At 38.3% G+C, this 72,089-nt stretch overlaps 2 protein-coding genes across 2 annotated transcripts in view; one reads left to right on the top strand and one right to left on the bottom strand.

The window, feature by feature from the left end:
* Positions 1 to 831: 831 nt before the first annotated feature.
* kdrl (kinase insert domain receptor like) lies at positions 832 to 59,245 on the bottom strand. Its single transcript, XM_017707150.2, has 30 exons — positions 58,772 to 59,245; positions 48,733 to 48,817; positions 45,995 to 46,212; positions 44,222 to 44,343; positions 42,028 to 42,187; positions 41,282 to 41,418; positions 40,400 to 40,568; positions 40,182 to 40,302; positions 39,855 to 40,021; positions 38,642 to 38,798; positions 35,528 to 35,636; positions 31,979 to 32,084; positions 29,334 to 29,621; positions 28,972 to 29,118; positions 28,671 to 28,799; positions 27,570 to 27,676; positions 26,574 to 26,709; positions 26,126 to 26,230; positions 23,982 to 24,095; positions 23,792 to 23,880; positions 22,531 to 22,684; positions 21,852 to 21,949; positions 20,612 to 20,734; positions 18,670 to 18,781; positions 16,974 to 17,073; positions 12,510 to 12,615; positions 10,138 to 10,259; positions 7,147 to 7,225; positions 5,874 to 5,974; positions 832 to 2,712 (listed from the first exon to the last, which is right to left on the bottom strand). Exons 1-30 carry the CDS (start codon positions 58,833 to 58,835, stop codon positions 2,538 to 2,540), a joined length of 3,900 nt encoding a protein of 1,299 aa, XP_017562639.1. The 5' UTR covers positions 58,836 to 59,245; the 3' UTR covers positions 832 to 2,537.
* Positions 59,246 to 68,107: 8,862 nt separating this feature from the next.
* The window catches only part of tex11 (testis expressed 11), a 14,434-nt gene continuing 10,452 nt past the window's right edge, over positions 68,108 to 72,089 (top strand). Inside the window, exons 1-8 of the mRNA XM_017707016.2 lie at positions 68,108 to 68,135; positions 68,354 to 68,469; positions 69,161 to 69,245; positions 69,488 to 69,567; positions 69,734 to 69,814; positions 71,282 to 71,401; positions 71,578 to 71,658; positions 71,794 to 71,879. Of these exons, the coding sequence (XP_017562505.1) occupies positions 68,108 to 68,135; positions 68,354 to 68,469; positions 69,161 to 69,245; positions 69,488 to 69,567; positions 69,734 to 69,814; positions 71,282 to 71,401; positions 71,578 to 71,658; positions 71,794 to 71,879 (677 nt within the window). The remainder of the gene's footprint in view (positions 68,136 to 68,353; positions 68,470 to 69,160; positions 69,246 to 69,487; positions 69,568 to 69,733; positions 69,815 to 71,281; positions 71,402 to 71,577; positions 71,659 to 71,793; positions 71,880 to 72,089) is intronic.

Raw genomic sequence — 72,089 nt, forward strand, 5'->3', positions numbered from 1 at the left:
AAAGTTGTTCTGAGTGGTTTGGCGTGTAATGTTCACAGTGGTGGTGATAGCAACCACATGTCTGCAGTGTTTAATGACTCTAAAAGACATCACAAGAAATTATGAGAGTCAGTAAGTTCCTCTGTAATTACTGTAATACTGTAATAATAATTGTAATATTATGTAATAATAATTGTAAGCTACTGCACATCAAGCCATTCTTTGTTTATATCTCAGTGAGCTTTAGAATATTGTTTAGCTACTCTTGGTTATTGCTTGCAATTACATTTAATAATTAATAAATAATAATATAATTCATATTTAAGACAAATGGTAGAGAGAATATCGTGATTTGTCAAGTTTTAAAGGACACATATCCTACATATATTTTTTCTTTTTTCCCTTGAGGTCCACGTTTGATATGTGTGTAGATTCATGTACCAAAACATTCATCATCGCTCATTTATACATAACCAACCTCCCCTTATCCCTTATGAGTTTTGTTCTAATTGGCTATGCTGTATTATGCCTCATTTAAATAGCAGCTTGAGCTGCAACAGTCTTTACAACTTCAGAGCTGACTAGCCATATATATGTAAATGCATTCATTTTTATGACATCACAAAAATTAAATCAAAACAGGCTGTTTTGCAGCTTCAGTTCCATATATGGACCTGATGGACTTGGGTTGCATTTAATGTTTACATATTATGCAAAATTCTTCAAAAAAGCAAGACAGGTTCGGTTTTCTATATAAGAGCACATCTTTAAGTGTATTAAGCATTGCAGCTCACACATGAGTTGGTGTCTAGGGTTGCAGACATTTAAAAAGTAAGTCAATCAAACAATATGGTTATTTATAAATATATAGATCTTTATTTATGCTTGGTTAATATTAAAATACATATAATGCAAAAAATACATAGAAAATCTCAGTGCATACATTAAACTTTTTTTCAATTAACGCAAATACGTCAACAATAATACAAATATTATTTGGCAGTACATAATGTTTGGTAAGTGGTCTGATCAACCGCTGAATTTAATACTGACAAACACAAAAAATGGATAGGAAGTAACAAACGTGGAGTAACAGCTCTTTCCTTCTGATAGATGGCTACAATCCTGGCTTGACTGATGCAAGGCCACACCTTTCATTAATTCTGTACAACTTTTACAACTTAGTTAATACTGATATTACCTACAAGGGTGCACAAGCGTCTAGTATAATTTATGATGATCATTTATATGTAGTGACCAACTGTTTATATTACCTTGTACTTAGTATTCCTTTAGCCTGCCCTGCAAGCCTAAGTTAGATTATAGCACAAACATGGATCAATATTATTCCTGTTAAAATGAAGCTGGTTAATTAAAGTGTGAATTGAAATGTGACTATGCATCAATGAAAGGCAGGACAGAAAATATATTTTGCTGTGATGACTCAGAGTTTAATAATTCATAATGTATGCTTCACATTAAAGGGGCATGGTCTGTTTATTCTATTGCTATTCTATAATACTGTCTGTCAAGTACAACTAGACTCGCAAAATTTCTCTGAAAATCCTTCATATTAGGAGGACTAAGAGCACACAGCGAAAACTAGGCCAGCATCTTCAGGTCAGATTTCAAATGTGTTGGGTAATTTACTACAACTTTGATAAAAGTTTAGAAATGTTTGAAAAACACATTCTTAATTTCATTCGGTCGGTGTTGGGGGAGCCAACCCAATCAATGAAATGAAGGTTAATCTAGGGCAGCAAAGTGTTAATCCAATCCTAAAAGCATATAACAATAAAAACACTATAGGACTTATTATCACAACGCATATACAAAACATTGACACCAGCAAGAGAACATGAAGGGAAAGAATCCACGATTTTAACAGGAGGCTTGTTTTTGTATCCAATGAAGCACAAGCTGCTTTCTTTTCCTGAAAGTAGCCTTAAAAACAAGAACTTTAGTACATCAAAAAATCTCAATAATAATAATAAATCAAAATTCAATCTTAAAGTAAAATAAAATGTCAAATAATTTTCCAGTTTCATTTAATTAAAATACTTAGATTAATAAAACAAAATTCCTTCTCTGTACTGTATTTTCTGTACTGATTACACCCTTCATTTAAAACACCAGCCACCGATCTGTAAGACGTGATTTGACTGAAGAAACATACACTATAGCTGTAACAGGTTGTGCTTCTTGTGTTCACAGTAGATAACAGTAATACCTGAGGTGGTCTCTAGTTGTATCTGTGGCTATCACAGTGGTGTAGAGCGACACGGTTCAGCAGCTTTTAGAGGGCAATTCATGCTCCAATTACTCTACACCGGGTTTCTCATTCAAAAAAATGCCAAGATACATGTTAGGTAGCGGTTCTAGAGCCTTTTGAATCAACAACCTTATTGACCAAACTACATGCCATCTTTTAGTCCTGGCCTAGTAAAAATGAAAATAGAATAAAATAGAAATCAAGAGATAAAATAATCAGTCAGTGGATTTGTTCAGGGTGGGCTATTGGAGTGATGAGTCCTGGTGGCTTTTGGGCACAGGCAAATTCAGACGGGTGGGGTAGAGTAGCGCACAACATAGTTGTAGTCAGGTGGTGGGCTGTGGCACTCCAGCTCAGGGTCCAGAGAAGAGTCTTCCAGACTGAAGTCTAGTGAAGGGACAAGAGGATACTTCTCTTTCTCCCCATCCGATAGAACAGACTCCTTACTCTTACTCTTCATCCTGTAGCAACAGAAAAGATATGCAAAGCACCTTTAAAGCACCTTGTATGTCATCAGTGCTACAGTGTCTTCTGTAAAGGTATACTATACATTACTGTATACAAGTCAGACAGCACCCTTTCATTTATGCAATTTACAGTCAAAACAACCATTTAAGGGAGGACAAACTCTATTAATACTCGTGATTTCAGAAGAAACAGTGACAGCTGTGTGGTAGTGAAAGTTCAAATATTTATACTTTATCAACAGTATTGGTCCCTGCTAGATCTTGCCACACACTTCACTGCAGTGAAGGAGTTACTTAAATTGAGTTGTCTCTTTGTTGCTTGGGGTTTCTGAAGTACTCTTCCCCAAGAACACTGGGTCAGACACCCTGGAGTAAATGGTTGAGTGTGCAGTGTGATTAGTCTGTGGTTCTTGGAAGAACAAAAATATCCATACATGGACTGGCACGGTTTCATGGTCTAGGCCTTCTTTGGAGCACATACAATGATGTGATGCATTTGCTCTCGAAGCACATATTCGTATTGAATGGTGGAGTACCAGGTGGAATTCACCCACACAATGCAGAGGGGACATTATAGAGGAGCTGAGACAGAGCAGTAAAGCTTCAGAAGGTCAAAGGTGACAGTGATCGAGTGGTCTCTCAGCAGGGGCTGCCTCCTCACAATATATACATCATTCTCTGCATGCCTGGAGTGGCTCTTTTTACCCCACAGGGGAGGTCATGGCAACATGGGCAAGGCATTGCCAACCGATTGAGTGCGTGAGCCAGCTTTTGAACTGCGAAGGGTGGTGGTAAGGAGGGCACTATAAATGGAATAAAGTGAGGGCCAGGGAGACGACGCCTGCAGAGAGGTACAGTGTTTTTAATGAAGTTCTCACTGCTTCATTAATCACACAGAGAAGACAACAAAAACCATAAGCCCATTTTAAATCTCAGCAGCGGCTTGATGTTATTTTTGTTAACTGAGTCAGGATTGCTGCTATGCTGAAATGAAAAACAAATATCTGGTTATTAATACTAAAAATATTATTTTAGATATAGATAAATATTAGATATAGACTTTAGTATTTTTAATCTACAGCTTTGAATATGGATGCTCGAATGTAGACAATTAGCCGAAAGCATGAATCATCATTAACTTCGTAAAAAAATCCATATGAAAGTTCTATTTTTTCAGGCACTACTGTTTATTAACATAAAAGGGCTTTATTAAATGTCTGCAGCAACAGTGTATAACTAATTCCTAATTTCTCTTGTGATAATACTACAGTTTTTATTGAAGCCTCAATCATATCCACCAGATTCTGACATTACGATGCTCTCTAAGGCTTGATTAACTGAACAAATAATATTATAGAAGAAGGCTCTGCATAATTCAAAATGTTTGAATGTAAGGCTTGTTATTAACTGTTATCAATAAGAGGCTGTTATTAAAGACCATGAAGACTTTTTTCATAGGCTACATCAGAGTATAAGTACATTACTGCAAACCAATGTAATATTTTGGAACAACTTCTTTGGTTACAGTAGATATCAGTAAACATGGCTTCTTGGTTTTGGTTGTTAGCAAATTGACTTGACCCTCAGACCTGCAGAATTGCAGTATTTGTTTACAGCACTCTATTTATGACTTAATGTCACTAAAACACACCTCCTGACAATTCACACTCTGGACTGCACCATAGCATCACTGGTGAATTTGGTATCATCCTAAAGTCAAAAACTTGTCTACCCCTGCTTTGTGTTACAGAGGAAACCAATTTAAACTATTCAACTATTCTCCACCCTGACTCACCTGATCCAGCTACTTGAGTTATGATCAAACTCTTTATGAGCTGGATCAGGCATTTTGTGGTAGGGATGTGACAGGGTTTTTTGCAAACCATTATATCTACAGCATATACTTTCATACTACAGTTTAAAATATAAAATGAATTATACTGTGTACTGCTTAGACATAAAATCAGTAATATATTAGTATATACTGTATCACTGATATCAGAGTCTAGTGCGACTCACAAATATTAGATAAAATTAAACTTTGTTAAAATCCCAAAGAGAAAATGTTGCAACAAAATTCACCTCAAAAGAATAAAACAATTAACTAAACCAAAATATGGTCTCGGAGGGTTAAGTGTAAAAATATTTCCAAAACTTCAAAAAGTACTGCTTAGACAGTTTTGGCCTCTACTGTACTGTATAATGCCAAGCACAGTATTTCATGCATTACTTAGACAACTGATTATAGTTATTGGAGCCTCTCAGGCTCTAGTCATCCCTACAAAGGCAGGGTTAATCTAAACCTATGAGAACCCATGAATAATTTAAACTCGGGCATTGTCAACCTAGTGCTGTCTAAAGTTCAGAAAGGGCATTGAAAGTATACATGATTTCCATGAATAAAATACTTTACATCAACATAAGCTTGTCTTTTAGTTTGCTTGCTTTTGGCAGCAGCTGTGTTTACGTAATGCGTTTTATTCATGTGGAAATAGTGTACACATGCGAATGTCTAGTAAATTCATTGCATCACTTGTTTTAAGTGAAGGCTATGTGGATCTTATACCATCCATCAGTTGCTCTCACTACGGTGTGATTTGTGTAGGTCGCACTCCAGGTCTTTTCTATGACCTTCCAAGCACCATTTGGAGAGTAATGAGTGAAACTTGCCAGACTGCAGCAAACGCTGACAGGGTTCTGGCAGCAGATTTGAGCAGCTAATGTCCTAGTGTTCTTGAATTGAAGTATTCTGGCGTGCATGCATGTTTTCAGTTGAGTAAGTGAGAAGCCAATGCCTTCTAGGCGGCACAGACAAAGCCGTTAGTCAGCAGGCCTTGTAGCCGGCTTTAACAAGCCACACTTCCAGGCCTGCTTTGTTGTCTGGCTGTTGGGTTCGTCACCTTGGGCAATATCCCTCCACTGTGCCATTGTCTCTCAGACTCTCTCGCCCAGTCACCTCTTAAAAAGAGTGAGGCAGTCACTGGAGTCAGGGTAGAGTGGGGGGCGGGTGGCAAAAAAACTGTATGACAATTCTGGCATCTGCATTCCAGCCCAGTGGGGGGGTCACCAGGGATGGGCCAGTGGCCACGCCTCTTTCTGTAGCTCTAGATGCTGTGAGTCACAGAGCTCAGCAGGACGACAGATTCTGAACTTACGCCAGGGCCATGATGCTTAAGGGTCGAGTCAGGGACTGCAAATGCTTCAACGTCTTTAGATCATCTGAGGAGAAACCCATTCCACTGTCTGTCTGACCTCCCTGTAAATGAACATATGAGAAAACAAATGGGGTAAAATGCTTAAGGAGATGATCTGTAAAAAAAACAAGCCAAACGTTTGGAAACAACCCTGACTTTTTGTAAATAAACATGAACTTTCTACTTTTTAAAGACATAACAGTGTTAAACAAATACAAGATGGACAGACGTAGGCATATAAACATTTATTATAAAGGTGCTCTGTGGCAGGAGTGCTCACATTTTCCTTGTGGGTTGGGGGGGTCAAAGGACAATGTTTGTGGTGGACTGAAGACAAAACATTATATATATATATATATATATATATATATATATATATATATATATATATATATATATATATATATATAAAAAGATGGTAGGTAGGTTTTAAACTGTATTTTACAACATGACACTACATTTAGATGCTAAAATACTTAATAAATAATTTCTAAAGGAAAATAAAATTTTTTACTAGTTACACTTTAGACAGCCCTGTTCTAAGGAATGGGGTTTCAAAGCTTATGCAAAAATGAACCTTCTTAGTAGTCTTCTTAAATTAAAAAGCCTTCGCTATAACTTGACTGTGTTTTTGCCCACAGTTATGGAATTTTAAGAAGAGTGCCAAAGACATTCAGTTCTTTTGTAAACAGACAGTGATTGTGCCATTTCTTGCAAAGTTTAATCAGTACGCCAGGGGTGCCCAATCAGAACTGTATTACAAACCTAATCCAATCCGCCTGATTCTTATTTTCAGATGTTTCTGAACACTTGAACAACTGCATCAGGTGTGTTAAATAAGACATTTGTAAATATTTACAAAAAAGGTCAACGTAGGGTCAACTGTTATCAACAAAAACCGTTGGGGCTTTGTCCATGTAATACAGTATGATTCCATTATAAACCATCAATATATTTTGGAAAACAGTTCTTTGGTTAATTTGAACATCAGTTAACATTGTAAACATTTGAAAAATCTTTCCAAATGAGTGGCTGCTTCCATACTGTTGGCTTGTAGTGCACAGTCAATGTGCAGTACTATAAAATAACTCAGAAAAAGAGACAAACAGTTCTTTTTCCTGCAAGGTGTATAACTTAATACAGTATAATTGTGGGATCCCCTTGTGTATATTGGGGTTGTAGTGTGGGGTAGTGTGTACGAGCATGAGTGTGAGTGTGAGAACAAGCTCCTCACCTCATGCATCTCATTTGTTCCATTCTCCAAGGTCACCTCATCAAAAGTCTTTATGCTGTCTGGACGGATCTTGATGTTCCTGAGGAAATCAAATGTTCAGCAACAGATTAGTGCTGACACAGTAGCGCTCGCACAATTAAATTTCATTATATCTGCTGGATCAAAAATCCTAAATAAAGGGTACAACATAACTTCTTTCACCCACTGTTTCCTTTGAACTATGATTGGGCACAGTGACCCTTTGTACTGCACCCCATGAATTCTCCTTGCTGTACTTATACTGACGAAGGAGGCCATTCTTTACACAAGAAGGAATAACTGGATTTGTAAACTACTTTCTTACCTCTTAAACAATGATGTAATAATGAGAATGATGTAACTTGTGTGACAAAGATATTTCAAATTATACAACAGTTAGTTGATTATACAACATGCAAGCTGATTGGTTGAGAAGCGTTCTAAGCATGTTGATATTTCGCCATAACAGCACAGCTTTTTCACAAACACTTTATCAATCCGCTAACACTAAGCAACGAGTTTGACAGCTATACAAGATGCTCAAGCCTCAAGACGTTTTTACTTCTTACCTTGAGCACAAACAGAAAATGGATCATTTTAATATCACATTTGCCTCACAGCTGATTTGCTCTGACATCTTCAGATTCTGACCAAATCAGACTGAGCTGCAATATCAAGTTTAGCTCAGTTTTGTCAATTTTTGCTAGATTAATATTAATGTTTTTTTGTTCCAGCCAGTCTGTAAAATATGGTATAGCCCATTTTGTTTGGCAAATGGTATTTGGGTCATTTCTGTCTAATTCCAGGTGGTTAAGGTGTTATTCTGCCACAGCTGCCGAATGAAAAGCTTTCGCCTTCGGCTTGTGCCTGTGACCAAATAACAGGCATGATGTTATTTCACGCTAACACACTCTCTCTCGTATTATATAGCTTAAATTAATATATATATATATATATATATATAAATTACTATTCAAAAATAGTTCACTGTTTCTAATAATACAACAACAATTTGTATGAAGACGTAAAATTATTTTAATATGATGCTGGTACTGTGTAGCTGAACAGCTTTCAAATAATTGTGTAGGTCTGTGTCTATCACTGCACGTACCATTTTGTATTTTATCTTTAATAATGTTGAATAACAGTGAAACTGAGAATTACATTAATTTGTTGTTGTGGTTTTATAACAGTTAAATGTCAGTTAAAACGAGTCAAGGCCATTATGTTCATTTTTTTTACTTAACGTCAGAGTTATCAGATAGCCCCTTAATTCAGCTTTAGGGATAACTGTCATTGCTGCATTTCAACACTATTCTCAATAAATAACACTCAGCAGACCTGTGAAAATACAAGAGTTGAACAAATATTTTCTTAAGCGGACATAAATCCTGAGGCAGCGTTTGTAGCTGGGAAGGAAATTCCTTAAGGGGCCCACAGAGTAACGAGCGCTCTCAACATGGGTCTAATGGTATACATGTCTTATCAGGAGCCAATCAGTGCTCTCTTTGTCCTCAGCCATATCCTAAGGAACTCACAGAAACCCTCAGTGCTGCAAGCTCTAGTGCAAGTTTAGCTAGCTCAAAATCCCAAACAGTTTGTATCAAAAAGAGAGAAAATGGGGGACAGATTTTGTCAACAAAATGTTTTCCTGTACAGGACATGCTGCTTTAAGTTATACACAGGGAAGTGTGGTGAAGGTGGGTTCTTAATTAGCAGTCCTGTAGTGAAATGGTTTCACAAAGAAAACAGACAAATGAAGGATAAATATCTATTTAAGTTATATTAGAAACCTTATTAATTCATTAATATTATTTTAATAGCTGACAGTGTATAGTGGAAAACACTGCTTCTCTCCACACAGCAGATCTGGTTCCTTTTCCCATCTGGGCAAAAAACACCTGAAAATACCAGGAAAGGAACTTGGGCAAGACTCCTAATGCTACATTCGCCTCCAATTGCAACATGTAAACTTGATTACATACAGTGCTGTGCAAGTCTCAGGCACCTAAGCACAGTGATTAAAGTCATTTATCTTGTTGATGAAATAATTAAAACACAAAATATTATTAGTATATAGGCATATAAAACAACATTACAGTAAAAAGTAAGAACAGCTTTTTTAAGTATTTGAGATCTTGTGATATCTAGTTTAAAGAACAACGTTTGACTCCCGATTTCTCCTAAATGACTCTAGCTATTACATGAATATTAAGAGAGGTTAAATCAACTCATTGACGTGCAGAAAATCACTACTTACTATATTATTATTACCTGTATTTAGTCTTATATTGGTGCTTTTATGAGCAAATATATACTTACTGTCCAGACAATCTGCTTTTTCATTGTTTTTTCAGATGACCAAAATTTTTGTCTACAGGTTAGTTAATTATTAAAGCAATTTAGTTTATACTCACTTACATTTAAGCCATTCATATTCAGTTACTAATTCCTTTTTTGTGTTTAATTTCATTATATTTTATTGGTGACAATGTCTGCACTGCTTTGTGATTGGTCACCCCTCTAACTGTGGAGATTTAGTATTTTATATATTCCTGATAGATTCTGGATTTATGTCATTTGTATATATGATACTCAGTAACGTTATACGGAAGCTGTTCAATTAAATTTAATAATACTACATTTCCATTACATATATACAGGTAATGAAATATTTGGGCTACTTCTCCAATGCATAAATATTAAGACAGGGAGATAAGTGCATATCCACGTACTATTGAGATGACACACAATATGTATACACACAATAAGTACAAAAAGCATGAAACAGACAATAGAACAAATAGATAAGTACAGAATAAATGACCAGTTTTTAGAAAGGTACTTTTAATTGATTAATTTTTTTACTTGATTTTACTTGATTTTAAGTGTTAATACTTTTTCTTGAGTATTAAGCTACTATTAAGCTACCAACCTCTGATCATGTATAACTGTCTAGAATGGCGTGCTTACCATGAGCTGCCTGAGTTTCTGAGAGAGACTGGTCCTGTGGAGGTCTCCTCTATGGGGTCTGGGTTTGATGGATCCACTTTGGTCAGCAGGGCTGTGTTGATAGGAATGTAATGCTTTCCCTCCTGATAGAAATACAAAGTTAAACTGTTCACATAGGCCCCCTTAATAACAATGACATCATCATGCACATGCTATAGTAGTATGAGGTAATTAAGAGTTGGGGGAAATCAGATCCTCTGGGTATGACCTGCAGAGACATCCCATATGCACAAGACAGAGGAACTAGTTGAGACAAAGGAAAAAATATCACACTAAATAAACTCTTTTCCTATTGTGGGAGCATATTTAAATAGTGAGGTGCTCATTCATATACAGTCTTGGCCGACCTAATTTTGGTTGAGATGGACTGAAATATCCTGGATGTTTTCCAACATGGACAATTACAGTTTGATTTGCCCCATCAATAGTTTATACTTTAACATGAGACAAAAGCACCCCACTTCTCTTCTCAACACTTGACAGGCTTTGTTCATTTTATACTCTTTTCTTTGAAGAGGCTCTGACTAATGATGTGCCAAAACTCACATCTCTTTCATCAGGTTTTAACTGAAATTAGTCTTTATCAGAAGAGGCTGCTTAATTGTTCCTATGATAGCAAACTGGGAGTTATGGGGCTTAAAATAATAGCTCAACAGCTAGTAATTTTCTCTCAGCTTTGAGGTAGGGCTGGGTATTGAATTCAAATACACTGGCATCAGCACAGCTGAATTATTTAAGTACTACAATGTATAAATCATTCAATATCAAATTTCAGTATCTAAATAGTTTTTCGTATCAGCATTTGTGAGCCAATGAGAACACTTTTTTTTTTTTTTTTTTACATTTTTTCTCATTCTGTCCGACATACATAAGTTCATTGAGGACTGCATCTTGGTCTCCCTTTCTGTAAAAAATTTTAGCATTTAAATCCCAAAGTAATCTCAGCTCTGGGTAAAAGTAGGGAGTGTTAAAGTCAGAGAAAATGAATAATCTATTGAGAAAATGAATAATCAAATAAACTCCATAGATCACAATAACAGCAGGCTAAGGACACATAGATGTGGGAACAAGCAGCTATTTAAACTGTTATTGTTAGACAGCTAGTTAAACAAGCAGGTTACAGAAATGCTAGCTTTAAGAACCTCACATTTATTTGTTGTCATGGCACAGGTAACTGACATAAAAAATCTTGATTTTCTGTTTTATTTTACTGTCCATTGATCTGTTAAAATGAAGTGTTTTAAATAACGTTCCATGGGATCACGTGATGCATTACCTGCGTTTTAATTGGCTGTTTCATTAAATTTGTTCCACGAAGTTAAGACACTTAAAGCTGTTGTGGCTGAGTTTCAAATGTGTTGCAGGACACTTTACATTGTGCAACTCAAGCGCAATTTAGTTTCATGTAGATTTCAAGCAACTAAAGGAATTACATGGAATTTTCACTGTGAAGTCAGTCTCACCACCTGAATTGTTAAATGGAAATCCATAGTGATTTTAAGGGCACAACAATCTTCCAAAATGCCACAATAAATGCAAACCAATGTGCACTGCAAGTCTCTTGTTACTAAGAAACACATAAAGAAATGTTAACTAACATAATGGTGGGCAGCACACAGTTAAAACAGCAGCATAGTTAAAAACAAAGACCTTGTGTTCACTGCCTGCTGCTCATCTATACTGAATTAATTTACTGATATCATTTTACTGTTATTTAGTAAATTGAAAAGCTCACCCCTGTTTATCACAGTACTAGTGAAGAAGGAAAGAGCCATTTTCATCAGAGTCAAGGTACTGGCATTCGAATAAAAACATTTTTAACAACCACTCCTACTTTGAAGCTAGATTTCTTGGGTGTAATCTTTGGCCATGCTAGGGCAAGAAAGCTGCAGTGATTTAACATTCTCAGCACAAATATGGACATGTTAAATACTTTTATTTGTCTTGTACTAGAGAACGTTTTCTCTTCTTTCTTTTGCCAAAGGGAAACGAATGAGCTTGTTGATTGCAATTTCCCCTCTCAGTTACTCTTAAGCACTCTCTTGGGCAAAGCTCCTCATCATATGCTTAGTGTACCTAGGTCCAATCAAAGCTGCCGCTTCCTGAGAATGTACTGAGAACAGTGACTCATTCGCCGGATCAGTGACTAATCTCATTGTTAAAAGTTTTTTTTTTTTTTGAAGACATTTTGGCTATGACTGGGTTTCCTCTTAGTAATAAACAGTCATGTTATTGGCTATAGATCTGACCTTTCAGATATCAAGCCATCAAACTGAACTTCTATGAATGAATGGATAAATGAATGAATGGTCATTCAGGTGTAGCTCACTCACCTGTTGTACACTGGCCTGGAGCAGGTCTCCTAGTCTCTCCACTAGCTCTGTAAAAGTGGGCCTCTGCAGTGGCTCACCATCCCAGCAGTCCAGCATGGTCTGATATCTATAGAGAGCACATACACAGCAAGCGGAGTAAGAGGCCATTCATTTTCAGTACTGTCATTTAAAGGGGAACTCTGGCCAAAATGTATCATGTACTACATCTCTTATAAATATACCCACTTGCCTCTTACAGTGTTGCAACAAAGAACTATTTTGCCATTTAAAGACCAGGAAACCCTCCTTCTGATGATGTGACTTTTGAAAAAGCTAACATTACTATTAGGAAGTGAAATATCACAACTGTATTTATTAGCCTTTAAATCAGTGGTTATACTAGCATTCAGGATTTTGTTATTAGGACAAGCTTGATGATGATGCATTTGCGTAATGAATAGTGAGTATTTCTGCCCTACAGAATATCATATAACATATCAAATAACATATAAAATGTCTGTTTTAGGCCCTTTTAATAAATAGAACTGAATGCACTATGTTCTCTCGGAAATCTTAGAGACACACTGAAACATCATGCACGTCATTTCAACACAGAATACATCAACTACTGGCAAAATAAACTAAAAGACAAAAGTGTATTTACGTAACAATGTCATTACATTATAATACACTATGCATTGTATTTTATTTCATTTTATTTTTGATATATTACATTTTATATTCATGCAACACATTTATATATTTTACATTTTTCTGTGCTTCTAAGCAGATTTCCTACATAATATGGGCTGTGAATTACATCTGTGAGAGAGGAATTTTACCAGACTTACATAGCTATACATCAGTCTCTCAACATGTTAGCACAGAGAAGCACACCCTAAACGCTCTCACACAGTGTTGTGTGCACTTTGGTGATAAATCTCCTCTCCTCAGCAGCCACTTAAACACCTCTTGAGTTACCACCTTCCTGACACCACCAGCTATCTGACCTGACCCCTGCATTTTTACCAGCTCATTCGCCTTTATCCAATTAAAGGCTGTCATTGATAATTTTTGGTCGGTCCCTTAAGCAGTTGGGTTCCCAATTTAAGCAAAAGCATTAGTGGCAAGAGGTGCCTTCTTTGCTTTTGATGAGCTGTCAGCATCTCCCTCCATGAGGGACCTTTCAGCCTGGTTATTGGAGTTTTCATTTACTGGGGCTTGGAAAGGCGCTGCAACACTAAAAATGGGGCTTCAGTTGGAGTGGAACCCCAGTATGTCAGCAAATGATAATTTAGATGCATCCTGTTTTAAGTGTAGTGTTGCACTAGGAGGTCCTTATATCAACACAGCCTGTTCCCTATTAAGGGTGGGAGGCCTTAGCACCACAGTACTTGATGACATCACGATACACAATATACAACATATACAATATATTATTTAACATGATGTTAAGTATATGTATGGTTTGTGCACAATATTGAATATACATATATATATAAATTTAACATTTGGGGGAAAAAAAAGTAAAAAGTGTATTCATCTATTTGAAGGGCTGGCCCAAACAGCAATTTACATGCTTTGAATACTCAGTGTTATTTCTAAATGAACGTTCAGATACAGGTTCTCAAAATCACCCTTAAAACAATTCTATTTATGTTTCATATTTAAGCATAATTTTAAGTACTTTTTTAATGTAGTTTAAAACATATGCAGCAACAGTGTCTTAGTAGTGCGAGTTAGAGTATTCAAAGTTTAGAGTATTTCGGGCCAGCACTCGATACTGCTGTTGTGTTCCTGTTTTTTTTTATTATCAGTGCTCTAGTGCTCCTGATGATACTCATGATATTCTTAGTATCATCATGTAATTTATTTTGTAACTGTGATAACATAAGGTTGTATTGTCCAACCCTACTCACCATTAACCTTTTGGCTTTTGATTAGCACCAGACCAATCTTGTGTTTGGGAAAATCGAGTGCATAAGCAAATGTCTCACACACACACTTCCTCTACCTTTCTCTAGTTTGACCATTTACATCCATCTGGGTTTACGTTCAGAACACATAAGTGAAGACATTCTCTTCTTGGTCTGCAGAGCTGATTAGCTGGAGGAAGTAAATATAATACTTTTTAATGAATGATCCTCTTCTCCAGGTAGAGAGATTCCTGACCAGCAGGAAGTTTGGGAAATGGCGACTGCTGGTTCCCCTCAAATCAACACGGCGTTGGGACATTCTAGCTCCTCACAATCAGTGGTCTCACTTCCTGTGTGCTTTATAATGGAGACAAACTGGAAATCCTTTAACGGACTTCAGCCTCAGATGTTGCAGCTGAAGCTATGGTAATCTGGTGGTCATGCCCCATTTGCATTGAATCTAGAGAGCCGTGGGAGGTCTGTTTTGTTTTCTTCTTACAGTTTACTTCTTACGAGTGGACTGGCCTCTGCACTCTTGATAGTGTGACATAGGCTGAACGGATGACTCTGGAAGGTCACAGTCTTGATGAGTTTTGAGAGCAACAGTGCTGATTTACTGGCTAAGATCACTTATGCCTGTTATCACACACATAATGAGAAGGGTTATAAAAGGGTCAGGGCCAGGGTCATGGCAGTTTACTGAAACTAAGGCCTACACATGAGAGTAATATCTCAGTGCTCTGGACAAATGGCAGACAAGGCTAAATTTATATTCCTAACCTTCTACCTTCTCCAAATGAAGACACATGACACATGAATGAGACTTTTAAATCAGTAGCTACTATAAATTGTTCGGTAACACATATGAAACTAGCAGGCAAGCAGTGTAGTTATTAGAGTGAATAACTGATGTTACTGCTGCATATTTCACACAGTGGTTTATCTTACAGATCTCTCCTATGTCTGAACTGAGTGCCACTCTTTCTTTTTCCTCTTATGCTCTTTTAGATCTTTTAGCTAAGCCTGCTCATTAGGGGCTTGTACTTGGATTTCTGTAAAGCGCCTTTGTAATAGCATCTGTTGTAAAAGGGGCTATACAAATCATTCTGAATTGAGCTGGAGAACTGAAGCGTGGACCTAGACACAAGCCTTTGTGGTTTAAGCGTTTAACCATTATCGGCATCTCCATCAACAAGTTGTCTAAGCTGAAAGTAAAGACTCTGCTCTTTCGTTAGTGACAGAGCGACCAGTTCATAGCATTCGACCAGATGCCTCACCTTTAAGGCATGACGTCTGGTCCACATTTTACCAGTCATCTCCAATCATCTTCTCCCTCCCATGGTCTCTTTAAATGTTTATTTGCCTCCACATGGCAAGAATAGTTGTAAATATAAGATCTTTTAACATTTGTAAGTTATATTGTATATAACACTGCGTTTAGCTTTTCCAAGCGAAGGAGATGGTGGAATTTGATGCAGTTACAGAACATCACAACTGAACAGCGAGCGGCTCGCCTGAGCTCATATTTCTGAAAAAATAGATTGAGTGCAGTCCTCATGGGGATGGCAGTAGGGCACTGATTGGGAACAGGCAGCAAATCCTCTCTCCTGACTGAGCTGTAGCCTGAAGTCCATGAGTGAGGCCATTCAGTCGGGGTGAACAAGTGCCCCCAGCTGTCCCCGAAAGGCACCACCAAATTCAAACTGCCAAATCCGCTTCCTTTCTAGACTTACAATGGAAGCTATGACTTCCCCTTCCATATCTTGTTACATCAGGAACATACAGACTTGGTATCTAAATGCCCCAGGGTTCTGCCACTGTGGCCAGCCACCCACTGCTACCCAGGTCGGCCAGATATTGTAAGGCTCAGGAACATGTTAACGAGAAATAAATCCCTAGCAACCATCCATCGCCACTATTCTAAACTTCATGTCAATCAAAAGCTCCACTCTACTTCTTGCATTCAGTGGGAAATTGTCCTATTCCCATCTACCTCTGGAGTCTTTGATTTTCCTGTAGAGAAATCAGATGCTTATGTTCTTTTCAAATGCATCCTTTCTTAGCTTAAAAGCACAGGTCTCTGCTAATGACCTGAGCATTTGTTCTGAGGCTAAGAGAACAGGAGAGGGGAAACTTCCTTTGTACTCAATCCAAGTTCACATAAAACTCACAGGGACTGTTCGAGAGCAATGGTGTAATCCCCAAAGAAACTTCTGGACCTTGAATTACATTAAAGATTGTGCACACATATTATGTACTGGTAAGTGAGTGAATCTTAATTTTTTTTTCGAGACTATGTCAATCACTTAAAAAAAAGCCTTGTTTTATGTCCTTCAAATCCCAGCAGGAGATTTCCCTGCCTGTGAAATGTAAGTTACAAGCCAGATCTATGAAGCAACGTACCATTTACAAAAATTTTCTTCAAAGAACCATGTTGAAAAGTTCTTTAGGGAACCAAAAGAGTTTTCTTATAACATTCCTCGTACTGTTTTTGACAACAGCATTATGTTAAAAAAATCAGAGTATAAATTTGTTTCCTAAAAACAGACTAGTTTACATTGTGTCTTACATTTCAGAAGAAGCATATTCAGGCGCTGACATTCTAGTGCCATCCTTCAACCGGCAGCAGAATTCTTCATCAATTTGTACACCAGGGTAAGGGGATGCACCTGGGGAGAAGAAAGAAAAAGGAGAGTATTATCAAGACTCAGAGCTCTGCCCAGACTCAGAACTCTGCCCACTTCAAAAAGGCCTGACGAGAAGCCTCCTAAATTATGGAGTGGGTTTGGAGCAGAGAGAGATCAGTGGGGAGAGCTGGACCAGACACAGCCAGTGACTTATGAGCAAAATGGACAAAACACAAATTTGATTCATAAATGTATAATTTTGCGGTCTTCTAGGATAAACACCTTCAATCAAAGCCTGCATGAATTGGTAACCAGTGAGAGGTAGTACAGTGCCCACTTGAAATGTCATGACTCATGAAACAATATTTTTCTGTTCTTGCTTAAAAAACTTAACTTAATATCCCAATAGCACTCAAATATGTACATCATAACAGTGAATACCAAAAATGTTAATTTTGGATTATAATATGATCTAATTCCCTCTAACAGAGAGTAAATACTCATTAAAAACAAACATACTAACAGAATGTTTAGTCTTCTGTACTACTGGGAACTGAGTGCATTATGAACAGTACTGCCCACAAAAACATGAACAAGAAATCCAAAACCAAATCTAGGGTATCTACTAATGTACATAAGAGTGTACTTTGTGCCTAATGCAAACTTTTGATCTTTCCATAGCTCATTTTAAGGCATTCTTCCTGTTCTACTTTATTTAGTTGCGATCAACCAAGTCAAAGCAGATGTCATTACTCCAAGACAGACCTAGATGACAATTTCATCCTTTGAAGCTCCGTGGTTTCAGTATATGCCACAGACCATTAAGGCGTAGTCTACAGATGTGCTTGCTTACCACTTTTGCACAGGCAAGGACAAATGGATCCTCATATGATGCATTGTAGTCTTAAAGGTCGCAGGGGATTCCCACTAAACATTTACACTGAACGCTACTTGGTAACATGGTTGGCTTTTCCAGCTTGGAAGAAACAAACTGTTTAAATGCTTTTCATTACATATCGATAGCGCTCTCTGCTGAAATTCATGTATGTGCAAAGAAAGTGTTTTCTCAAGGTAATAACAAAAGGAATAAATTACAAGTGATTGCCCAATGGATCTAAATGTGGGAGCTAGCTCAGGGCATCTGATGGTCAGCTTGCTTTCTGCTGGATGTCTTTCATCAAGGACCCTCTAAACTGTGATTCCTTTCATTTAAGAAGGAACACAGCCAAGCCTTCCTGTTTGAACGTGCAAATCTGGCTTCATTTCATTTCATTGGCGTAACATTCAATGAAGCTCTAAAATAAACAAATAAAGTCCAGCAGACTGACGCAGTGTAGACGGTATAACGGTGTAGAGAACTAGTTCTGAGGACTACAGAGAGAACTAAAACTCTTCTGAGATTGAACGTTTTTCTTGAGTGTTCCATAACTCAATCAGCCTAAAATATTAAGTCAATATGTTTTGTTATAAACCATGCAGTAAAAACACCACATGAGAGGAGTTTAAGTTAGTATTACTAGAAGTGCATGAACCCTGCTGAACGGGACCAGTGTTATTAGTGAGTGCATACTGAGCTGGGTGATGGTCAAGGTGATTGTGATGGTAGTTAGGCTCACTAAGGACAGCACTGATATTTACCCAGTGAAAAAATCTCCCACATTAACACACCAAAGGACCACACATCACTCTGTGTGGTGTAGATCTTGTCAAATATGGCTTCTGGTGCCATCCACTTTAGAGGAAGTCTGGCCTGCGGAAAGAAATGCAGATGAACTCAGATTAACCCCTTAAATGGCCAAAGTTTTATATAACATTAGAATAGCTCAACCAGTTTACACTGAAGTCCCTGTAGTTACTGAATAATACCCCTTAGTATCTAATAATTTTAAGGAGATTCAGAAAAATGAACCTGTCCCAAGTTCATCTGAGATGGACTGACACATATTGGAAGTGTCCTGTGGTCTGATGAGTCCACATTTCAAATTGTTTTTAGAAATCATGGACATCATGTCCTCCGGGCCATAGAAGAAAAGGACTGTCCAGATTGTTATCAGCACAAAGTTCAAAAGCCAGCATCTCTGATGGTCTGGGGGTGTGTTAGTGCCCATGGCATGGGTAACTTGCACATCTGTGAAGGCACCATTAATGCTGAAAGGTACATACAGGTTTTGGAGCAACATATGCTGCCATCCAAGCAGCGTCTTTTTCAGGGACGTCCTGCTTATTTCAGCAAGACAATGCCAAGCCACATTCTGCATGTGTTACAACAGTGTGGCTTCGTAGTAAAAGAGTGCGGGTACTAGACTGGCCTGCCTGCAGTCCAGACCTGTCTCCCATTGAAAATGTGTGGCGCATTGTGAAACGCAAAATACGGCAACGGAGACCCCGGACTGTTGAGCAACTGAAGTTGTACATCAAGCAAGAATGGGAAAGAATTCTGCCTACAAAGCTTCAACAATTAGTGTCCTCAGTTCCCAAATGCTTATTGAGTGTTGTTAAAAGGAAAGGTGATGTAACACAGTGGTAAACATGCCCCTGTCCCAACTTCTTTGGAACGTGTTGCAGGCATCAAATTCAAAATGAGTGAATATTTGCAAAAAACAATAAAGTTTATCCGTTTGAACATTAAATATCTTGCCTTTGTAGTGTATTCAATTGAATATAAGTTGAAAAGGATTTGCAAATAATCATATTCTGTTTTTATTTATGTTTTACACAACATCCCAACTTCATTGGAATTGGGGTTGTAGATCATGATGCTAAGCTTTTGAATAGTGGTGTTTTGGACTCAAATGTGGACATAATTTGCACATGAATAAAATACAGTACATTACAATAACACAGTTTTGTCTTTCATTTCACTTACATTTGGCAATAATTGTTTTGATGTAATATATTTTAATTATGTGTAAATGATACACATTTGAATCAATAAATTCAGTGATTTACTTTTTTCAGTGTGTGAGAACCACTCCCTACAGACATTCACATCAAGCAGACACACGGCTTGTGAAATACCATAAACCTGTTTGGTTCTAAAACCACCATGACGTCTCTGACTGTGCTCAACCACAAGCAAACATACTATGAATAGAACAATATAGACAATATTGTCAACTGTTGAAAAATGACTGAGTGCATGCCAGACTCTCTTGGCATTAGCAAAATCACTGCACATATTCCAGACTGAGGCTGTTACTGTGCTTATCCTTCAAGTTAAGTGCATTTTTTATTAATATCTCTGGTAGGGAAAACTGCACACTGTAACCATGGACAGACAGGAAATGCATAATGCAATTGTGATCGCAATATTGAACCTTTGCAATGCTGATATGCAATGAGAATCCTGACCAATTACAGATGTTCTTTGGGTGCGCGGATGAAGACTCAACAAATGTAAGTCTTTTTTCTCAATAACCATGCAGATCAACCTCATTGCGTCAAAGGTTGATTAGTGTGTTTGTAGCACATTGTAAAGTATATAGAAGTCATAATATGTAGTGATATAAACATAATATGGTATTTTGTCTATAGCATACAGCCCTATTACACAATTCAGAATGTTATACTCCACACTTACATCTCCCTTACGGACGTAGTCTGGGTCCTTATACACGTCTCTCGCAAGTCCAAAGTCGCATATCTTCACAACATTGTTTTCAGACAACAGGATATTTCGTGCCGCCAAATCACGGTGAATACACTGGGGGAAAAAAGAGAGGCATCATGGAATACTTGATCTAGAACACGTTTCAAATTCAGACACTTCATCTGTAAAGAGAATGGGTCTTATAGAAGCACATATTTCTCGTCTTTATATGACCCATATGGCGCAATGCCATTGGAAACACATGGAGCAAAGGTGTGATAATGTGGAGCAGCTGATGCGACCGTGTGAAACTGTCATCATAGGCGCAATGACACGAAACACTTCACACCCTTATAAACCCCACACTCCAACCCCTATGTTACACCTGTGCTGATGAGTCCCATCCATATATGTGTATAGATCATATATATATATATATATATATATATATATATATATATATATATATATATATATATATATATATATATATATATGTATATATATGTATATATATATATATATCACAATACATACATATCTATATAAGAAAGAAAGTAATATCTAGGGCTAGGAATGCTTAAAAAATAAAAGAAAAATAATTTTTTCTTTCCAATCTGTATGCATGATAAATCTGTGCAGTGGGTTTTGAGGTCTCTTAACACTGAATCGATTTTCAATAAATTAACGCACTGAAACCTTCACATCAAGTTCAATGAGAATGCAACGAGAAAGTACAATGGATCCACTAAGTAATGAGAGCAACACAATTATCACCAATTAGCAACCATTATTTAGTTCCCCTGATGGGTAACACAGCATTAATGTTAACGTGGTGTCTGTAAAACTTAAAGAATAAAAATGCCTTAAGGCTTTGTCACCTCTTCTGACACAAACAAAAACTGTCAGAATATGTAACTTCATATTACTCATGGTTTTAATATTGAAAAATCTCTGCTTATCAGTAATTTTGTCCTGATTTGTTGTTTTTTGCTTCTTGTTCTTAGAAATGTCTCTCAATGCAAATAAAAAGAAAAACTGAGATCAATAAGAAAGAATAACAAGCAGAACTTTTCTGCATTGAATTAACAGCTTAAGTCCAACTGCACTGTAACAGTAAATTCAACACTCTGGATTTATCTATGCACGAAAGAAATGCAGCACTGAACACACATAGTGTGATTTGGAATCCTAAACTGTTTTCACAGCAATGATTTAGCCAAGGTCTTACTTTTCGTGACGCCAAGAACTCCATGCCTTTGGCCACTTGAAAGCTGTAGCAAATTAAGTCCTCTAGAGTGAGCACTTTCTTATACAAGTCTTCTTGCTCTGGATAAAAAGAGAAAAAAGTCAATCAGAAATAAAAGAGAAACTAGTCACTACAGCAACACTTCTGAAACTCAAGAAATATGTTCTTTTCAGGCTCTGCCTATTCATCAATGATTTGCAGAAGAGGAAGCCTGTATGTTTGTCTTTAAAGCTGTCATGTTTTCCTCAGATGCTTCCTTACAGCATCTGAGAAAAAAAAAATCTGTCCCCTATATTTAGATGCCTGAAACGTGCAGCTCGTCAATGTTCCTTTTGGTGGGGGTTAAGGAGGAGGGACTGCGGGTGGGAACCTTTCAGTGTCCCACCTGAGTAAACAGTTTATCAGACCAGAAATAACAGGCAAAGGATAACACGACCCAGTGTACCAGGAATGCTCTGGCAGGAAATAGAAAAAAAATAAGCTTCAGGCACCATGGGTGACAGTAGCGTGCACTAAATATTGATTTTATTTATGAATTTCAGAGGAAGCTTCCTATCAGATTGAGAACAGAAAAACAGGCAGAGGAGGAGGGTGGGGCGGAGGTGATATGGGGGGAGGGGGGGGCTGGATAGAGGGGGGAAGGAAGACACTCAGCCGCTACCTTCCTCCTCTTCCTCCGAGTCACAGTAGCTCTTATCTTCGATGAAGCCCGAACTGGCTGAGCTTCCTGTACTGGCCACGCTCTCCAGCCTGCGCTTGATCAGCTCACTCAGATCGCAACCCGAGCCTGAGCGTAGCGTCTTACCGTCTTGAGACTGAAGAAGAAAGATATTTTCAGTTTGGGGACTCACTACAGTATCATACATGGTGTCTACAACCATCCTCAAGCTTTTTAAGATGTTTTATTGCCACTTCAAAGGCAGTTTAAGATTGAATTTGCAGTAATGTTGTACCAAACATTCTTCTCTGTGTGTTTAAGACTGCAGGTAGGATTTAAGTTTGAGGTTTAGTTTAATGCATGCCGCTGCATCATGTGAGCGACTGTGTATTATTCAATGCATTAAATGATGTCAACTGTTTTTCATTTTTTTCCTCCTAAACCACAAATTCTGTACTCTAAAACCTCCCTGTCCGAGAACACGCAAGTCAATTTAATACTTATTAAGGCTTTTAATTTGTAAAATGTAATTTCAGACAAATAAATAAAGGACCCTCAGATACCCAATGTTATCATCTTATCATCATCAGATACCCATGTTATTCATGTCTTGTGAAATGTGTAACATCAGGAGCCCTTATCAGTGCAGCAGATATGCAGCATTTTGTTGTGAGATGCATTAAGAATTTTTGTTTGGAGTCAGTTTTACACATACAAGAAATATCAGTGCTATATTATTATATTATGAGTAATACCGTCTATATTAGAGAAACAAAATGCACTTTCCATTATAATCAGCTGCTGTTCTTTTCAAAAACTACATCCAAAACTGTTAGAAATTGATATATTACACTTTGAAATTAAACTTTTATACTCATTCATATATTCTTGGTATGTTCATGACTATCAGTGCAACTAATAAACTGGCGAAGAACAGCATATTTTATGGGGTTGAGGTAGTATAAATACTTTATTAATAAGGGCATGCTGCAGCAATATGCGATTTAATCAGCTCATCTCATTGACTTCAAAAAAGAAATCTGTGCTTGTCAGTGGCTTTTTCCTGAAAAAAATGTTGATATGACAGCAATGACATATTGTGATGTTTGTGTTGTGCTCTTCCCTGTCCCTTGTGTATTTACCCAGTGCACAAGCAGTTTCCACTCTCAGCAGTTTCCAAGAACAAACTTCTCTACTTGATAAATACTGTGAAATACAGTTTTTCTTATTATTACTGATTCATCAAAGGTCTCACCCTACAAACCTTATACACAACAAAGTCTCCTCGCCTGCTCCTCAAGTAATTGGAAAGGTTTCCATACTTGCAGTATTCCACTATTATCATCAATGGACCTGAAATGAAAAAATGGTAAATAATGAAGCATAGACCTTAACCTTACTCTGACAAATATGTCAGATTTGTGGGTTGTGAAAAGTAGTCCTGTTATTCTCACCTCCTTGCTTAGTGCAGGCTCCCAGTAGATTGACCACGTTGAGATGGTGCCCAATATGGATCAGTATTTTCAGTTCAGACATAAGCGCCCTCCATTCATTATTCGTAGCTCCGCCTGTTGCACACGAGGAAAGGAGACAGAAGGACAAGAGGGAACATCTTAAACAGCTGGAAAGATGGCATGGAAAAATGCATTGCTGGCTCTTCGGCCCGGACATGAGCCTATACACACTGCATACTCTAAAAGCAAACACACAGCTGAGTTTAACTCCCAAACATACCATAAGCTGCCTTTAAAACTCTTATCTTTGTTCCGCTGGAAATGGGACGTTCTATAAATAAAGGCTGGCTGTGACTATGTATAAACCAGGGGTGCACAAATGTTTTGTATCAGTGCAACGTTTGTGATGAGCTGATATCCAAAACAACAAACAGACAAGGTAGTTAGGACTCAAATTTCTAAAACTGTATTTTGTAATAATAACCTACACTAACACGCAATTTCTCTCACCACAGGTTCTCTCATTGGATGAAGGGTTGTGGTTAGGATAACCTTCGAGAGTTAGGCAAGGTCAGTCTGTGTTATATCAGTCATGGAATGTCTTTTTTAAAAGTCTTTAAACAGACAGTACAACACATGCTGCACATTACATTATAAGCACTGAAATCAACATCTGTTGGCAATATCATTGCATGCATGATTTCTATCATTTTATTCTCAGAACTGCACATATTGTGAGAATCAAAGACGTGGGTCAAGCATGCCTTCCCGGTGACCCTTAGAGGTCTTGGAGTCAAAGAGTCACAAAGAGAGTGGCTGTTTTTCTTAACACATCAGACTTCCTACAGCTTAAGTCCATCAAAGTGACACACAAGAGCTATGTTCACCACTCAGCTCAAACACAACTGATGCCACTTCTCAGAAGCATCCAGTCAGAGGAATTTTACAACTGTCCACATTGGAGTAGATTAAGGCAGCTGTAAAAGTGAGGCTTCCTCTTCTTTATAGTTTTAACAGATTTGTAAAGTGAACATGTATTTTTGTTCTTGTTGGTTTATTTGCCCTAAAATGAACTATTACCATGCTGATCAGAACATTTTCTAGCAAAGCAGCACAGGCAATGCAGTTTCATAATACACAGGCATTTAGGGATGTGTGCTGTTTTTCATTAGAAAATGACCCAGGATACATGAAACCGCCATTCAGCTAGTCTTTCTCTCTCTTGATGATTAATGCCTAGGGAGGATTGATAATGTGACACCAATGGAATTATGAATCTAGAGTGCCCTGATTTATCATCATCATACAACACTACCATTGGAGCAGCGATCATCGCTCTTCCCAGCAGCCGATCTCTCTCCACAAGCTGCTGGCTAAACAGTACGTGGGAGGGGAGTTATTTTGACCAAGACAACCTCAGGCAGATACTGTCTCACTAAAGCTAAAACATTTGTTTTACTTTGATTCTTTAAGCAAATGCCCTGCAATGCTGTTACATGTACTTGTCTTGGGGTGCATCCGACAAAGAATTCCTAGATCTTTCTAAACTCTGTATTATTCACCTTTGTGTTTTGGAATGCTGTAATAAAAACATATTCATAAATCCAAAGTGGAGATGCAACCTCACTGGACTGGGTTCACATAATCATATAATCTCAAAAACATCTGCTTGAAGTTAATTAGTGAATGTGTACATGAGCACTTGCACATTTGTACTTTATACTTTTGAACTTTGTGTCATCCTGGAGAATCAAAATTTCATATCTGCAGACTATGATTCTTAATAGGACATTTGGGTCCTTAGCTGGAACCTCAACATGCAATAAATCTAGCATAGCTGCTAATTGTGCCTGTAAATATCTTGATGTGAAATATTTCATGCAAGAAAAATAATCTACCATTTTCTTTGCTTTATATCTAACATTAAAACAATGGTGCAGTGGCTGTCATTAATTTGGACAGATTCAATGAAATAAATGACAATATAACATAAAAAGGTCATAGGTCTGGCCTAAGGTATAAATTTAAATAGTTTACATATGATGACACTTGAGAAAATGGTAAATAACATGAGTGCACATACACATATAGGAAAAAGGAAAGATTTGTCATAAAGAAGACAAGAAGAAGAAGATATTTCTCACCTTTCAACATTTTAACAGCAACTGTTTTGCATGTAGAGAGCTTGTCTATGCCAAAGGCAGAAGCTTCCACAACCTTTCCAAAAGCACCATGGCCCAGAGTTTTACCTATTTAAAAAAGAGAAAGGAGGAGAGCCATGAGCTTGCCAGTGTGCCTCGAGGCTCATAAATCAGGATGGTTGCTCCGTCAGGGGAGATATGGGGCTGTAATTAAAACAACCTGCTGAGCTTGGAACCACTTGGCCGGCCCTCCACAGGGAATTTATGGAGTAGTTAAGACTGGATGACAGGGACAGGTTACTGATAAATAATGGCACAATATTTTTATCCAAAAAGTTAATGTCTGGGTCATTTAGGACCCAATGCAATATTATAGTCTGCGACATCTGTGCTGTTTGTAAAGACGGTGGTGTTTTAATTTGAATGAATAGTGGAGAAGCATAGAGCTTACCCAGTCTGAGGCGATCTCTAGGGAACTCCCATTTGCTGCTGTCATAAGGCAGACGATCACACTGCTCATCGAGGGGCATCTGCTCTGGATCCATGATGATGGACAGGTAGCCTGTCTTTAAATCTGCAGAACTTGGCTAGATTGAGGCAGAAAGTGAAAAGTGTTCATGATGATATGTCATTTTTCATCATAAAGTTGGGAGCACGTTATGAATGGTCTAAATGACTTAAAAAGATTCTGTGTGGTTTAAAAAGAGTTAAGCCATAGCAATAAGGAGTTCTACCACATACATAAAATGCACCAGCTTTAGCTATAATACAAGTAATCAGAATGACAAGAGGTTTAACAGTCTGAATGAAGGTGGAATCACTATTAGACAAACAACAGATAAACAGATAAACATGTCACTTTTAATTATGTTGTAACAGCTTCTAAGTTATTTGTAAATGTTTTATGACCTTATTAATAACTATTAAAGTCATTTAAAACCACTCATAAACCCTTTAAGGCTAGTCTTCTTCTAAAATAGTACTTTAAAGTTTTGCTATAGTGTTACATTTTATTAGGTATGTATGGTCTCCTCCACCTCCTAAATTTAAAAAAGCAAAATACACATTAAATAAATTCTGAAAAACACATGCAGCCCTCATCTCTCAGTTATTTAAAAGTAGTTTATATTAGTACATTATCAGCTTGAATAATATATCCAATTATATATTATTTAGCAATTGGAATTATTAATACATAACTGAATATGTATAGTCAACTGAGCTCAGAAATAGTCCAGCCATAATAAAAAACTGCTCACTCAGTTACACAGAAATTCTAAAAATCCAGGCGTAGCATGACTAACCACATCTATTATTGGATATTAGTAATCAAATTGAGAAATGAAAGCAATTTCCTGCAAAAGTCAGCAGACTTTCCCTACACTATACTGGCAACACCAGAGTTGAATAGCAGAACTGAGGCTTGAAATAGTATTGCAGTCTTTACCTTTCTCAGTTTGCGGATGAAGAGAATCAGCATGATCCACAGAAAGGTGGCAGCAGCTCCAGTGCACACCAGGATGATCACCTCAATATTTGGTTTGCCTTCATCACCTGAAGTCACATAAAAATATTCCAAGGGTCAAGCAGCTATTTTAAGACAGTCTGAAAGTCCAATGACATTACCAACATTTCTCTTTTACTGACATATTGTATATGTGTTGGATGTGAGGACATATGATATTGTTTGCACCCGTGTTTATTTAAGCTATGCATATCATACTATTTATCGCATACTAAGCGCTCAGCGATTCAAAAATTCCAACAGTCAGCATACTGCCTAAGCCATTAGGAATTTCTATTCTTTCAAAAGGAGAAAAAAATGGATGAAGCAATCCAAACACACTCCCTGCACTGCTTGAATGAGAGACTTAGGCTGAGCTTCATGTACAATGAAATGAGACACAAATATCCCAAATTAATTCACTCTATTTTGCAGAGAAGCTTTTGCCACTAAAAAAATGGAGGGGAATGTTAGGAACAGTCTACCAGAAAGGGACTATTTGAAGCGACAAAGTCAGAGAGAAGTCTGTGCTGTCATGGTAACGAGCTGGACTAAGCACAGTAATTGATCATTTGTCTTCCCTCTGCATGTTTTAAGTTTCAAGCCCTGCGCTCCTTTAAGAAGTCACCCTGCCAGTCATTAGCGAAGCTTCTCGCAGACAGCACAGAGGTCAGCTCCCATGTGAGGAGACCCTCTCTGAACTCTCTGTCATAAAAATTGCCCTGGAATTTGCATGGCATTCCCAGTAACATCAGCTTCCATCTCATGGGATAGCTTAAATATTGAAGTCTGGTTAAAACTATTCGTCCTGTTGAACTCATGAGAGTCTAGAGAAAAGGCTCTGATGGGACTTGAATTTGTCACGCATCATGATGTCTGGCTGAAAGTATTTAAAATAATTTGTGGGTTAGCTACTGTCTAACGTGTAATACATGAGCCTTGCTAAATAGTGCAGGCTGATGCCACAGCTGTGCTGTACTGTAATTCAAAAGGCTTGTTACAAGAAACAGGAAGAAGGTGAAGGTCAGCTGAACTGTTACTCACCCTGTACAGTGATTACTGCACTAGATGTTGCCACTCCTTCAGCGTTGGTGGCCTGACACTCATACATTCCCTCATCCTCTTTCTTCACCCTCTGGATGATTAGGACCCCGTCATCTCTAAGGGTAATTCCTAAATTTTGATTGGATTATCTGTGATTAGTTTACTTCTATAAAATACAGAGTGAATTTACTGTAAGTAGACATACAAATCATTTGCACTAAAAGAAACCAATTCCTCAATTTTGAACGTGGTGAAAATACATGTGATATTTAAAAGCATAAGAACAGCAATGCCTCTTCACCTGGTCCTTCAGTGACAGGAACCTTGTCTTTATACCACGTGATTAAAGGAGGTGGAACACCATAGGCCAGACAAGACAGTACCAGAGTGCTGCTGCTGTTCACATCCTGATTGGTCAAGTTCTGCTTCAACTTAGGAACTCTCCTCTCTGCGGAAACCAAAGCAGAGTTATACAATAAGCACACTCATCTGTGACCCCACAGTATGCCAAATTCAAAAAGTTCGTATCTCATATGTTTTAAAACAGAACGGATCTCATAGCAGGAAATGGAAATGCCGTAACTGTGAAATAGGCTGAATGAATGAAGAAACAAAACGAAGAAAAATGCTGTATTTTCTCAAGGCTTGATCAAATGAACTCACCATCAACTATTAAAGTCGAAGTTGTGTTGACCTCCTTCTTGGAGCTGAGATACGTTGCCCGGCACTGATAGTTCGTGTTCTGACTTCTGGAGACATTCTTCAGTCTGAGTAACAGGGAGATGGAATAACGACCGACCTGCTGTGTGAAGCTGTCATCGTGGACAAGCTGATTCTGTGGGTCATACCACCTTAACCGTTCATAGAGAAATCGAGTGCCCCGGCAAGTTAGAGTGACATCATCTCCTTCAATGGCTGTCAAGGGCTCAATCTCAAAAGGCTGGGCTTGATCTAAGAGACAAAAAGAGTTTAACATCAAGTTCTGAAAATGCAGGGAAAAAAGGGAAATAATCTGATCCAATCCTGGAATCTAGCCAGAAATTCCACAATCTCACATTGTGTGATATTATTAGCTGTGTATCTTCAAGTGGGGTAATTAAGTGTTTAAGCAGTTTGAGACAGCGCACTTTAGATGCTCATATTAAGTAAAGTACTTATATAAAAATAGCTCATTTTAAAGCTCAATAGTTTTAAGGAAAATTTCAGATTGGTTGCAAAAATGTAAAGACAAAGTCCTTTTAATCTAATTAAAATCATAAGAAAAAATTAAAGTGCATATAACATGTAGGAGAAGGCAAACATGTTCTTGATTTTTATTGTACACTAATGTAAAGAGGTTGTATTCAAGTGATTTGTGAGGATTTCTATTATTCATTTCATCATTAAATTACGTAAATTACTGTTTTTTTGCACAGTGAAAATATTCTTTTCCACTTTTTTACTTTCTACTAACACTGAAAAAAGTTGATAGAGTGAGTGAGGAATAATTAATACACATTTGTTATGGCAGACAAGTATGACTTCAAAGGGTTAATCTTTCCTCTGTATTTCAGAGGGCTGAAAATATGTGACAGTATCATTTCTAGTCAGTGAATACCCTGAGACAATATCACAGCAGCTGTTAATAGAATGGGTCCTACTTTGGCCCATGCCAAAGAACAGAGTTGCACATTACTGAGCCAGGAATGTCAAATTTGCAGTTATTTCCTGTTTCATCACTACTAATTGGAAGCACGTTGCTGGCGGATGGCGGCAGTGACGGCCGACCTGAAGCGGCTACAATAGGAAGCAGACTCAGGCCGTGCCTCGGGGGAGTTGGAACACACTTGTTTATTCGCAGTGTTCCATAAGAGAAGACAGCTGTTATTACAATTCAGTCTCTTTCACCAGCATTCCTGCACTCACAATCATCCCCACCTCTGCAGTAGCACAGCACATTCTTAGAGTCATCATATTCTTTCCTCAGGTCCCCTGCGACCTGCCATCGGCAGCCATGCCACCTTGGTGCTTTCACTGCTTTAGTTGCCCTTTTTTTAGCTCTCTTCTCTTTCTGTCAGCCCTCTCTGCAACACACAATGTGCTAGGCCTGTCACAAACATGACATTTTAGCTGGCAATTAACTGCCATGTCAATAACTGCAATTAACAATTTGTCTTTTTTGTCCATTGTATATAACTTTTAAAGTACAAGCCTAAAATGGCCAGATTGTCTGATAATCTTCTTCTTAGCTGTCAATACTTAACAGCAGCTAACTTACAGCACACAGAGCTGAAGCTCAAGTAAACAAACATTATTCACTACTGCCCACTAAAGGTGCTCAAGTCAGAAGTTAGAACTTCTCAATTAGTGCGTTTGTCTCAACCCAACAGATAAAACACATCCAATTCACATCAAGTTTGTTGCAACTGTGAAAGCTAACAACTGTGGGAAATGATTGCAATTAACTCAAACAACTGTGAGCAGTTCAAGCAATTTCATACTGAAATAAATCAGGTGATTATGTAATAATTTGTTCAGAAGACCAGACAGGTCTATGTTCTGCTTAACCCTTGAAAGGAGCAGCTCAACCACTTATGCTTATGTGGCTAACAGTGACAGAAAGCTAGTAGCTGCTAAGTAGAATGTCACCGGCACTGAGCTACATGACAATTTCACTCACTGTTAGCAAGTTTATCGTTTTTAACTGACCTATTTTTAAGCTCCTTTGTGTGTCCTCATCCTAAGACTTCTTATTGGAGCGAAGAATGGAAGTGTGGAGTCGCCGACAGATCAGTGAAGGTTAAAGCTTTTATTTTCTCTCGTTATTCCATTCAAGGGCACAGATTGAGCTGAAACTCTTAATTACATAACCCACTAAATGAGTTTTTTCAATTCAGGAACATTTGAAACTGGTCAGCTGCGTATAAAAATGATTAATGTTGAAGCAGGGCCACTGGGACAAGAGAAACAAGCTACTCTGCCAACAGCACAGTTCAGATAGTTTAGACACTTTACACAGTGCCATTTGGCAGCAAATGTGTTTTGCCTGTTCTTTGCTCCAGTCTGCCATGCTACCCAGTGACTTGGTTCCAGTTAATGCCCCCTACTCTGCTCTCATTGCACAATCCAGGGTGGGCATTCCTAGGTGTTGTAAGCAACTCATTACATATGTATACGTCAATATGGACCACATGACTATTTGTTACAGTATGCTTAGCCATAGTCATAAAACACAACAAGACAAAGCTCTGGAATGACACCTGTGCCTGTTGGAAACAGGTGATTATTGGTTTTAGAACCCCTCATTACACATGGCACATCTCACTTACCATCTACGTAGAAATGAATCGGCATTGTCCGCTCCCCCACCACGTTACTGGCTTTGCAGTGGTAGACTCCGGACACATTAGCTGTCACAACCAAGGTGCTTATGGTCTGTGTGTAAACAACATATGCTTAGAATAACTTTCCACTTCCACACATTTTTGCAAGGTATTTCTAAAGGCAAAGTAACATAGTAGCCCCTGCAAACTGAAATAGCAGACTCATAATATGAAATGTTGTTTCTGAAGGTTCAGCAGGTGGCAGAAACTTGCAGCTCATTAGTTTAAGGCTAACAGGTGGGTCATAGGTCTAATTTGAACCTGGCCTTTTTCCACTCGCCAGTCTTCACATTAATAGAAGGATACATCTGGAGTTTTTAAGGCCAAATGCACTGCTGAGTGCCCAGCAGAGAATGAGGGCCTGGGTTCCATGTCATTTCCTGATGCACTTTAACAATGCCGCACTTGATCCGTCACCATTCAAGCATAACCCATTTCACAACTGTAGTAGACATAATAATAAGGCTGATTTTTGACAAGGGACCAAATGAGGGAGTTCTGCTGTCTGTTTCCAAATGCAAACTGTTTTCAGAGCTATTGCAGCAAACAAGCAGCCTTCACATCAAAGGTAAGGTGAGTGCGTCACACCCAGTATTTCAAAGTTAAGTTCCTGCCAAACTATTTAGACCTGTTACAGATGACATCCAGAAAAACTTTGGCTCGAAACAAGTGATGTACTTTTAGGTATTTTGTATTTTTTTTGTCAGTTCACCAAGTGCAAAGAAAGGAACAGTTAGATTCCAGACCTGAGCACTAAGGATCTATTCTGCATCAATTTGGCTCCAGAAGACCAGAAAAAGATCCAAGACAGCTTACAGTAATCTGTATCCAACAGATGTAGTTTTAGGGTGAGCCCATATGTTCATTACAGAAATTGAGATGTTAAAAGCTTTAAATACTATCATCTGGTATTTGCATGGTATTTTGTTGAAGGAAAGTTAGAGCTACATGGACACATATCACTAAATATATCCAAAAGAAATTCAGTGCCAGGGCCACAGCCTAGCCAGGCATTTGAAGTGACCCCTACTTTCCCCCTCTCACTGCTGGCTGTTATGTCCCGCCAAGTCCCCTCCCTCTTTTCACCTATGGCTCTGGGCCACAGTCTGAAGCAGACTCTTACCAGCCTGTTGTTGAGGGCAGGGGAATTTATGTGAGGTGACAGAAAGGAATTTGCTCTAAACAAATCTCAACCTTTTTTAACTGGTCATTGTTATCACTGACCTCTGAGTCTTACTCCCATAAAGCACCAGCTTTTTAGCTAGTAAACATGACATCATGAATGAAGAAAAATAATAATAAATAGTAATAATAAATCTTTATCATAATTAGAAGGACTAGTGTTTTGGAAACTGCTAATTTTGGTTTATTTATAAGTACTTTGAAAATTACGTTTGCTTCATTTAGCTCTTATTTGTCTCATCGAGTTAACAGTCCTGAGTTAACTATAGATCAAATGTAGTGGAATTCTACAAACACTGAGCAAAAGTCTCTTTTGCAGTGACCTTTCCCTGTAAGGGGACAAGTCGACTCAAACCATAGCAGCAAAATGCCCCCTACATCATCACAGAGCCAACACTGTAGGGGTCAGGTTTTTAGGCCTGTAACATTCCCTTGATGTATGCCATACACGTACTCCTCCTTTTTTGAGAATATGATGAAGGATGACATAACTGACTATATCACCACTAACCTCTCAAACGTCCAGTCGTCTTTGTACAGAGGGGTTTATGCACTGCAACTGTCGACAGTCACTTTCTTGCTAAAACAGTCTGCATTGACATTCTCAGCCACCTGACCGAATAGCTTTTTCCTTACATATCACAGTGATGTACACGCATCATGGTCATTGATTTTGCACTTTCGACCACAATTTCCAACCCTGTTAACTGATATCTTTCTCTAAACCTAAAATGATCCAAATACAGTTTACTTTAGTCACTGTTCCAACTGAAAGACAGCAGTGTTTGTGACTGAAGCTCCTGCTATCCATGCCCCAACAATTAGCCCTCTTTCAAAGTCTTTTCTATCTTTCCTCTTGCCATCAGGATCCAAAATTGAGGTCAGCTAGTACTGCTCAGCATTTTACACATGCTACAGAGCACAGTAAGCTGTTAACTGCCTAACTGTATCATGCAGTTCACCTGTCTAGCATTTACACTCATTATGCTTTTTCACTCATTTACTTTTTCTCCCCCTTTTTAGAATTTTTTCAGGTGGTCTAAGACTTCCACACGGGGCTGCAAGACAAGAACAGATGACTGCTACTTACAAAAGCATGTGCTTTGTTAAGTTCAGAGGAAAGTTTGGGTAACAAGGTCCCCAGGGATATATTTGTCTCTCCTGTTCAGAGGGTGTCTTGGCAATACAAGCAAGGGAGCAGTCAATATATAATGGAAAAGAGTGGCAGACACGGCACCATTAACTATTATGTAATACACTTGAATGAGTGCTTAGTTAATATTGTATGTTGAGGTATAATTTGAAACAAGGCCCAATGGATTTCTCTTAACTCATGGTTTTAAGAAAGGGTAATGTGTTACAGTGAAGGATCATCCAGATTGTGACGAAAATGTACTACAATGCAGGGATATCTCAAAAGTACGTAGATAGGTTGATATGTCTGTAAAAGAGGCTGTCTCCTGCTACATTTGCCCTATGAACTAGCCTGTTTTCATTAAATGGTGATTGACAGGTTTTATGTAGAGATAAATAAGCTGAGGCTGTTAGAGCAATGTGCACTGAGGCACACAAACTCAAATGTTCTGAACTTTCTGTGTTACCTAATAAACTGTGGTCATGAGTCATATTGGTGCATACAATCTAAAAGCAAAGTTCTGTCTCAAACAAATTCATAAAAAATGTACAACATCCTGCTCCAAAACACTTTTATTTGGTGTAGCTGAGAAGGCCTACTCCTCCTTCTGTGTTCCATATGATTGTGTAGTATGGTACATCTGATTTAGATTTGCTCCCCTCTTTGGCTCTGAATTCAGCTCCTCTTCACAAGTAAACATTTCAAGGTCAAAATCAGTCACAGTTACTTTCTGCTAAATTGAAGCAGATCAACTGGATCATTATTAGTCCAAATAACATGCCATTCCTGGCAGTATGGTGATTATGTAAATGCACTGTTTCCACTCACAAAGGGAACTGTTAGTTAGACTTCCTTTCCTGTGGATTCACTGTGTTCTTTATGATCAACTTGCAGTACATTTGATTGGAAAAATAAGCAATAGCTGTAAGTAGGGGTGGACGATATGGCAAAAAAGCAATATTACAATGCTTGAAGGCATAACAATAGATAACAAGTCGCATGATATTTAGTTTTTAAGTTGGAATACTATCCAAAACTATACATACAACAGTTTTTGTTCATCATTTAAACTCACTTTATAAGAAAATATGTAGTTATTTACTGTATTGATATCCACAATCCACAAATATTGTCCACCCCATGGTGTAAGCAAAATGAAATCAATGTATTGTACTTACCTTGTTTTTGCCTTTTAACAGCTCGGTACTCATTAAAACTTCATTAACAAAGTTAGATGAATAAATGGTGTTGTCTTGGACAGGGACTGGAGTAGTATAATTCATGCACCTAAAAGGAAAAAAGGGATGTAACTGACACAAAACAGGTTGTTCCAAAACAAGGTTGATCAATGATTTCTAAGTCAAGCTTGCTCCTGTTGTATATGTTGTATGCTTGCTGACTTTTTGGCAAGTATTATGCAAAATCTGCTTGAAAAGTGCATTAGTCAGACACACCTAGTTACTTAGTTACGGGTTTGGCTGCAAAAATGCACAACCTCTTAGAACAGGAGTTGAAGAGAGGACGCTTTTGCCTTTGAACATCATGGCAGGACGCACATGAGGAAATACCAGGGCATGCAGCCATGGAGTTTCAGAGAGGGCATTTTCCGTGTGTCTTCACTGAGGAGCAGTCAGAAAATATTTTTTTCCTTCACAAGCAACTAAGAAGAAAGTATTGGAAAAAACAGCTCTTCTAAGTGATGCTACTCAAGATTGTTTGCCTTTCGCCATTAACCCAAAGCTTTCAAGGGCACATAGAAATACCCCAGTCTTCTTTTTTTTTTTGTTCTGCCTCAAAGTGTTTAAGCCCAGTGTGTTGAACTGCCTGCCTCATTTCTTGAGGACAACAAAAGGCTACACAGCAACCTTCTGAGGACAGCAACAATTGGATTAATGAGAGTAGAGGCCAGAGAGGAAGCAGCAGCATGACAGGAAGGGCTGAGTCATGCGTCACACACAGAGGAAACGCCCCCGCTCTCTGGCTGCCTGAGATAAGGCTGATCCTCAGACCTCTCTGGTCAACAAGGCATAGCTGATAACTTCTCACCCACTTGATTGTAAAAGACCTAGGACAGTGTCCCACCAGCACCGGTACAGCCACTTCCATTCATCCCCCATACCTCTGACTCGCCGTAATCGTTAACACTACAACCCTGGAACCCTTCAGCATCACTGAATGTGTGTGGTACGTCATGTACATCAGGCCTTTTTCTGCTGAGACATTTATGATGTTGTTGCAATGTAAAGAGGAATATTTTTACTATTTCTCTCCAACCATGGCAATTAATCTGACAGATGTGCCCCTCATTAGCTGCTGAGAAGCCGGCCTTCCCAACAGCTACATTCATGTGCTATTGTTTCCATTGCCATAACTGATTATAATTTAAACTGCAGTAAAAGAGGCCCTTTGGCATGACTGACCCTCAATATTATTTCTGTCACAGTTTTGGCAAACTGAGTCCCTTGACCAGTAATTAGTTGTAATTATATGGAGTCCCTGTCACAACACACTGCCTGAGGTGCAAGATAATTTGGGCCTACACTGTCTGCTTTCCAAATTGTTTTTTTTTAATTAAAGTTTACTGCTGCGATAACTCAGGCGTAATTGTCTATTGTTTGATTGATCTTACATATCTATGGTTCTCTTGGTGACAGTCACAAGCTTGGGTGCACTGGAAGCATTCATTTTGTTTTTGGTTCACTAGCAGGCTGTTATGTATACCAGATAGCAGCAGTTTTGGCTATTCTAGTGATTAAGGGCCAAGAGAGGAGTTCTGGGCCATTTTGGTCATTATGGGCCTGGAGAAGAGTTATGGATCATTCTGGTCATTACAAACAAACAATAAAGTTCTGGTTCATTAAGGGTTAAGACAGGGGTTCTCAACCTTCTTCCCCCCAAGGCCCACATGCTATAAACTATAAAGCATAGCAGGCCACACAAAAACAAAAACATTTTTTTTAAAGTGTCACGATTGGGTCCTCCCACTCCCATGTACTTCTTGTTTACTTTCTTACCGTCTGTATGTGTTTGTTGTGTTCTTAGTCCAGCCCCTTGTTTTCTTTACTCCGCCCCTGATTCGTTTCACCTGTTTCTTACCTATCCCTTGTCATCCCTGTGATTATTTAAGCCCTGTGTTTGCCCCTAGTTTTCATTGGTCTTTGTCTGATGTCTGATGTTTGATGTATGTTTGTTGGATGTTTTATTATTCTGGCCTTGTACTTCATTCTGTGTTTATTTTGTCATGTCTGTCCCACGATCTCTCCGTGTTGGTTACATGAACCTGGACTGTCTTGACCCTGATTTTGGATTTGCCCATAATAAATCTCACTTGTCTCTGCCTCAACATGGCTCCCCATCATTACAAATAGCTTTTTTCCTTAATTGCTCAGACTAAAATCTGTGATTTAGGGCCTGAAAAAGATCAGATAATCCATTTCAGTTCAATCACACAAACTAAAATTTGCAGTTACTTGCTTCTGGGTTTCGGTAATAAACCTTGTTTATCAATTTGAGTTTAACTATACAGGTTGCTGGTGCTTGGCCAGAAATCAACACATCTCTTTACTATTATTTCATTGTTTTTATGTTTTTTCAACTAAACATCACTCAACTAAACAGGGTTCGGCTGGAAGCAGACTGGTTTTCGCTGGACCGGTTCAGCTGTTTGATGCAGACTCAAATGCGAGTGGAGTGAGAGACAAATTCAGTGACATTCTGGTTAGTATGGGCCAAGAGAGAAGTTCTGGGCCATTCTGCTCATTTTTGTCCAAAAGTGGAATTCTGGGCCATTCTTGTCATTATAGGCCAAGACAATAATCCTGGGACATTCTTGTTATTACAGGCCAACAAAGTAGTTCTTGGCATTTCTGGTTGCTATTGGCCAAGACAGGAGTTGTGGGAAATTATGGAGAGAATTCTAAGAGAGGAATTCTAAGCCTTTCTGGGAATTCAGAGCAGATATTGATAGTTCAGTTTGATAAAGACCAAACTATCGCCTTACTGGTTTATCAAGAGAAATAATGAAATAAAGCAAATGTTAAAAGCAAAACAATAATGTGTTAATCAGCACAATAAACACAGCAGTTTACAGGTTTAATAAACACAGTAGTCAATTAACTACTTGACCACTCGTCACATTCCTGTTGTGAGTCATCTATTTATGAATACTTTTCCAAGAACTGCAAGAACAGTTTGGGAACACTCTACACAACAAACACATAAAACTCTCTCCAACCACAAAATGCAATAACAAATACTAGCTAAATGTAGCTTAAGCTGCAATGCTGACTCACTTTGTGAGCTTTGAGTTGGGATCACACGGCTGCCAAAACCATGTGATGTTAGGCTTTGGGTATCCATAGGCTGTACAGGTAAGCTGGTGCTTCTGTCCATGCCTGTAGGTCTGGGGGCCTACAGACGCCACTTCCTCCTCAGAGATCCTCGGCTTCACTGTGAAAAGACACAAAAATGTCATGGTACTTCAGTGCATGTCTCCCAATATATTTAATATATAAAAATACTAGATCTACTCTATCTACAATAAGAATAGAGGATGACACGCACAGAACATCAACTGTCATTACACAAAACATATGAGTGGAAAGACCGAGAAAACAAAGAGAGAGGGACTATTTCCCTCACAATGTCCTTTGAAAAACAGCATACTGGAGGATTTTTCACATAAATGACTTCAAAGTCTACATGAAAGTTGTTTAATGTAATGTCTAATTGTTGCCAGGAATCTCTGAATTCTGTTTCCACTGTGTGTGACTTCAGGTTGTTTGGGACTGTAAGGATGTGTGTCAAGCAAGTGTAGTGCAGAGTTTTTATATGGAAAAGAAGAAAGGTCCTTATCCTTGTATGGCATGAGCAGAGAATTCATAGAAAGTATGTGGGAATGGAAAGATTGAGAGCACATTTTTTTTTCCATCAGACTTGATGGAACATGTCAGCATACTAACTTGAACACACACAGGACTCAGTTTTATAGTTTATCTCCATGTTTAACTCATCGTACCCATGGCTTACTTAGGTAAGAGTCTGATGAAGAACATGTTTGTTCAAAACGACATATCACAATGTTAGAATAACATAATTTTCATATTGGGAGCAAGACTGTTTAAAATGTTTTATTCATTGTCTTTTACTCATCTGTGGTGCAGAGTATGTGGAGTATGTAGAGGAGATTCTAAGACACTACACTCAGTGTCTATGCTGTAAAATGGTCAGTTCATCCAATAAGCCAGTAATTGCTAAAGTAAGTCCAGTGGAGACTGTGGCTGAGTGCAGTGTGCAGCGCTGGAGACCCACACATCTCAAAACTCCTTCAAAGGCTACTAATCAACTCCAGCTGCACTCACTACGTCAATCCAGTCAGCGCAACAACAAGCCAGAAATTCCGCTCGTAGCAGCTACCTGCAGTTGAACCCAGGGGGCAGAACAGAAAAGACAAAAAAGACAAACATGTCCACAACTTCACGGTTCCATTAGCTTAATCATGCATACCTTTGACCAACAGGGTGTAGCTGAAGTTCTTCTGAAGCCCTTTCTCCTGGTTTGAGAGGACAATAGTGAAGACCCCAGCATCCTTTGGCTTCACTTCCTTGATGGTGAGGTTGTAGCCCACTGCCTCATAACATAAGGAATCTGTGATGTGCTTCCCATCCTTGTACCTATAAAAGTTCAATCAACTTATTACAACTCTTGGTACAGCATTAGGGATGGCCATTCACTGCTTCAAATGCCAAATGTGTCTTGCAAAAGCTTCAAATGATGTTCTCAGCATGTGAAACATGTTATTATTGTTTCCATAATATTTTTTTATGACCTTACCAGGCTATTTTGTCTGGAGGAGGCAGTGCATTGACCCGGGGTCCAAACTCCAGTCTTCTGCCCTCTACAATACTGATAACCTCCTTACGATAACCTCTGCTCACATTGAGGAATGGATGCTCTACAAAGAGACATAAACAAACATATTCCTCACTCTTCAATTGCTAAAATATAATGACAAAATGTACTTGCACAACATCTGTCATTCACATACTCACCATAGACAGCAACCTTAACTGTCGCATGCACAGATCTATCAAGCGTTGCTGTGCATCTGTACATGCCCTTGTCTTCCATGGTAACATTAGGTATGATTATCGCCGTGGTCATTACAGTGATTTTTGCAGGTTCTATTCTTGTCCTGTGTATGGTATGAGGACGAGTAATCTGTGGCACAGAAAAACAACTCTCATGCTGTCTTGCTCTGAACATTGCTAACCTTCCACCTTTATGATGTAACAAGACAAACTCATTATATGTAGGAAGATGGTGATTCAAAATCTCTTTGTGTTTGAGCACAGAACGATAGGTGATCACTTTAAAGTACTGAACAACAGTTTCATTTATTAAATTTCCAGTCAAAATAAGTACAATTTATTCATTTTCAGGAGGTATTTCTAAGGAGATGAGATTTTCCAGACTTTCCAGAATTGAAGAAAAAATGTTTGATAAGATATAGAAATAAATTTGACACCTAATAACCATGCAAGACCTGGTAGACCACCAAACTGTCACATAAGCAATACTGAAAACTTTGAGAGAAAATCAGATTTGCTTCAAATTTGCTATGGGTCTGAAAGGGTGTAGCTGTCAAGAAGCTGCTACTAAGAAAAGGAAACAGACAAAAAAGAGGAAAAGTAGCAAATCAAACAAAGAAGCCACTGATGATGAGAAGCTACTCAGAACAACAGAGTGGCTACACCAGAGCCCAGACCTAAACTTTGGATGTGTTTACTTTTTTCCTCACTTTCCAGATCTTTTTTCCTGACAGAGTACAATAAATGAACTTGTACTTTACAGGTGTTTTGACTGGAAATTAAATAAATGAAAGTTGATGTCTGATTTTTACAAAGTACTGTAGGCAAGTCCTTATAACTCACAGGGCTCTTCTGGAAGTCCCATTTAAATAGAATCCTGCCGTTATATGTGGTCTCTCCTGAGCAATTGAGGACTAGGGTGTCACCAACCAGTACTCTTGGATGCTCTGTAGTTATGTGCACATTCTTCAGAACATTGGCTAGACACAAAAAAGAAAGGTGTCATGTCAGTTTACAGTATGCATGAAGAATATTGGGAAAACTCAAACTATGACATTTTGTGTTTTAGCACAACATTATTTGGAATATATTTGGGAAAAAATGTCCCCAGACAAACTAAATCTAATTTTGATCTAATATTCTCTAGTTCAGTTTAAAGGCTGGGTTTACAGGGGGAATTAAGATAGTAGTATATTCTGTTCTGAGCTACACAATATTGGCAAAATACGCTATTGCATTATTTTGTTATATCTAGCTTCCAATTTATTGAAAAAAAAAAACATCAGTGAGTCCCAAATCTGACATGGTTAAAGACTGGCCTGCATTATTTTTGGGCAAAGGTATTTACTGTTGGAACATGTAAATTATTTGATCTTAGATGATCTGTGATTGGTCAGGATGCTCACAGCACAGAATAAAACAAAGATTAATTACTCGTTTGCACATTGCACTTTTCTGTAACATACGTAACAGTAACTAGGCAATATAGTTATATATTTTGCTGTATCTATACATATGAAAAAGAAGCAGACGGATAGGTCAGCTTGGTAACAGAAACACTAAATATTATGTTAAAAAAGGACACTTACTGCGGCGCAGCGGAATGAAGGTTGATTGGACTTTTTTGCCGTCTACCCTGGCAACACATGTAATCAGGCTATAGCTCTCAAACGGTCCTATCGGAATCTGAAAACCCACTTTTGGGTCCCACAAAACATCTCTCCTTATTGTTTGTGATATGGGAGGAGTCTGAAAGAAAGTAAGAGCAACATTAGGTCTTCCATGAGTTCATTTGTAGCTCTACTTGAATGAGTGCAAGTGTCTTTTACTAAAAGCATCTATTTATCATATTTCTCCACTTAGAAACACATAAAACAGAATGTAGGATGGCAAATAATGAATATATCCTATCATTCGCTATAATTTCATTTCTTGTATTTGTATCATGATGTTAGAAAAGACGGGAAGGAAGGAAGTGGGTAAGATGAATGCAGCAGATGTTCCAGTAGCAGGAAGGTCACACAACTATCTGTGCCACCTGACTGAGAAGTGTTTGTCCATGGCAAGGCATTGTGGGGCACATTGCTGTGTTTAACATTATGTACGGCAATAGCAATCCATTCAATGCAAAATACATTAAGATTAATCAACTCCCTGACCTCTTCTGCCCAGCTGTTTTTTCCTACCTGTATTTCCTATGTGTTATGCATAAAACAAGGGTCATATTTATAGTCTTAGTTTCTATTCTGGTTTGGAGGGAAAAAGTCTACGACCACCTTCCTGCTCTTACAGGATGCAGACAGGATGACTCCTTGGCCCACCCTGAGCTTCCCTGAGTCTCTGCCACTGTCCCTGTCCACATCCGCATGCTTCAGGGAGGGTTTGAAGGATGTGAGAACCTGAGAGACGCCCATGGTCCCAGGCACCCTTCAAAGACATCCTCAGTTCAATAAACCTGCTACTTAAACTTGTCAAGAACACATGAGCTGGGCACCTTGTTTTGCTCTGCAAATCATAAAATCCCATTCCCCCTTATATCACTTCATGATGGTGAAACTACCTATGAAGGCTTAAAGGGTAATTCTACTGATTTTATAAGATTTCTGTATAATTCAGTACTTGCAATGTAATCAAAGGCAATAGGCCGTTAAGATAAAATAGAAACGTGTAGGTTCACTGGTCACCATCACCACCACTACAAAGAATTCACATTTAAGGTAAGGACCACTCTACCAAATTAGATCAACTGCAGTTGCAAAGAATAAAAAAAATCAATAAATAATAATAAAACAGACAAACAAAACAGAAAGAATACATTGAGCACTTAAACCTTCAATACAGTGGCCTCCCAAAAAAAAAGTCCTCAGATTTGTCTGGACTACAAATTGATATTGGTTTTATGTATGAAAATTACTAAGTGAAAAATGCTGTTTGAGTATTTAAGTATTTAAGTTGTGCTGAAAAAGTTTCTAGTTTACACAAATTAATGATAAAGAGGACATAACTGGGCTGCAGTTGTACCACTGATCACACTGTAAAAATTGAGACTGAAGTAAATTCTACGGACATTATAGATAAAGTTAAAGATATGCATAAGAAAGAGGCTAAAAAATAATAGCCACATGTTTGGATATCCCAGTGAGCATTGTTGGATTGAAGAAATGGAAGCGGCATCATATCGACCAGACACTGCCCAAAGCCATCCCTTAAAACTCAGCATCACATCAAGAAAGAACTTCTGAGGGAAACTAGAGAGTTCAGACTGGAATAAAGGCACACTAGTCAACGATATCAAGCTCTGCATACAACTGCTCTGTATGGGAAGGTGGCCAAAAAGGAGCCATGACTGATGAAAAAACACATTAAAGCATGTTTAAAGCATCACAGTGACTCATTTAAAATGTGGCATAAGATTTTTTGGGCAGCTGAGACAAAAATTGAGCTTCTCTGCCAAAGTTTTTGAGTTATTTTCAAAAATAACAAAAATGGTCACTTCCAAAACATTTGGTTAAGTTTCTGAGGTGTTATTATTTGTATTGGTTGAGACAAAATTAAATGTGTAATCATTTAGTATAACAAAGTAAACATAATAAAGGTAAAGGTTCATTCAAACCAATGATTTTAGTCTCAAGTCCAAGTGAGTTAAAAGACCAAAACATGTATCTAACTCTGACTTTGAACTAATTTGGCAGAATGATCCATACAGCATGTTCAGATTGAATTCAATAAAAAACAAACATCTAAAGAAATGGCTTCATACATCACAATGCATGAAATACTCACTGTTTCCAAATCGACATGTTGATATGGAGAAGTCGTTCTGCAAGGGACCACCAGCTTATCATCATCTCTGTACACAAACAGGACTTTTGTAGAGAAGACCTCCACAAATGGATGGTGATGATCTGCAGACAAAATAAACAAATTTATGTAAACGCACAAAAGTGCCAGCTATCGTTTGGTTTTCCTAACCACACTACTGTATTTGCTATTCTAATGTGTGGTTATATGTTGTTTTAGCTACAAGGAAATCTTATTATTTACTTGATGCTAATGACTTACCACAAGGCTTCATTTGTTAAACCGTTAAACAATTTTTTTTCTTTAAACCAGAAACCCAACAAAGATTTAAGGAAAAACACAGTGCTTCCTATGCAAAGGAGTGATAAAATATCCCTGACTAAGTGAGATTGGTTTCTTCTCCAAACAGCACATTAAGTCTCAGAGAGCTGTATAAAGGCCATAGATCACACCATTAATTCTTCAAAGTAATGCCTGTATGGCACATTCTGTGAGACTGGCAGCAAAACAAGCACAACAGAACGTGTTGAAAAGCACACTTTCCATAACATTGTTTTAAATTCTCTGTAAGTAATCAGTGAAGTAAATCTGCATTCTGCATATTTGTAAACTGTAGGCTTGACTCACGTTGCCAGTAAAGATCAGTGAGTGTAGCGCTTTATTTAACATTTTGGGAGGTCTCTGCTGCAAATCCAGTCACACTGCAAGTGCTGCACTAAGGCTCACAGAGCAACTGGAAAAACAGAAAGCCAAGCAGGAAACAATAGCCAGTGAACAAGGCTTCCGATGCAATCACACTCAGCTTCCGTCTCCCAGAAGAAGTTCAGCCTTGCATGGATGCCTTCCTTTCTCTGCCCTTTGTTTCTCTGTCTCCGGACAGCTGAGTTCTGTCCGTCTGACCTGGTATATTAAATTTCTTCCCTGCATGTAATCATAGTATGTGTAATTACAAACTAGCCTCATTGCAGGGCAGCTGATTTATAGCTTTGTTGGTAGCCTCAGTGAAGTGCGCTATGGAGCCACTCATTAAGCCTCTCTCCTTTTTTGTCTGCGAGTTTTCCAAAGGCTTGGAGCGCTTCCACGTCCTGTATTACACAGTGGGACATCAGATTTCTCACTGACCGTGTCTGTGCCCTGGCAATTAACAGGGTCTTAAGTAGTGATCGTAGTTTTTGGCCTCATGTGTGCTGCAGTTTTTGGCCCATTTAAAGCCAGAATAGTATTTTGTCTACAAAAAGTTGTATACACATCTGAAAGAAATGTCTGCCTTATCTTTGAATGTAAATAAATACAGTCTCAGGTTTTATCCCAAAGAAACTCTTATCACATTTGCTGTTTCTCACAGCTCTCTTTATGTGGTAATGGTGCTGATAGTTAGCGGTAGGGATGCATGATTGGAATTGGTCAAGATTGAAATCAAATAATTTGTGCACCAAACACGCAACTAGCAACAAGTCAATTTATTATTTTAATTTTGGCTGATCTGTGTTGCAAATACATGATGTAAATCATGTGAGCCATTGTACTGAAGGGCAAGCACCTAATGTGATTTTATTATATTGATGATTACTATATCATACATATTGTCAGTAGTTACAGCATTTCTACTGTTTAGCTGGTGTTAAAATTCCAAAGTCGAAAAATGAACACATATTGCATATTGTGATATTTTTGCCCACCCAGTGTCTAAGCTGGATTTAAGTAAATTAAATGAAATTAGGCATTTGACTAGCACACCCACCACTGGTGACTTACCTCTGACAAATACGTAAGTGGAGCTCTTATGTTCTCTGGAATTGTGGTGACTACAACTGTAGTATCCAGTGTCACTGTGCCTGAGGTTGTTTATCTGCAGTTTACTGCAGTATCTCTCCTCCCGCGCATCCAGGCTCTCCCCACACTCAACACCTTGCACATGTTCAGAAGTGTTCAGTTTCCCACTGGCCAGGTTCCACTGCAGATGGGTGGACCCGCTAATCAGGAGAATGAATATTAAGAATCATAGGAGTCATTGTTTCGCCAAGTCACTGTATGATCAGTGTGGCATCCAAATGATCGTAATCAGAAAAGTTATTACTTATGCTAGTACAGAGCTGGTTCAGTATATGGTAGAGATAGAACTATACCTCGATTTATTTTCTAATAAAGCAATCATGTTTACTTTACAGGCTACTAAGCTTTAGAATGAGCTATTTTAATTGAAGCACTTAGATGAGTACATAAAAGTAGGCTATCATGCTCAGACTTCTTAAACATCTACTTTCCTACAGGAAGAAATACACAGCTAACAACATCACATCACAAAATGTGAACATGAGAAAACTCAGGCTAGATTTGATGGAATCAGATTCATACTTTTTCCCTCCGATATCAGCCTGATAATGATTACTAGTATTGGATCTGTACCAGCTTTAGTACTAAACTGTGCAATAAAGAAGGCTCATTTGTATGTGTAAACTAAACTGCCATTGAAGAATATTATCAAACGTCAAATCTTCATTATTTATTCAATTATCAAACCAGGAAATCAAAGATCTAAAACAGAAACAGAAACCATGAACTTACAGCAGAAAATGTAAAACGCAACAGCACCAAATCACACCTGCTCATTCCATTACAAAGTACGTCATACTGGATGGAAAAGCCTATTTTTTAAAGCCTTTTTGTGAATTTCTCAAATAAATGATGCTCAAATAAAAGAACTGCTCAAATAAATGTGACAAGCAAGTTCAAACAACTTATAACACTTATTAGTCGAATAAGTATATACTTATATGGAGTAACAGTTCTGCTCTGTTTGCTCACTTGTTGTGAAGAGCCATACCATACCATTTCCCATCCATATTCCCAGGATATTTAACAATGTTTGTTTTGAAGTGTTTGAAAGCTGCTCTGTTAATCTCGTGTCATCTGATAAGTCTGACTTTCACATGGGAACATAGCTTTCTTGGATGATGTGTTCAAAAAATGCAATATTTCAGTCAACGTCCATCTTGAAAATATCCCATTAAACAGTTCCCTGAGGAGCATCGAACATGTCTGAAATACCAGTGGCTTTGCCTCTGGACTCGGGGGTCAAGCAACTTCAGCTCGTCATGATAGGCCAGATAGAGAGGCCATATCAAGAGAGACATTTATTGCACATGGCCTTTTAGGGAAGTGTCGCATTAAAACAGATCCACGGGGGTTAGCATTCCTAGTGCGGTTGCAGTGTGATGCAAGTCTCCCTCAAGAATGTGTATGTTTCAGACAGTCGTCTCCTCCCACCTCACATACCCACACACATTTCTGAGTATGGATGAATAAAATGGGATCCTACTGATTAGTTTCTGGTGTCACTGACTGTGTTCATCCTGCCAGCAGTAGAGTTAAGATTTGTAAATCTGTTCTGCAGATTTACAGTAAGTTTTATGAGTTTTAAGGGTTTTAAATGGAAACCTGAGAAAGAATCTGGATTCACACAAGCGATCTACCTCTTATGAAGTAGACATTTAAAATAAAATAAAAAAAAGAACAAATATAATCTGTATTAAATAAAATGCAGATGTGAAGTGTTTTTAAGGACTGATAATATCCATGATATGCACATATTGTATCACAATAAGGTTCTATGTCACAATCACCACAATTATAATACGCACTGTCATACTGCTCAGGCCTACTAGAAGCTGTTCCCAGCCTCCAAACACCAAAACAGAAGATTTCCCTTTTTGTTGTTCTCTTTTATTTTAGGAGCTTTTCCCTTTTATTGTTCCCTTTTACTATAGGATCTTTCACTTCATGACGGACATCTGTCTTTTGAGTCAATCAATCGTAGGAATATATCGAACGAATCATAGGAAGCACTGGCTGCCTCCCTTCTGCCCAGGAGGGATGACAATCACATCATAAGTGATTTCCTTCTTTTGATTCTACTCCCCAAACAGCCTATGTTTGGTAGCTCATGTTGCTGGGCAAAAGGCAACTTATTTTAATTTGCCATTTTTAAATGCTTTGGGTTTAGGGGCTCTGACTAAATTTACTGACAGAATAAAAAGCACACCATGTAACTATGCAGAACATTTTTAGAATGGGACTCCTTTATTTTTTCTATTTGTTGGGCATTTCAGTATAATTAGGTCAAACTGTCTCAATCGCCTCTTACTTTGGTGCTATACACTTATCTCTTTAAGACCTTAAACTTAAGGGACGGTAAAACAGATGTTACTGTCTGATATGTTTGGATGTACCAGCCAATGATACAAAAGACAGGTATGAAAGATCCTACAGTAAATGGGAACAATGAAAGGGAAAATCTTCTAAAATAAAAGAGAACAACAAAAGGAAAAAGCTTCTGTTTTAGTCTTTGGAGGATGAAAATTCTGTGGAAGTGACTATGGGGCACTGAGGCACAATTCCAAACTTCATTGTGTATGTGCATGTGGTAGTAGTAGCATTGTGGAAGTATTATTTGTAGTTTTACAGGATGTGTTTAGGAGAGGAGACTACAGTACCTGCAGTTGAGTATGAGTGACTCGCCAGCATTCCGCAGGTGTGTAGCTACTCCAGGATGCAGCTGTGGAACTCCCTCCAGCAGGCCTGCAGGAAACACAAACACAGGACAGGCCTTCAGTAAAGGAATACCATTTCTACCAGAACTTATCACAGGCATAGTATACGGATAATACAGAGGAGTAACAGTGCTTAACATTAACTTAGGGAGTGTAACAGAGCATACAGAAAAAACAATAAGGCAAGAGAGGCTATGCATTATTGTGAGTTTATGATGGGTAATAGTTCTTCTTAGGCAAGACATGAGTAGAGTAATTATGGAATGCTGGAGAGGAAAGAACCTTCATTCATCATTATCAGTGATATTGCAGACTTTTCAATAACTTTTTACATTTTTTTGTCATATAAAAACAAACCTATTATAATATGCAAGTGTTTATGCAGAAACTTACAAGTACTCAGCTTAAAAGGTAGTTTTTGCTCACCAAAATATCATTGCAATGATAATATTAATTTCCACTAGCATCAAGCTAACAATTCCACAAATTTGTTTTGGGTTTAAAGCTGCATAAGGCCAATCTAATCAAGTATGTAAGATGTTCAAGTAGCATATTCTTCACTTTTCATATTGCAAATCAGACTGAATTATTCAGTGTATACTTAAAGACAAAGTTTTCACAGAATATTTACTCCTTAAAATGCCAGGCTTTTTACATACTAAGGCTTATTATTCAGTAACTACACAGACTACAATGCAAACTAGCTGAGTGTTTTAGGTTACATAAATGTGCAGTAAAACTGTGGGCCCACGGGTTGGCCCTGGCCATTTCAAGGTTTAACAATTAGCTCTCTTTTAACCTGTTTTGTCTGCTATCTTTTAGCCTAGCTGTTAAAAACACAAAATATCAGCCCCTCAGTTAAAAAAATAAATAAGGGTTCTTATTTAATCTATGGGTACAGTCAGTGGTCCATTTGAACAGCATAACAGGTCATTCCCAGCACTGACTGTATATTTTAGTGACTTTGTGCATCAATTAAATTTTTGTGTGGCTGTGCATATATGGAGTATTTTACAATGGCACAAAACACATATCAGCCAATCCCATTTTAGGATTGGACCACATTCTTTAAATTCTGTATTAATACCAAGTTTTAAAATGATTGTGCTGTTCACGCAATAATGTTTGACCATAATATTGCTTGGCTGCCATAGCCTACTGTTAAAAATGATTTATGATATTTTAGGTCAATTGTGTCTGACAACCATGGTATAATCATTGTATCACATGGCCTGTCTTGGATAATTGCTTTTTTGTTGGTCTCAAAGTACATCAAAATATAATAACACGTCAACTGCAGGTCTATGTACCAGTCAGTGTGTTCTGTTTTGACTACACTGCTATCCTGAAATGGAGTTAAATCAGAATTTAGATTTGTTGAAGGACACTGCTTTTCTGAAAATCATCACAAGTTGAGACGACCACATATCAAGCTCTCCAAAACGTCTGTTTTCTGAAGGCTCCTGTGTGGTTCTGCTCTGATTCAGTGTTATGCAAGTACACTTCCGTTCCCATGTGGAGTGCTAGGTTCCAGCTCAGTAGTGTCCCATACAGTCTGTTCAGGACTCTTTTAAGCTGGCAGTACTGCGGAAACAATGAGCCTCATTTAACAAGCTTATGCGGAATCATGTTTTGATTGTAAAGTGAGCATGCAACATTTCCTACTCAAATGAATAGATTTATCACACTAAACTAGACCTAACAGCACAAAGCTTGCTCTTTGTTTAGTGTCCTTACTTGTACCTAAGTGGCATTAAACGTGTGTAGCAATTCACCACTGTGTGAGTGCACTCAGTACTTCAGTTCACGCTCAGGTGAAATTTACTAACAGATGGGGCCCATTTTACCATTTTGATCAGTGGCTTACAGGCTCATTAAATCCACCTGAGATTTGTGTATGTTTTTCATGCTCAACTTACTCAATTTTTATTCCTGCTAAACGAGGCCTAGCATACGTGTGCGTGAGGACGAGGTAGGGAAGAAGACCAGGGGTGCAGCTGTGCCCCTACAACAGGGAGGTCATCCCTGTCAGCACATGTGTGCTCAAAACCGGAGAGAACCAGGCAGACCCAGATGAGCCTGAGCAGTATCCTCAAGCGCTTCCCTCAGATCACTCAGTCAATTCATTTCTGACTACCTTCTTTTTCTGGCCTTACATAATGACCCCCCCCCCTTTTTTTTTTTTTTACTCTAATGGAGCTTTTCATTGAGGGCTGACCTTGTGTGGTCTCTGCAGCATGCTATTATTACTTGTGTGGGGACTGAAACATTGTTGGACTGAAGAATCATGCTTGGTGTGAGGTCAGTCCAAGCTGCTGATGGGCGGACTGAGTAGTGCTCAGCATAGGAAGTACTGGCTGCCTCCCTTCTGCCCAGGAGGGATGACAGTCATATCATAAGTGATTTCCTTCTTTTGATTCTACTCCCCAAACAGCCTATGTTTGGTAGCTCATGTTGCTGGGCAAAAGGCAACTTATTTTAATTTGCCATTTTTAAACGCTTTGGGTTTAGGGGCTCTGACTAAGTTTACTGACAGAAGAAAATGCACACCATGTAACTATGCAGAACATTTTTAGAATGGGACAATTTTTTTATATTTATTTGCTCTGCACTTCAAAAACCTTGGATTTTGCTTGTCTTGGAAATTGATTATGCACCCTTAAATGGTAGTACTGTGCAAAAGTCAGAGACCATCCTTCATTTATTTAAGTCAAAATGGCCATTAAGTATGTATAAGCTATACATTTTTCAGTAATTGCTACAGAGGAAATAAGATTTAAGATAACCTACCTGCCTAAGGAAGGGAGAAGACAGTTTCTAAAGCAATCATAATAAGATTTAAAGAAACTGGGACTCCTGACAATCATGCAAGACCTGTTAGACCACCGAAACGTTCTCCATCAGATAAACAGCATTTAAAGCTTTCATCTTTAAAAGAAAAGTTAGACAGAAGAAAATCAAGCTCCACTCTTGCTTCAGGTATAAAAAAAATAAACAGATGATTCTCTCCACCTTTCGACTGTGAGTAGACAACTTTGAAGAAGAATTACTTTTTGCTTTAATTTTCTGACTTGCCTACTTCTCTTTCCTTTTACAAAAAAAGAAAATGTTCAAAATGAAACTAATACAGTTCCTCCTCTTACACAACCTTCAAACACACTCTCTAAACAAATTAAATCTCCTGTGTAATGGGAAAGCATGATAACATATGAAAGCACCCCTTAATGGACTTGCCCTCAGCTGGACACTGCCTGTTTGCCCAGAACTGTTCACTTCACAGCTGTAGCAGTCTAGTCCCCATTCTCTTCACTCTGAGAGTGAATCTTCACTTATTTGCTTCTTGAATATCTTTCTGATTTTTCAAGCTTAATTAAATTACAGAACAGTTTTGTCAGTGCAAAGGGGGAATTTTTGCAACAATTATGTTAAAGAATATAATTTCTCCATTATTTAAAAAAAAAAGATCCATCTTTCATGACAAAGCAATGAGTAAAATTATCGACACACTGCTCTTAGCAAAATAAGACTCTGCAGTGCAATAGCCTGGAGCTCTTACTTACTATGTGTGTTCCATATGTTCCAAGAGTCATTTGTCAACCAAATGACTCGAGGAACATGGGGCATGCCTTTTTATTAAAACCATCCTCTCTAAAATTCTGAGTAGAAGCATTGTGGACCATAAAAGAGAAGCTCCAGCACCAAAAATGAAACCAACTTATTCTGACACCTGACAGGCTATGCCATTCAGTAGCTACAGTTACATAATACCTTTAATATTGGCGTCAAACTAGTAGTTTTGCACATGGAATTACATGCACCCACACATACACTCCCTCTGCCTAAATTCCTCCCTCACAGATGTGGACCTGCATATGCTGGTGAGAAACACAGCGATCAGAATCCACAGCCCCTCCCTGCTATCGTCACAGCTGGCCTGGTCAGCAGGGGCCCCCAGCAGTACTTAAAACGAGTTCTTTCTCATAAAAGCCCATCATCTCTGTCTCTCTTACACCCCCACCTGCCCCTGACTCCTGGCCAACGCTGACCTCCACAAGCAGCTTCGCCCCCTCTCCAACAGCTGTGTACTGCATTCCTCCAGCGCAGCGCCTGAAAAATGCCAGAAATGGAGCTCGCTGTGGTGCTTCAAGGGGCCTGGGATGTGGTTTCCATTAAAGCCCATTAAAACTATGGGACAGGCATGAAGATATGGGGAACGTGTTGCTAGCAGTAGGCGGGTTGCTGTATTTAGTGAGCTTGGTTTGGCTCCAACTCCAGTCATTAAACTGCAATGATGTGAGAGGAGATTGGGTCAGGTACACATTCATGACTTCTCAGTGTGTGTGTGTGCGTGTGTAAAGCCAGGCAAGGAGCCCAAGACATTACTTGAACAATTTTCACATACGTCTTCCCCAGAGCTCACATCAGGTTTCAGCTTACCTGGTCAGGTGAGTGGTCTACTGTCCCATGCTAATTTTTGCTTGCAAAAGCACACATACCCAAATCTCTTGATGACAAACGTGATTGACTATATGTAACTCAACTGCATAAATGTACTAAATCATTTTTCTGCATGACAAAGGCCCATTTAAATATACATAAAGACAATATCATGTCTGGTCGCTCACTGCCCTGTGCCTGATGATCAGCTTGATCAGCAAGTGATTTTTACCACTGCTGTCCTGAATTGCTATTTTATTTACCTGGGGCAATGGTTCATGTTGAACCCTGCATATGTTCTTAAAGTGATTGTTAAAAATAAACTGACATTATTTTACATCAAAATAATTTAATAAAATAATAAAATAAAATAAAAATTGCAAAGCTATTGGCCATAATAGCAGTGTGTTATACTGTTATGCCACTGTCATTACCTGATCACAATTATTTTAACTGATCACAGTTATTTAAGCAGACGTAAAGCAGCACTTTGTAATACTTTTTGTTGAGAAAAATGAAAAAGTAGTAGTTTTACTAAATATGGAGAAAAAAAGAAAAGAGTCAGAGGTACCAGGACAGATTTGGTGGGAGTTTTTTGGACTATGTCATACATCTGAATGTCACATGCACAGGCTTGTACTTTAATAGTTACATACAATGAATAAAGAAAGATAGCATAGTTGTTAATTACAATCATTTGTATGGCAATTAATTGTGAGTAAAACAATTTCCTTCCATCATTACCTGGGCGCTACTACACATCAGCAGCTAGGAAGCAGCCGATGAATATAAAAGACAATTAAATTATTAGTAACAATTGTTCATATAATTTTATGATTGTGACAAGCTTACTTAATCTGTAGGATGTAATTTATTAAAGCTATTTAATTGGTTGTGAAATTCTGTCCTTTGTCTTTTCGATTTAATTATTCCCTGATGCTACAGGCATGGCTGTGGTCAAGCAAGACAACATTCTATCCAAATATGTGGATTTAAGGAATTCTTTCCCATGATGCGTTAAATGAAACAATATGATCATTTTAAAACACACCACAGAAATAGAAATAGTCCCCACTTTGACTTATCAAAACATTTGGGTAATCCAACAACTATCCCAATGTAACATGGCATCATGGGTCCCCAGTGCATCGCCAAATTACTAGAGGCAGACGTTGCATGAATCAAATTTCAAAGAATTAAACATCAGCAATGTTCAAACAGTGAAGTTGAGCAACACAACATTTGCTGCATTAGTTTAGAGTATTGTACTGTCTGTGCGTGACAAGGAAATCCCCTGTCACAGCCCTGTAAATGCTGGGCATAATGTGCGGAATTCCCTCCTCTGGCAGTTGGTACAGGACTCCCTGTGCTTCCCGTCCACTTACGGTCTGACACACTGTGCCCGTAAAGTCATCTCGGAGGAGAAAATCTTTTTTTTTGGGGGCAAAAGAACAATAAAGACTCATGGTTCCTCTAGCCTTGGTGCAAGGTCCACTGTGATTTCAATAGAGAACAATAGAGTTCCAAACGATGGAGACTTCCATATGAAAGATAAAACAGTACTGAATAAGCAATAATGAGCGCACCCAAAGACAATGAGCAAATGAGCGAAACAGTAGTTAACAGCAGTGGGCAAGCTTATTTTTTTTCCCTGTCTCTTTTATTATTGTCTCCCATGGGTCTTTTAAACACATGATGTGGTCTGGCTTTGCTTTATGTTTTTAGCATTTCAGATAATTCATTTGAATTATCTGTGGATTTTGGTCTTCAGTCTCAACGACAGTAATACAAATTCACATGATGCCTTTTGAGCTCTTAGTTGATTTACAAGCACGAGGGTAAGGTCTGGATGAGACTTGGGACCACCTGCCAAAACAGGAGGCTGCTACTGCACCTCCAACTGTGAGCCTGCTTTTCACATACAGAAGCGTACTCATATTCCTACTTATCTTTCTGTCAAGCTGCAAGGTTAAGATAACAGCTAGGGTGAACTGGGTTTTTATTAGCTTGTAGACTGGTCTTTAGAGATCAGGAAACTACCTCCCCTCAGTTTTTGAAAGAATGCATGCAATAAAGAAAAACAAAGCTGAATTGGGTGGCCACTTCAGTCAGGTATTACCTGCTGTATAACACTACTAAGAGTGTGCTGAAGACTCTGGAGATTGACAAACAATATAGATATCCTTCATAAGAGGAACAGAAGCCCATAACCTCTCCCAATATGTTCTGCATCTCAGGTGGATTTGTGCTGCAGTTCAAACTGCTGGGTGAAGCAGATTCTCCCTGAAATTGCAATTTAATAGTGGATGAAAATGCATTATGGCCTGCTCATAAAGTACCTGTATATCACAGGGAATGACTATGAGATTGGTATCATCCCCAATAATAAGGGCAATCACTAGAAGGCATGCCTATGAATTATGAAAGTGTTTTCACTAGTCCAACATTTGTAGCAATAAGTCTCCAAGGCTGTCAGTCTGTCAAGCACTGGAAGGTTGGAGAGGTAAGTAACTGGCCAACATTAACAAGTCTGCTAATATTTCACAAAGATAAAGCACAGTTCTGGTGTTAGCAGCAGCTTCTCAGACAGCAGGAGAGTCCCTATTTGTGTGCGTGTGCACTCCACTCCTCCACAGAGGGATGATCGCATTTTGCACTTGGCTGACCCCTATCTACTGCATGCCTCCAAGTCTCCAATAAAGCCACACTATGGCCCAGTGTGGACCAACACACACACAAAAAGAAAAAAAAATATTATAAAGACACTGGTTCATGATGTACTGCCTCAGTTCATGTTGTTCCACAAAGAAATCAAATTTTACTTTCAAATATGCAGTACAAAACTGACTTTCCAAAAGGCAACTTTGTAAGAGAGAGAAAAGAAATGAGATATTACTCCAAGTAATATTGGACCATAAAGTTGGCCAATTCACTAGGAAATATTCCCACGATATAAAGGCCAGCTGTCATTATCATATAATGTAAAAAAAAATCTCTGTACTTTTTGTTAAAACATCGACCTACAAGGTTTTTATATAGACAAAGATGATTTGAATATGGCAAATATGCTCTAGATTCATTTCCATATTGCCATTATAAATGATCCATATCCCATGTCACTTTCTACACTGCTGATTGCAACATAGACTTCTCCACAGACGTGCTTCACCAACCCACTGTACTGTGGTTTTCCGGTTAACCATTTGCGGACTGACTGAGGTCTCATATTGTGGTCACAATTTCAATCACTCGAGGGTTCAGTGCAAAGTTTGACTTTTAATGTGTGATTTCTGATGAATCAGCCATGGGGAATTCTGCCCCTCTGTGGACCAATCTACAGTAAACAGCAGGTTACCGCAGACAGAACAATGACTGTACATAAGCATGTAATTTGCTTAGTTAGGTAATGACTGTGTTTTCACATTTGTGTAGGCTGTAACTGTAAAATGTAACACTTCAAGATTTTAGATGTTTAGATATTCAAGATATTCTAAAGTCTGGGATATGCCACATTCACAAAATCCTCCAGTGTAAAGCAGCAAAAAAACTGAATTCCACATTTTTACTAGCATGTGAGGGTATCCTGAAGTATTACACAGCATATTTGGTAAATGATCACTGAAAGAAAACCATTATCACAAACGAAAAGAAGCCAAGCAAGGCTACATTGATAAGGCAACAGTCAACTCCTTCCAAAGGCAATCATCAGATAATATACTCAATCAGTTATTTTATATCCAAAAGTAGAATAATAAATAGAAAATCAATAGTTGCACTGTGAGGGCCTGTTTGCTTCTCCAAAGCTAATCACTAAAACACACAGATAACATCATATCTCCTGAGCCCTTCAAGCATCTAAAAGACTTTCAGACTGCCAGTGCACTGAATACACTACCACGTAGCTGCATTTGACAACTAACCAAAATATTGCACGGCTGCAGTCTAAAGTGTTATTTAACATAAAGCACTATTTATTTAAGTATTTAATAAATCAAGACTTCTCAGTTAGCCTGTTAACTTAAGCCAAAAGTCAAAGTCATGCTTTAATGCGTATCCTGTAAGTCCTGACATTGGCTTAAATGATCTGATTGAAAAATCTCAGTTTACCAGAAGCCCCCCACATTTTATTTGACAGTCTGTTTTATGAATACCTGTTTTCAAGATGTTGAACAGAGGTTGTGAACAGCTCATCAGTCTATCACTTCATCAACAATCAACAAGACAGCAAGCTTGTTTTGATTACATATTTTGGTTTATGATCACAATTTCGGGCCTCTTGAAAAAACAAAAGCAGGCCTATCGTTTTCCACACCCAGTCATTGTATTAGGCGAAGAGCCTGACATGCACTCAAAACTGATTGGCCATACAAGGAGCTTGGGGAAGAAATCTTTACTCAGGTAGCGTGTCACGTTTCCCTGACCTCTACTTGCCAGAACAATTCCAGGGTGCCTCCTGCCTCTCCGTCCGCTTCCTCCATGTGTCTTTCCCACGCTCGGCATGTGGACAGTGAAGGAAATCTACTTGGAAACCTTGTAGACAAAGCTTGAAGACCAAAAAAACAGTGCCGGGTGGGAGGAGGTAGGGGGGTAGGGGGGTGTATTTCCTCTGTTTGGACCAGAGCCGGGGGTTGCTGTTTATTTGGACACTAGGAGGAAGACATGTATCTGCAGCGCAACAGCTATGGCACAATGCACAGCGACATCCACCTTTTATACTCACTTTTATTTATGAGGCGAGGCAGTCAGGCAGTCAAGAAGCCAAGTATCAACAGTGTACGTTCTCCTCTAAACAGACATTCTCCTTTCAAAATGGAGAGCAACCTTTCACACTGCAAACCGGCACAATCATTTACAATAAACTGTTTTAGGCTGATAGTGCAAACACTGCATGTGTGTTATTTCTCCAAACACCAAACAATATTTGGAGGATGGGATAAGACTGCATACTCACCACTAGCTGAATGTTCCCCAATAATAAGGTGCATGCAGCGTGCATAATGAATAATCCAGGTTATCTAACTATCTCTCTGTAGTAATTAACTGAATTAGTGACCTGAAGATGGCTACAGGCTCACGTTATTCTAGCTGTGGCTGTGGGAGAGACCATATTCTTAATAGATAAACTTTTGAGCTCTTCAAGTTAGTTCAGGTACATTTTTCTTCGCTCATTTACAAAAAAACAATGTTTTTCAATGAGCCTGAACTCCTTGAGTGAAGAGAGCGAGCGATCTAGCTACCAAAGCAGCTTCAGAGCATCCAAAGGGAAAGAAAGCCACACAGGTGCTAAAGCAGAAAAGGCGCGAAGCATTTTACTACCCACGAAAACTGAAAGAAGACTGTCAGCTAGTTCAAGACCGTCAAAAGCAAGTGTTGTGTGTGTTTTGGGGGCAGTTTATGAAATCAGTCACATTCGGATGCTCTTCATCGCGGAGCTAACCGTCAGCACTGCATCATCAAAAAAGCTAATGCTAGCAAAAATTCCGAATGGCTGTGAAAAGCCAACAAACAAGACTGAACGCAGGCAGGAGAGGTGAAAAGAACTTACCTCGCGTGGAGGTGAGGCACTGAAAGAGCACGGCTATGAACACCGCAGTTTCTCTGGGAGTCATTCCGTCCCGGTGGCGCTCAGAACTCCGGTGCCAAGTCAGCGAGTAGCCAAAGCGGTTGAGCAAATCGGTGGATGCGCAGTAAGATTCAGCGGAGCTTTTCCTTCAGCCAAACGATTTTAGTCACTAAGCTCAAGGTACCAGAACCGTCAAGGTGTATCCCATGTTGTTCAGACAGGCAGCTCTAGTTCTGCCCCTGTCCAAGGGGGCAGTCAGTCCTCCAGGGCAGGTGCGGTGGGCTTTCTGCTTCTCCTCTTAGCGTGGTCTCATGAGACTATTTCAAAATCGACAAGAAGGAAAAACATCAGACTCCAGTACTCTCAAGCCCTTCTTAAAGATCGAAAGCGACTAAAAGCGAGTGAATGAGCTGCCTAAAGGCTGCAGGAGTAAAGGAGTGCAGCAGATCTCCTCCTCTCATCCTGCTCCCGTGTTTTATAGTAAGGGACGGGCGCGACGTCACTGAGCTGTGGGAGCCTGTGGTACTTTCACCCACTGAATGTTTTTAGGCAGTCAACATGGCAATTTTGTGATATTTTAAAATGTTAAATCTCTTTTAAATGTACGTTTCCAATCAAATGTATTAAAACATGATGAATAATAAATGAAATAACACAGAATAAAGAAATAAAACATGACATGAACAAAACATGAACTCCCGCAGAAAAGGCTAGACGGATCTGGGTACAAAGGGCAACCGGCATTGTCTTCTGCTATCAAACAGAATATCTATAGGAAAAACATTTGCTGGTTGCATTTTTTAACCTTGGGAAAACAGGATGCACAGCTATGTTATATTGTCAACAATCAACTGCAGACTTTCGAACTTCCAGTGTCCTATGGTGTTGGCATGTTCAGCGTGTTCACCTTGATGCCACACATGGGAACAGGGGTATCTCCCTGTCTAATCACTTTTGAAGCTTAGAGTGGATGTACACTGATGTGCTCTGGTACACTGACGCGATGATCTGCACCACCCTGAGTGACAGAGACGTGAAAGCATGCTGGTTTGAGACCTTGGCTATTAGTATAATCTATGCTTTCCAGAGACTGTTTTGATTATCTGCAACATTATATACTAAATCATGCTTCGCAGACTTGCATTTCAGCAGCAGGAACATGGTATTTTGTTATATATCACTGGTGTAAACACTGCAGTGTAGGGAGGCAATCACATTGCGTACAACGTTTTGATTGTTGTACAAGCGTACAACTGTGACTCATTGTTGGAAGATCCAATTTCTTAACCTCCATCAACGCTAAATAAACTGATGTATATTTACTTTTCACTGGTGTATAATGCATGTTAGCCATGGAAAGCATTTAAACTGATCCTTTGCTCCCTTCACAATATATTCATCATTGTAAAATCTTTAAAAGGTAGTCCAGTGTAAAGATTTGAACATTAAACACTAGTAGATGAAGTGGCATGCCTTGAGGCCAAAACTTTATCACAAAACCGTGATAAAAACAATGTCTCGGGCATCAGGCAGTGTATTCACATCCATTTTTCATGTAACAACTTTCTGTAGTCTTTAGTCATTCAACTCTTCAAATGTTTGGTTCCCATCACCATCAATGTGAACAATTCTGATTTGTTAAGTTTTCACAGCGTTTCACATTAAACTACTCACTTATAATGCATGTTATTCAAGAGAACAATTTGTCTTTTACTCCTTGCGTAATATATTCATCATTGTAAATCTTAAGGTATTAAAATAAAAAAAAGTAAGTTAACATTACATACCAGTGAGTAGAGCAGCATGCCTTGAGAGCATCGACTTGTCTGAGACATAACAATAACAAGTAAAGAATTTACAACAAAAACAAATCAAATTGTCATTTTTTTTAATCAAAGTGATTTTTGTAGGGGGGTTGTTTGCATTGGAATACATTTACATTTTTACATTTACAGCATTTAGCAGACGCTCTTATCCAGAGCGACATACAAGAAGTGCTTTGTCAATCTAGAGAAAGTATCTTTGCTAGTTACCAATAGCTTAGAGAAAAGACAGACCTGAGCTCAGATACTGCTAGAAACAAAAGTCAGTGTAGATACCCAGAAAAAAGGAACAGAGTTGAGCACAGAACTCTGTGCCATGCAGCGTCATGCAATACAATACAATAAACTACATTACGCAGTGCATTCAACAATACAGTAAATTACAAAACACAGTGCAATACAATAAAATATGATATTCAAGTGGACCACAATATATTGCAAACGATATTTAATTCAATAAGATCCTCGTTACTCCACTTTTAATTTCTGCATAGTATATTGGGCCGCAAAGCGGTTGCATATCGAAATCAATTTTAAAGACAACCACCAAACAAGGCCACGACCAACTCTTCAGTAAACTCTCACAAAAGTACTAGCAAGAAAGCACAGAAGGTCGAATAGTTAGACAGATAGTTTGATGCTGCTCAAACCTTAAAAGCATGAAACCTAAGTGAGTTGCGCTCTTGTTTGTTTTCACATCACCACGTGACTAAAGTAAATCTAAGGACCTTATTTCACACCACATCTCATGTACATCTTTTCTTTCTTTTTCTATTGCAATCAAGTCTTCAGAACTATGCTCATTCTCCAAAGGCCAGGAGGGCAGCTAGATAAGATTCAAGTCGGAACAATTGCTGGAAGCTGAGGGCTGAAAGGAGTGGGCTTTTAAGACATTTCTTTTTTAATCTAGTGTGCAGAACACAATAAGAGGGTCCGAACAGTTCTATGTACGCAGCTTGAGTTCTTTCCAACAATAAACTCCCCTGTTAAAACAAAAATGTCTGCAGTAGCACTAGAAATCTGCTTCAAGTGAAGGTGACTCCAAACTACATAATGATCAGTATTTATAAAAAAACATGCAACATTTTTACATAGATTCAGAAAAGCAAAAACCTACCAGGTGTCTATTTAGGCCTACTGTTTCCTTCCTCAGTCTCAAACTGAATTGCATTTATGTAACAAATGAAGGTGATCTCATAACAAAATAACATGATTCTACTTGGGAAAACTTATTCTTTTAACTTTCCATTTAGTATTCCATAATTCACAAGCAATCAAATGCAACATCTTGTGCAAGACACCATCTTGTGGGCATAAAGCATAACTGCATCTTTCAAGGCTAAGTGTAGGAAGCAAGTCTGCTGTCAGAGAGGTTTAACTCTCTCATGTGTGGTTGCTAACAGTGAGCTATGACTGTATGGAGTTCATTGTAGGAAAATTTACTGACATAGATTTCTTTCAGGTGGAGGTCACAGCAAATGGGGTCCAGATGTCTACAATGCAAGTATAGACATTTTTACTATTCAAAACCACCAGTGAACCTACATGTCTCTTCGTAGTTTTAGAAGTAATGTTGGGGGGAAAAGTTTTCTTTGGATATTATGTGCCTCTTTGTTATGAATGAATGGATTTTAGGCCAAACCCTTATCTCACAACTATTGTAAAACAATATCTCATCCATCAGGGGGTGTATAAACATTTAATGAAATAGCTTTCTGTGATGTAACTTAGAGGTATCAAATGTGTATTATTCCTATTATTGTTCACCACTGTGAACATTTTAATTTGGTGAGTTTTCCGAGCATTTCACATCAAACCGCTCTGAATGACTCTGTTTACATCTTAAACATTTAATTATACCAAATGTGAAATACAGAATTACCTTTTAAAACTAGACACATTTGAAGTTTGTTCATATCAGCTTTGTAGCATTTACAGACTTATAGGGCAACCTTCGTATACGTGGCTGTATCTCCATTTTTTATCAGACTTTTGATCTGATGTAAGATCACTACTTTGCACAAGTCTTTTAATTTTAACTATTTTGGGGTATTTATCTGAGCCAATCTAATCTATGCAATATATAACACTGGTAAACAAACCTTTTATCACATGAAAGCTAATTTGTGTTTATACATGCTGCATACTGAATTCAAATATGCAATCAAATTGCTCTATTACAGATAGCAGTGACCTACTGTGAGCAATAGTGAGTGACCTATTGACACTGTACAGAAAAATGAGACATTGTACAGTCATTAGGAACACATTTTCTGAACACTCTGGATTTCATCTCTGAGCATTTCAGCACCAGAGGAAACGAGGCCCTAGAATGCTTCCTGACCATTGATGGACGCTCCAAAACCAAGAGACAGCAAAACTCTACTCAGGGATGCAAGAAGTGGGGGTGCTGAGAGGGTTGCAGTACCCGCTGATTTCAGTATCGAAACTGGTAAAAATAATAATGTTACGGGGAAGTTTCTTGCCCACCAGGCCAGTATGACCTATGCCTCCAGGTTGATTTCTAAGATCAAGTTACACTTGGGCAATGTAACCTCAGACCCATCTGAAATTAACAGTCTTTTTTGATTATTATTCCAACCTCTACAAGTCAGAACAGCCTTCCAACCCCTCAGAGTTACACTGCTGTCTCGACTCACTGAATTACCCCGAAGTTAATGAGACTCTGGCCGTAGGCCCATTTCCACCCTGGAGATACAAGGGGCAACAGGGTCGATCCAAAATGGAAAATCCCCTGGACCTGATGGTTTCACAGTAGAGTTCTACAAAGGGTTTTCTACAGCTTCTCCCAATCTTGACAAGGTTATATAATGACTCATTTGATAAAGGCAGACCTCCACCAACCTTATCGGCAGCGACTATTTCTTTGTTACTTGGATAAGGATAAAAGGATAAAGACCCCAACCCTTTGCAGCAGTTACAGACCAATATCGCTCTTAAAAGTAGATTTTAAAATTCTGGCCAAAGTTCTATCTCGTCGGCTTCAGCAGATTATGCTAGACCTTGTTGCTCCTGACCAAACAGGTTTTGTACAGGGCAGACACTCATTCTTCAACACCAGCTGATTACTTAATATTCTATATTTCCCTTCTTCTAACTCTCCTGAAATTGTAGTGTCCCTTGACGCTGTTAAAACCTTTGATAGGGTGGAATGGGGTTATCTGTTCTTCATTTTAGACAAATTTGGTTTTGACTCTAACTTTATTCATTGAATTCGTCTCTTATACATCGACCCAACCGCTTCCATCTATACTAACAGCATGCAGTCACCACCTTTTCCTTTATATCATGGGACGCGTCATGCATCACTGGCTGACCAGGGGGTGCCCGCTATCTCCCTTGCTTTTCAATTTGGCGAGCCTTTAGCGATTTGGCTTCATAGCCAGGAAAGATTTGAGGGCATTACACGTTAGAATGTAGCCCATAAACTCTCCCTTTATGCAAATGATCTCCTTCTTTACATTTCTAAGCCCACCTCATCCTTTCCACCAATATTGGAAATTTTGGACCAGTTTAGCCAGCTCTCTGGTTATACATTGCACTTGCAAAAAAAGCAAGCTATTTTTTGTTAACTCTTTAGCAAAGTCCCTTCCGCAGTTGATCTTTCCCTTTAAAATAGTGGGAGGGGGATTTAAGTACTTGGGGGTATTCTTTACCAACTTATTTAATGACCTTTTCTCCAAAATGTTTCAGCCTCTCCTGGGCAAATTTACATCAGACATAACCAGGTGGGCCTCCCTTCCATTGTCCCTTACGGGCCAGGCCATGTCAGCTTGATTAAAATGATCACACTCCCTAGATTGTTATATACTTTTCAACATATCCCAGTGGTCATTACTAGATGGTTTTTTGAAAGCTTGATCATCTGCTGAATATATTTTTTATGGGACAACAAACCTGTGAGTCTTAAGAGGTCATTTCTTCAGCTTTTTCCTTCAAGTCTAAAGGAGGCTTGGTGCTCCCTAACTTTACTATTGGGCTTGTAACATCCATAAATTACTCTACTGGGCCTATTGGAGAGCACCAAATGGTCTTCCACCTTGGGCTCATATTGACATCTCGTCCTCTCGTAGCTCCCTATTTATTGTACTTTGCTCCAAGCTCCCCATATCTGTTAAGAAAGCTTCTACTAATCCAGTTGTTCCCAGTACTATTAAAATTTGGCTCCAATTTTGGAAACATTTTGGTTTTCATAGTGCCTCAATCCATATGCCCATCCCAAAAAAACACTTGTTTCCTCCATCCTTCCTCCATCCTGGTCAAGTAACAGGCTTACCAGTCTTCGAGTTCTATAAGGATGGTGTCTTTTTATCCTTTTCAGACTTATCTACTAAATTCAGCTTACCCGATATAATCACCTCTTTCGATTTGTTCAGGCCTGACATTTTGTTCAGAAGCTATTCCCCCACTTCCCCAATCGCCCTCCTGAAACCTATATTGATCAATTTCTTACTCTTGATCATTCCAAGAAGCAACTCATATCTGTTATTTATAATTTAATTAAATCAGTACAGGCAGCACCTACTGAAACTCTTAACAAATACTGGGAGAACTTAGGAATTACTAGACAACCTCAGGGCTCGCATCCTGGGCTGGGTACATTCTTCATCCATATGTGCCAGACATGGCCTACTGCAGTGTAAGGTGCTCCACAGAGCTCAGTTTACCAATGCTAGGCTGGATATTTCTGAACTGAAGTGATGCTTGCGAGAGATGTAGGCAGTCTCCAGCTGACCATGTACATATGTTCTGGACGTGCCCCCAACTTACTAGTTTTTGGTCAAATATATTTGATACTCTCAATCAAGTCCTCAACTGTAATTTAGAACCTAATCCCTTAACAGCTCTATTTTGTGCCTGCATGCAACCTCACAATGTGTTATTGCCTTCACAAACTTGCTGGCCAGACATGCAATTCTTCTCAAATGGAAACAGGCCTCTCCACCATCACATGGTACTTGGATCTGGGATGTCCTATTATGCATCAAGCTCAAAAAGCTAAGACTTTCCCTGAAGGGTTCCTTGAGATTCTTTCACAGGGCCTGGGATCACATGCTTGATTTTATCAACAACTCTGTTTTACTTGAAGATAACGATGGCTAAATATGTGAATTGAGAGGTATATGTGGCCTTTTTTATTTAATCTCCCCCTCTAATTTTATTTATAGATTTGTACATATTGTAATTTATCATTTACATTTATTATTATTTACATTTTGATTTAGACCACTCTTGTTCTGGTAGATATTCTGTTTATCTCTCAAAAGTTTTGGGGAAAAAAAAAATATATGTATATATATATATATATATATATATATATACATATTTTTTTTTTTTCCCCAAAACTTTTGAGAGATAAACAGAATATCTACCAGAACAAGAGTGGTCTAAATCAAAATGTAAATAATAATAACTTTAATCAAAAGTTCTGAACTATATAATAAACCAGCATTGTCACAACATTGAAATGTTGAAATTGAAACTGAAATGTTGTGGCACCAAAACAAAAGGGTCTCACAACACTGTCTCAACAGTGTTTGTTGGGAACTGAGCATAGCATAGACCAATGGGTGCTAGCTTTAGAGCGGAGTTTGTATTTTTATATTTTTAAAATCTGCAGTAGCCATGGAGTAGCCCTGTTCAAGTGAACAGCATATGTTCATTACAGTGAGGCAAAAACTGTTTGCTGCTTTGAGGGCGCATCATCTAATCACACGCAGACCCATGTTTAAAGTAAGAGAGTTATAGTCCAGTTCTAAATCCCAATGTGGCGTATTATTGTTTTTAAACCTTAAAAAATAATCTACTGCAGTAATGACGTTTTTATCAACCGTTATATTTACTGCTAGTGTGCGTTTCTATGGCAAGCTATTTTAGCCTAAAATTACACCACCAATACAAATGTATTTCAGTTTTTACCAGTAAAAACATCATTCTGACTACTGGCTGCTCATTGTGTATCATTAAAGCCCTGCTATCCCACACACAGCAGTCTATCTTTTCATTCAATAACTGCACAATGCACGTCTGCTGTATGAGACAAGTCTCTCACCTGCACTTGCACTTGAGATACTTTGGCTTTTACATTTATCTATTAATCAATGTCATAATGTATTTTTTATGGCTTGCCAAATTGTATATATGCTAATTTGCTTCAATTCTGATTAACCTTCAAAATTTTTAATTAAGTGGCTGCACAAGATATAGACCTTGATCTGCACTCCAGTCAATTCCTCACTAATGTGACCACGTTTAAAATTTTAAATGGATCAGGTTCTTCCTCTATCCTTCATTCCTCTCCTTCTCGACTGCCTTCCATCCTGTGGTCTGCACTGACTAGCTGCACACACTGCCTGATGTCGCTCTCATTATTATGCATTAAAAGACAAAATACTAATTGCTTATGTATTCATTAAACCATTGGAGAGATCTGACACATAATTTTGACTAGTCAGAGCTAGATCTCTAAACCTATCTTTTAAAATACAATAATTTCAATAAACACATCTGTAAAGCTATTATTACTAGTCTTAACTTTAATTTTAGATATCTTATTTTGAATTATTACTCATTCTAATGTAATTTCCACTAGTCAAAGCATAATTACAGATATCTGTAGCTCACATATACAAAGATAAAGTCTACTTATTAGTCAAAACTGCATTCTAACTGCCACAACACAGCTTTTATAATCGCTCATGGTTCACAACGTTCATGCACCAAATTTCAAAAAGCTTTTTTCACATTTCGGTACAAAGTCCGGTCCGTAGGCCTGCATCATGAGTGTACTTATGATATACTAGTTGAATGTTTTTAAACAGCAGAATGCTCATGGGACAGGTCAAAATAACCCACATAACAGTGTTTTATTAACTAAATCCTGGAATTTCATAATAAAAAAAATATGACTTTTAAATATAAAAAAAGGATTTAATATTACTGCCACACATTTCCATAAGTCTAATAAAAATGACTCAATATACCTAAAAAATATGGTTACACTGCCTAAAATTTAAGCACCCCAAACACCTCTCAGTGCCCCTGTCATCATGTGGACCCCTGGGTGATATAATTCAGCACACGAATGTCGCCTTTACTTCATCCGACTTCTTCTGTCAGTGCAACTTACTCAGAGCTCTAGAATACATTCATTTTTAAAACTGACAAAATATCGAAATTTGATCAGAGAATCGAAAATCGCATCTAATCTGAAACATACAGGCATTCTCATTTCTCTCCGCACGCCGTTTCGTCCATCCTCACCGAGTAACGTCCAACTCTCGAGACTTAAGTCCGCGCGAAAAAGGTGCGCGCGACACCCTCGGTAGTTAGCTATTAGCTTTCTGTGTGAGTCAGTGACAGGAGACACGTTTGTTATTAACAAATTTGTTATTAATACAGCAAAATACTCCAATTTATGATTTAATTCACATAGCATACTGAATTATACACACAGTGTCCCGACGTTAATAACATGGAACTCTTTGTCATTAACGTGAAAGGTAAGACTCGTCGTCAGAAGACTGCTAAGTTTAGGGTGACTAGCTTGCTTAGCTAGCTAGCTAGCTAGTAAGCTAACTAGCCAAGTCACTACTTCCCTGTATAGGTACTGTTAGACGCGTCTGGTGTGACGGCTGATATTCATAAACGATACTATAGTACACAGTTTCACTAACTGTCTGAGGGATACCGTTATTATAATCGTTGTTTTCTTTCCTAGGCCTCTCAGAGACACTCCTTCACAAACAGTGTAATGAAAACATGAACGAAGTGATTGAGAAGCTGTTCGATGAAGTTCTGTCACTTGAGCAGCCCAATACAATACAGGACTCAGAGGTGGTTAACTTACCTGTTTTAGGATGAGTTGTAGTGCCTAGTCTTAAGCCAAAGGCTGCTAGTCCTGGTCATTCTAAGAGCTTACTTTGCCAAGCATTTTGCTAGACATTTTTGCAGCAGTTAATGAGCGCTGCTATTATTCAGAGTGGAAGTGGAAAAAGTACATATATATGGTTACTGTGTCAAAATCTTAAGTTTTGTGCAAGTGTGGACAACAAATAGAAATGAACATAGTTGTGGACAATAAGATTTTACACTGATATGAATTTGGTTGAATGTTTTAATAGAAAAACAGTATATAGAAATGGATAGGAACTCTGAAGGGAAAAATAGAATGTATGATATAGAATGTTATGTAAACGATAACAAGGGTCTTTTTCTTTGAAAATGTGAGTAAAAGTACTCAAAAGTGTTCCATTCCAGTTACTTGGGTAAAGTACCAATCTTGCAAAACAGTACCTCTTTGAGTCTCAAATTTAAGGAAACCAATTTTAATTAAACCAAAAATTGAAGTGAATAATGACAATAATAATATGAAATAATGTGAAAAGGCCCATTGCTGGCACAGTTGCATCCAGAGAGAATCATGAAGAGAAAACCCTTTTTTTATTAAGCAGATTATCTCCCAGATACTATGAAGGTCAAAAATCTAATTGGACTCAAAAATTGTCTTCATGTTTTGTTTTTGTAGGTTGAAGAAAATGCTATTCAGTTGTGGAACTGGGCTGTGACCAAAAATATTGGTTCAAATATCAACAAACAGCAAAAAGCAAAAGGTTCTATTTTTGTGCTGTTATCATGGGGTTAAATAATAGTTAGTAGTTTTTGCTTAACCTGTTAAATGTCCAGGACCCACTGGCAGGTACAGAGTTTTACTGTACACTTCTACAACCTAAGAATAACTCAAAGCTAGTTTGCATTGTAATTTAAGTAGTTATTGAATAATAAACCTTAGTTTTAATAAGCCTTAAATTTTGTCAAAACATAACAAGATTTTTATTTTCTTATGTGTGTTCAGTGCGTCATGTGGCCTGCAGACTCCTGTATTTATGTGAATCTGAGAGCCCTTCAGAGAATGCCATTCGCAAGCAGATTTTGGTTTGTCTGTCCTCTTACTGCATTTCTCATTATTTCTCAGAATTCCTCCCTTTGCTCTGAAAACACGAATTATTTTGAACTTTGTTTCATAATGCAGTTCATAGAACTTAATATCTCCTCTTTTTTGCTGATTAAAATTAATTGCTTTCTGAAATCTGTCTTGCAGATGTCCAGTAAAACAGGAAGGACATGGCTTGATTGTAAAAACTTCAAGCTGGCTGATGATTTTTTAAGTCTTGCTGTCAAGGTACATATACATTTAGCATTTTCAATATGTATGCTCCCAAATCTTTGAAAAAATGGAAGTGTACAGGATAGGGCATCACACATAGGTGTTGTGCATGTTAATTGTGCATTTTCCCCTTTCTTAATTTTTTCTATTTCTGCTTTTTTATGCTTGAATGTTTCAGATCATCAAACTGCTTTTTATTTTAGATAATAGACAAGGATAACTCAAGTAAAGGCAAAATGCTGTTTTATTTAATTTATTGAAGGAAAAATGCTGTTCAGTCCTACCTGGCCCTATGTGAAAAAGTATTTGCTTCCTTAGCTCCTTAGCTACTAAATAAAGTAGTTAACCAAATTCAGTTGACTATTGGTTTCACCAGCCACACCCAGGCATGATTACCAGCAGACCTGTTGATCTAAACGTCACTTAAATAGAGCCTGTCTGGAATTGTGAAGCAGGTGAGAAGGTCTCAAAAAGCAGCCTCTGATGCAAAGTTCTAATTTAAATACGGATGCAAACAAAATAATTGAAATCTACCCGTCTGGAAAGGGATACAAAGCTATTGCTAAGGCTCTGGGACGCCAGTGAATCACAGTGAGAGCCATTATCCACAAGTGGAGAAAACCTACAACAGTGGTACACCTTCCTAGGAGTGGCCAGCCTACCAAAATCACAAAGGTCACAAAAGAACCCAGGTGAACATTTAAAGAACTCCAGACCTCACTTGCCTCAGTTAAGGTCATTGTACAAGATTCCACAATAGGAAAGACACTGGGCAAAAATGACAATTATGGGAGAGTTGCAAGGTATAAACCACTGCTGACCATGAACCATGAAATGTGCTTTCTATCAGAAAATCATCAAATAGATTGTTCTCTCATCAGTTTGTGACCTAAATCTCAAGTAAAGTTGGGTTATGCAGGTGGACAGTGATTTTAGGTTCACAAGCAGGTCCACCTATTAATGGCTCAAAAGTAATATAATTAAGGTTTGAATTGGTCAAGTCAAAGTCTTGACTTTGAGATACTGTGGCAAGGCCTTAATGGGCAACTCATGCTTGAAAACCCTCCAGTGTAGCCAAATTAAGACAATTTTGTTTTAGAGTGAGTCGGTATTCAAAAAGACTCATCACAAGTTATCACAAATGTTTGATTGCGGTTGTTACTGCCAAGGGAGGCACAACCAGTTGTTGGGCTTAGGGGTGGGGCAGTTACTTTTTCACATAATAAATCTGTTCAATAAATTGAATGACGACTTAAAGTTGACTTTTGTGTTTACTTGTTTTTTATATTTTATATAAAAAACATATTTTGGTTGGAAATTGGCTTTGGGTAAATAATTTTACACAGCACTCTATGTAGGCTTGACAATTTTCTCTGATGCAAATGTATTTTTATTTCTATGGGTTTTTTTTTAATAATGTAGTTTTGATCTAATTATATCCCCTTGATACTGTAATAATGAATGTTTTGTATGATTTCACAGAGCCTGGAGACTCTTTACTGCAGACTAACATCCCATGGAGATTGTGTTGCTGATATCAACACAATGAAAGGAGATGTAGAGAAAGACCTACTACGGGTTCTCTCTTATCAAGCTGAATCAGTGAGCAAAGATAGCTTGTGTATAGTACATATGTTACTCTTAAGTGAAGTGAACATTAATTGCAATGAGTATGAAATGACTGAAAGTGAACTTATTACAAGAAACAATACATAAATAGACAGTGTGTAAATCAAATGAAACAGAATTTATTTAATATAATGGTGCTTCCTTTGCAGGCAGTTGCTCAAGAAAAGCACCAGGAGGCAGTCTCATGCATACAACGATGTAAAGAGATGCTACTGAGGCTTCCCAAGGAGGTACCATTTTTTCCTCTAAAAATATCTTGATATTGTGTTCTTGTATTTTCATTTTCTATTGTAATGTTTTTTGTAAGATATAGGGAAATATTCATATATTAAAAAATTGCTTTTCTGTTTAATTTTTTTTTCTAGACAGGCTATCTGTCTCTCATTTGCTACAACTTTGGAGTAGACACTTATAATCAGCATAAGCATGAAGAGAGTTCATTTTGGCTAAGGTGAGACTGTACTAAGCTGTATATAAATGTGTTAATCAGTACAAATGGTAAATTGACAGTGTTGCTGCTTGCATCTTATAATAGATTATGAGGTGATTTTTTTTTCATTTACATTGCATTTCTTTAGTTTAAAATGATATGTTATAATAAGGTTTAAAAAGAATAATTTGCTCAAAAGTAATATTTTTACATTTAATTGTCAGACTTCTG

Source organism: Pygocentrus nattereri, chromosome 8 (genome assembly GCF_015220715.1).
Source record: "Pygocentrus nattereri isolate fPygNat1 chromosome 8, fPygNat1.pri, whole genome shotgun sequence".
In the NCBI taxonomy this organism is placed as follows: Eukaryota; Metazoa; Chordata; class Actinopteri; order Characiformes; family Serrasalmidae; genus Pygocentrus; species Pygocentrus nattereri.

Coding starts and splice junctions, on each gene's coding strand:
- kdrl (XM_017707150.2), bottom strand. CDS start 58,835: ATGACTCCCAGAGAAACTGCGGTGTTCATAGCCGTGCTCTTTCAGTGC. Junction 38,799..39,854: donor CTACACCCTGTTGGTCAAAG/GTATGCATGATT, acceptor GTCTTTTCACAG/TGAAGCCGAGGATCTCTGAG. Junction 5,975..7,146: donor GAACAAATGAGATGCATGAG/GTGAGGAGCTTG, acceptor GTTCATTTACAG/GGAGGTCAGACAGACAGTGG.